This window comes from Sciurus carolinensis, chromosome 13 (genome assembly GCF_902686445.1).
Source record: "Sciurus carolinensis chromosome 13, mSciCar1.2, whole genome shotgun sequence".
Taxonomy (NCBI): Eukaryota; Metazoa; Chordata; class Mammalia; order Rodentia; family Sciuridae; genus Sciurus; species Sciurus carolinensis.
The window spans coordinates 64,027,923-64,100,011 of record NC_062225.1 but is presented as its reverse complement, the minus strand read 5'-3'; the positions used below and the strand labels follow the sequence as shown (position 1 = coordinate 64,100,011).

The following is a 72,089-nucleotide window of genomic DNA, read 5'->3' as shown; positions in this document are numbered from 1 at the left end:
GAAGTTAAAGCCAATCAAAGGAGAAACCAAGTCAAGTTAAAAACCAAAAAGAAGCCAAAATGACCAGAAATACAAATCATATCTCAATAATAACCCTGAATGTTAATGGCCTGAACTCATCAATCAAAAGACATAGACTGGCAGATTGAATTAAAAAGAAAGATCCAACAATATGCTGCCCTCAAGAGACTCATCTCATAGAAAAAGACATCCACAGACTAAAGGTGAAAGGATGGGGGAAACATACCATGCACACGGACCCAGTAAAAAAGCAGGGGTTTTCATACTCATATCAGATAAAGTGGACTTCAAACCTAAGTTAGTCAGACCCTAACTAACATTTCATACTGCCTAAGGGAACCATAAATCAGGAAGACATAACGATTGTAAATATTTATGCCCCAAACAATGGTGCATCTATGTATGTCAAACAAATCCTTCTCAATTCCAAGAACCAGATAAATCACAAAACAATAATTCTGGGTGGCTTTCACATACCATTGTCACCACTGGATAGATCTTCCAAATAAGAACTGAACAAAGAAACCATAGAACTCAATAACACAATCAATAACTTAGACTTAACAGACATATATAGAATATTCCATCCGTCAATGAACAAATACACTTTCTTCTCAGCAGCACATGGATCCTTCTCTAAAATAGACCATATGTTATGCCACAAAACAGCCCTTAGTAAATGCAAAAAAATAGAGATACTATCTTGTATTCTATCAGATCATAATGGAATGAAATTAGAAATCAATGATGAAATAAAAAACTACTCCAACACCTGGAGACTAAATAATATGCTATTGAATGAAGCATGGATAACAGAAGACATCAGGGAGGAGATAAAAAAAAATTCTTAGAGGTAAATGAGAACAATGATATCAAAATCCCTGGGACACTGTGAAAGCAGTACTAAGAGGAAAATTCATTCCATGGAGCACATTAAAGAAAAGAAGAAAAAGTCAACAACTAAATTACCTAACATTATATCTCAAAACCTAAAAAAAAGAAGAACAGGACAACACCAAAAGTAGTAGAAGACAGGAAGTAATTAAAATCAGAACTGAAATCAATGAAATTGAAACAAAAGAAGGAATTCAAAAAATTGACAAAACAAAAAGTTGGTTCTTTGGAAAAGTAAACAAAATAGATAAACCCTTAGCCACACTAATGAAGAGAAGGAGAGGGAAAATTCAAATTACTAAAATTCATGAAAACAAAGGAGATATCACGAGACACCATTGAAATACATGACATAATTAGAAGCTACTTTGAAAATCTATACTCCAACAAAATAGAAAATCTCGAAGATAATATGTCTAGAGACAGTCTAGAAGACAATATGTCTTCTAGATAATTTGTCTAGATAATTTGTCTAGATAATATGTCTAGATAATATGTCTAGAGACATATTATCCACCCAAACTGAATCAGGAGGACATACACAATTTAAACACTTCAATTTTAAAGCAATGAAATAGAAGAAGCCATCAAAAGCCTATCAACCAAGAAAAGTCTGGATCAGACAGATTCTCAGCTGAGTTCTACAACACCTTCAAAGAAGAACTTATACCAATACTTTTCAAAATATTCCATGAAATAGAAAAAGATGGAACCCTTCCAAACTCTTTTTATGAAGCTAGTATCACCCTGATACCAAAATTGGACAGAGACACATCAAAGAAAGAAAACTTTAGACCAATATCTCTGATGAATATAGAAGCAAAACTCCTTAACAAAATTCTGGCAAATCACAAACAAAAACATATTAAAAGGAATGCATCATGATCAAGTGGGGTTTATCCCAAGGATGCATGGTTGGTTCAATATCTGGAAATCAATAAATGTAATTCATCATATCAATAGACTTAAGGTTAAGAATCACGTGATTATTTCAATAGATGCAGAGAAAGTGTTTGACAAAATACAACACCCCTTCATGCTCGAAACACTAGAAAAAATAGGGATAGTAGAAATACACCTCAACATTGTAAAGGCTATTTATGCTAAGCCCATGACCGATATCATTCTTAATGAAGAAAAACTGAAAGCATTCCCTTTAAAAACTGGAACAAGACAGGGATGCCCTCTTTCACCACTTCTATTCAACATCGTGCTTGAAATAATAGCCAGAGCAATTAGACAGACCAAAGAAATTAAAGGGATATGAATAGGAAAAGAAGTACTCAAGCAATCACTATTTGCTGACAACATGATTCCATACTTAGCAGATCCAAAAAACTCCACCAGAAAACTAGAACTCATAAATGAATTCAGCAAAGTAGCAGCATATAAAATCAACACTCATAAATCTAATGCATTTCTATTCATAAGTGACATTCCTTATAGAAATAGAGAAAGCAATCATGAAACTTATCTGGAAGAGTAAAAGACCCAGAATAGTCAAAGCAGTCCTGGACAGGAAGAGTGATGCAGGAATTATCACAACACCAGAACTTAAACTCTACTATAGAGCAATAGTAACAAAAACGGCTTGGAATTGGCACCAAAATAGACAGGTAGACCAATGATACAGAATAGAAGACACAGAGATAAGCCCACATAAGTACAGTTATCTCATACTAGACAAAGGTGCCAAAAACATAAAATGGAGAAAAGATAGCCTCTTCCAACAAATGGTGCTGGCAAAACTGGAAATCCATATGCAGTAAAATGAAAGTAAACCCTCTATCTCTCACCCTCAAAAAACTCAACTCAAAATGCATCAACGATCTAGGAATTAAACCTGAGACCCTTCACCAAATAGAAGAAAAAGTAGGCCTGAATCTCCATCACGTTGGCTTAGAACCAGATTTCCTTAACAAGACCCCTGTAGCACAAGAAATAAAAGCAAGAATCAATAAATGGGATATATTCAAACTAAAAAGTTTTTTTCTCAGCACAGGAAACAATCAGTAATATGAAGAGAGCCTACAGAGTGGGAGAAAATCTTTTCCACACACACTTCAGACAGAGCACTAATCTCCAAAATTTATAAAGAACTTAAAAAACTTTACACCAAAATATAAAGAACTCAACCAATAAATGGGCTAAGGAACTGGGCAGACACTTCACAGAAGATATACAGGTGATCAACAAATACATGTGTGTTTATTATCTTTAGTAATTAGAGAAATGCAAATTAAAACCACCCTAAGATTTCATCTAACTCCAACTAGAATGGCTATTAGCAAGAACACAAGCAATAACATGTGTTGGTGTGCATGTGGGAGAAAAGGCACACTCGTACATTGCTGGTGGAGTTGCAAATTGGTGCAGCCACTCTGGAAAGCAGTATGGAGATTCCTCAGAAAACTTGGAATGGACCCACTATTTAAACCAGCTATACCACTCCTCGGTTTATACCCAAAGAACTTAAAATTAGCATACTACAGTAACACAGCCACATCAATGTTTATAGCAGCTCAATTCACAATAACTAGATTGTGGAACCAACCTAGATGCCCTTCAACAGATGAATGGATAAAGAAACTGTGGTATATATACACAGTAGAATACTACTTAGCCATAAAGAAGAATAAAATTATGATAAATGGATAGAGTTGCAGAATATCATGCTAAGTGAAATAAACCAAACTCAAAAACCAAAAGCCGGATGTTTTCTCTGATAAGTGGATGATGATACATAATGGGGTGGGTTGCCAGTGGGGGGATAAGAGAAGAATGGAGGAACTTTGGATTTTGTAGAGCGAAATAGGGCAGGAGAGGGTGGGGGAAGGAAAGACAGTGGACTGAGACAGACATCATTACTATTTGTACATGTACCATTACACAAATGGTGTGAATCCACATTGTGTACAACCATAGAAATGAAAAGTTGTACCCCATTTGTATACAATGAATCAAAATGCAGTCTGTAAAAATAAATTTCTAAAAAATTTTAAGAAGAAGGATCACGTTTTATATATTTATTGCTTATTGCTTCCTTCATGGTTCTTTTTTTTTTAAGCATTCTTTTCATTTTTTTTAACCTGTGTTTATTTATATGTGGTGCTGAAAATCAAACCCAGTGCCTCACACATGCTAGGCAAGCGCTCCACCACTGAGCCACATCCCCAGTCCCACTTTCATGGTTCTTAATATGTAGTTCTCAATAATTGGATGTTTTTTCTGATGTTTCTCTTTTTATCTTGGCTTCCTGGAAGCTCTGTCTTAAACATAAGACTTAAATTACAGTAGGAATTTCATTGCTGATTCAATTAATTCTTTATATGTTTTATGTGGTTTCAGTTGTCTTTATTTTCTTTAGCTTTTACAAGAATGTAGGATATCACTTTATTAAAGATATATTTTTATTTCAGTTAAGATCCTTATTTTGTACCAAATTGTATTTAAAGTCCTGCATATTTCTAAAATTCTATATGATTTAAAGAAGTTCTTATTCTGGGATATATGTGTGTGTGTTTATATACATATATGTGTGTGTGTGTGTGTGTGTACATATATGTAAACACACTTCAAGGGAGTCTTTATACTATAGGTAGTATACTATCTAACAGTGTGTATATAATGTATATACATAATATTATATGCTCATATAATACTTTATATATAATATATAAATAATATATATGCTTTATACATAAAATACTGTATATACATATGTACATATACACAACATATATTTATACATTGTATATGCATGTGCACAAGTTTTTAGAGGGTGCCTGTAGCTTTCATTGGTTTATCTAAAAAACTTATGACTCTCTTCTTGCCTTCCCATGCAACCAAAAGTTAAAAATCACTGAGTGAAAAGGACCAATACTCTGAATCCACACAACTCTGTCCTCAATTCTCCCTCCCAGTCAGTCAAAATCATCATTCATTTTTTGCCTTTGCTGGGAATTGTTCTTCTGACCAAGTAAGCAGATGAATGGCTGTTAATGGAGCCAGTTCAAAGCAGGACACAGCTGGCTGACTTTGGATGCCAAAGGACACCCTTAATTAGACTTTGGCTAGGGTGAGGTCGTAGCTCAGTGGGTGACCCCTACCTCTGAAGAGGCAGGAGGGAGCAGACCCCAGGGAGGGCTGGTGACAGGCAGGGTACAGGCCCCAGGCACAGAGATGGCTGCTGGTTGTGCTGTGCTAAGCTGTGCACAGAGCCAGAGCAGCAATGGCACCCATAAAACTGATAGAGTTGGGTGTCAAACCACAGAAATGAAATCTACCAAAGTGTTGATGAGTCACAGCAGCAGCACGTTTCGAGTCCACCCAAGGAGTTCTTCCCTGGAGACCCAAGACAGTATTTTCCAGAGATGTTTGGTTTGGGTCTCCTGAGCTGGCTCAGGATTCAGTGATGCTGAGGGGCGTGGAGTGCATGAATCCTCTCTTCCTGATCCTCTTCAGCCAGAGAAGTGTGGCCCTGTGCTGTTTAAGAGCAACCACTCTGGAAAGCAGTATGGAGATTCCTCAGAAATCTTGGAATGGAACCACCATTTGGCCCAGCTATCCCACTCCTTGGTTTATACCCAAAGGACTTAAAATCAGCATACTACAGAGATGCAGCCACATCAATGTTCACAGCAGCTCAATTCACAAAGCTAAACTATGAAACCAACCTAGGTGCCCTTCCACAGATGATGGATAATGTGGTACATATACACAATGGAATATTACTCAAATTTAAAGAAGAATGAAATGATGGCATTTGCAGGTAAATGGATGGAACTGGAGAATATCATGGTACACAAAATAAGCCAAACCCAAAAAATGAAAAGGCCAAATGTTTTCTCTGATAAGCAGAGGCTGAACTATAATGTGGTGGCGGCGGCGGAGGGTGGGTGGGTAGAGAAGCATGGAGAAACTTTGGATTGTGCAGAGGGGAGTGAGCGGAGGGGGGCGTGGAGGTGGGATGAGACCGACATCATTACCCTATATACACACATGATTGCACAACTGGTGTGACTCAGCACCATGTACAGCCAGAGGAATGAGAGGTTGTGCTCCATTTGTGTACAATGTGTCAAAATGCATTCATGTATAACCAATTAGAACAAATTTTTTAAAATAATAATAAAAAAACTAAGTAAAACAAAGAGAAAGACCATGTGGCAGCAAACAAGTGCACACCAGTCACTCCTTTTGTTCCCTGTAGGAGGAGCTGGGTGGTTTTAGGGCTTCTGCCTCCTCATTCTCTCCTTGCTCTATCTGATGAGGGATCTTGGGGGAGTGCCTGAGAATGACAGGCTCGGTTCCACCTCTCCCCTCTGGCTCAGGGTCAGCCTGCCTCACAGGGCACGTGTTCCCTTGTGCTTTTACCGGGACAGACACCTTCGTGGCAGACTTGGGGGTTGTCCAGCACTGCCGTGGATGCACTTCTTGGGGTGTGATGCTGGCTTACTCGTTTGATCATCACATCTAAGGCACAGTCTCCAGGGGCTTTATCTATAATAAGAGTCATATTTTGATCTGTCTGCCTGATACCCACGTTTATTTCTTTCTCTTGGTTCTGAATATGAACTGATAGCCAGGGATGCTTTATATTGGTTCTTTAAATTCTTCTAGTTGGAAAAGTGTGAAACCTTCTGATCTCAGGCTCTCTGGGTGGTTTGCAATGCAGGGGTCCACTGGACTGGCCACAGTCAGTAGGCAGGAGATCTTGGAGAAATGGAGGGTAGGGAGGGGAAGCAGGCAAATCAGGGGTCACCCCTCCCTAGCAATTACAGAAGTCTCCGGACTTCACAAGCTGATCTGGCTTGAACGGACTTCCCATTCCACTCTCCTCTGATCTGATTCTGAGTGATGCTAACCAGAGCTTGTTTGGACCAGGGAATGCCTAACCAGCATATTGAACAAGTGCAATTTGATCTGGTATGATCATGAAGTCATATTATTTTCATGACTTATCTGGCGAAGCCTAACTTGGCTTCTGTCTCCTGACCACCTTTGAATGAAACTTCATATAGGAATCATCCTCTTTTTGGTATTATTATATAATAATGAAAAAGTCCTCTGGTTACATTTAGCCAATATATACCTCTTATTTATAATAACAGTCCCAGCTAGAGCAAAGTTCCTGCTATCTGCCCAGGCTGTCTGAAACTCATATGAAGGGGGAGGCATGCCCATCACCTTCTGGGTTTCTTATAGAGCATTTTGACTCTTATAGAGCATTTGCCTTTGGCTCACTGGGCTGCCTTGGGTGACCCAGGGTTGGGGCAGAGTGAGAAGAATAGGAAGGACCAGTTAAGTTCTTGCTTGGTGGTCCCCAAGTAGTATGGCACTGGTGTCCTCTGGCCTTGTTTCTTCAAGAGACAGTTTGACTGGGTACCTCTGTCTACCCGTCTGTCCTTTTCTGGTGTGTCTTCTTACCCTTTCCAGAGAGCTTTCCTGGATGTTGTCACTTTTTAAAGGACCCAAGTTGACATTCCTACTATGAGTTCCACAGCTGGGAGTCATATACTGATGGCTGGTATTTAAATGGCAGGGGGAAATTAGAATGGCGATTATCAAGAATACAAGCAACAACAGGTGTTGGCGAGGATGTGGGGAGAAAGGTACACTCATACATTGCTGGTGGGACTGCAAACTAGTGCAGCCACTCTGGAAAGCAGTGTGGAGACTCCCTAGAAAACTTGGAATGGAACCACCATTTGGCCCAGCTATACCACCCAAAGGACTTAAAATCAGCATATTACAGAGATACAGCCACATCAATGTTCATAGCTGCTCAATTCACAATAGCCAGATTGTGGAACCAACCTAGATGTCCTTCAATTGATGAATGGATAAAGAAACCGTGGTATATATATACAATGGAATATTACTCAGCCATAAAGAATGATAAAATTATGGCATTTGCAGGCAAATGAATGAAACTGGAGAATATCATGCTAAGTGAGATAAGCCAATCTCAAAAAACCAAAGGACGAATGATATCGCTAATAAGTGGATGATGACACATAATGGGGGGTGGGAGGGGTTAGTGTTGGGGTTAGAGTTAGGGTTAGGGAGGGGGGCAAGAATGGAAGAAGGAAGGACTGTATAGAGGGAAAAGAGGGGTGGGAGGGGTGGGGGGGAAGGGAAAAAATAACAGAATGAATCAAACAACATTACCCTATGTAAATTTATGATTACACAAATGGTATGCCTTTACGCCATGTACAAACAGAGAAACAACATGTATCCCATTTGTTTACAATAAAAATAAATAAATAAATAAATAAATGGCAGGGGGACACCAGATAATGCCCTCTGATGAGTAGCAGAGTGTTGTTGGTCACCCTACGAATGCCAGGGGGTGGAACCAGCAGACACTTCAACGGGTGAGATGCTGCCAGGGGCTTGGGAAAGGAGCTGAGCAGAAAAGTGGGCCTCTCTCTCTCTCCTGCTCCTGTCCCTTGCCCCTTGCCATTGGCTGACCACTCTCTTGCCTTGCTTCTCTTTGGCCTTTGCTCTCTTCTTCATAAGGTGACATCATCTTTTTGGTAGGGTCTCAGCTTCTTGGTGGCACCAGCCTTTCTGTCACTTTGTCCTGACCCAGCCCCATCTCCCCCTTTGGCTTGCTAGATTGTTTGGGAAACTTCATGAATAAAGCAGAGTTGCACTTGGCAATCTAGGCATTGGAGGAAATTGGGTTGTCAGGAAGTTCACACGAGCTGGCAGGTAGACATCAGAAGGGGTCTGTGGGAAGCAGGAGTGAGGGCAGGGCAGCAGCCATGGGGGAAGGGGGTGGGAGTGGAGGACGGCGGGGCTGTCTGCAGGAGCACAGGCCAGCAAACTGCCCAATTGTAAGATGAGAGAACTACACAGAGGGAGGAACTGGCCACTTTCAGGTTTCAAGACACAGAGGATTCTAAGAAATACAAGAGGGCTGTGGATGTCAACTCAATAGTCCTCCCAGTCCTAGGTCTCTGGGAAAACCAGTTGACCACCCCCTACAGAAAGTTTTCGATTACCCAGTAAATTGTGTATTTGTCTGAAGGACATTTAGTCCTTCCTTAGTAATATTATGCTTTCCTCAAAAATTGTGCAGGATTCGGGGCCATGGAGCAATGCTTGAGAAATCAGATTGCTCAAGCCTGGCTTCTTTTTAAATAATACCTTCAAGGCACCTTCTAGTATGACCAATTGCATTTGCTAGATCTCTTTCTTGACATAGGTAGACCCTGGTCTCCCTTTTGTGTGGGTTAGGTGGTTGTAGGGATACCTGGGTTAAGGCTGAAACAGGGCTGACCTGGTGTGTTAGATTTCCCTTTGTCTGATGTCTGTTTGCTCTGACCCATTTGTCTCGTTACTGATGGATGCATGTTCCTTCTCTCCTGGGTCAGGCTCCCGGCGGTAAATCGGGTTCACTGGGGTTAGCATTACTTCTTATTCCCCATGCAAAAGAAAAACAAGGACAGGTGGTTGCATAAAGACCCCAGTGAGTAAATCTAAAGCACCTGTGAAAACTCAAAGTCAATATTTTCTTTAAAGGAAAAGTGAGCATACACATGGTGGCATTTAACTTAGCTGCCATGCCACACATGACCTGGGTATCAATGACTAGCTTCTTTTGTAGCTCCACAAGTCCTGAGGGTCACAGATTTGGGCAGTGTCCTCTTCCAACTTGTTATTACAAGATATCCCACTGTTCTGAACAACATCACCTTGCTTCTGCTCCCACCTCAATGAAAACAATCCCAACACCACTTACACTGTTAAAAGGCTAGCCATGCGCCAGGCACTGAACTAAAACTAAATGTTTCATGTGGATTGTCCAGTTTAATCCTCACAATAACCCTATGAAGTAACTTCCTTTATTTTCATGCACAGATATAAAACTGAGGCTTAGAGAGAATTAATTTGCCCATAGTAAGATCATTTGTATTTGATTCAACCTGCACATATTCTAACTCCAATGTTCATTCAATTATTATTGCCCATTTGTTTACATAAACTCTAAACTTGTGAGGTTTTTCCTTCCCAGTGTCTCAGTTGTCTATCAGTTGGGACATCTCAGTTCTCCCTGAAGATGGCCTCTCTCTGCATGTGGTATCTCACCCCACAAGGCATCTCCACACAGCCTGTCTCCAGCAAAGTGACCTGGACTTCCTCACAACACAGCAGCTGGGATCCAAGATGGAACTTTCCAAGACTACAAGCCTCATTTTTCAAATGCTTTTCAAGCCTCTGTTTGTATCACACTTGCTAAGGTTTCATTGGCTGAATCAAGTCACATGATTAAGCTCAACTTCAAGGTAAGAGGGGAGTTTCCCAGCAGGGAAATACTGGAGGTGGTGTTTGTTGGGGACCCCACAGCATAATAGTCTATGGCACCAGTAATAATATTAATAGTAGTGCTAACTTTTATTTATTGGAACTTACATGACATTTCTCTTTAATCATCATAGCAACTCAACCTGTCAGCTTGGCATCATTATCCCCCTGTGATAAGAGATGAAACTAAGGCTCAGACTCACCTGATAAAATGACAAGAGTGAAGTCAAACACTGATCACTTTGTTTTACAGGTCCTATCAGAAGTGATAGATGTGTGGTATATAGAAAATGAAAAAAACAAGGTGTGGGTTGGGGGAGAATGTATTTTTAACGTAATGACAATCCTTGGCATTTGGAAAGGAAAGGAACAAGTCAGTGGCTTTGGTGCTTGATGCTATAGTGTTTGGGGCCTTCCTGCCTCCAGAGTGACTCTCTTACATTTGCAGCTATTCCGGCCTTTTGAATGGAGAACATGGTAAACAAAATTGCGCATAATTAGGTTCACCAAAATATGAAAGAATACAATGTGACTTTTATTTTAATCAGCCTCTTGTTTTAATCCTTAACTGTGTTTTTAAGAAATTCTCCCCTGAAACCATTTGGGAAGCAGAGAGCTGAAGAAAGAATGGAGCGAAGGAGCTATACCCTATAATAATGCAGGTTTCAAAACATAGCTTAGATTTTTGGAAAATCCCTTCATGAGCATGAAAAGCACAGTGACCATGTTCGGATGCGTTTGCCAGCTAAAAACCACCATGACACTTGAGCTCAGTTGCAAATGTTCTTCCTTCCCCACCATCACCCGGGGCTGTAGTCCAGACAGTGAACACAGCGTTTGGCCTGTCCCTGGGGCTGAGGGTGTATGAAGCGTGGGCATTGTTGGGTGAGCCTGGCTGGAAGGGTAGTGCTTAAAAGCAAGGGAATCATGTGGAAAGATTCATGGAAACTTATATTAAAATATGATACCTCCAAAAATAATTTCTTGCAAGCAGCAAGAATTAATGCATTGTGAAACAAACAGAGCTTTCACTATTAACCTCAGGGAAGAAAAAAAGAGGGGGGTGGCTGGCTCAGTGGAAAATATTGGCTGTAAGAGCTGGATTTTTTTTTTTTTTTTTTTTTTTTTTGGCCTTTTCCATGCTAGATGGCACTAATTGATTGAAGAGCTTAGTTGTTTGAGAAGGGAATTGCAGGGGTGTATAAAAATTAGACCTCGTGATTTTTGGTGCATTGTGGGGGTCCCTATTGTATTTTCATTGCTGTGTCTATCTTATTCACCATTGTTTTGGTCTTTGAGGTAATTTTAAATTTTTAGTCTAGTGCTTAGTCTCTCTCAATGCAGGCGCTTGGAAGGGAAACTGACTAATGAGCCTGCAAAAGCCCTGGGGTGGGGTGGGGTGGGGTGGGGGGTGTTGACAGATCTGACTGACATTTGCATGGCATTTCCCTGTGTCCTCTTTCCCCACCCAAGTGGCAGCATTTTAATGACACAAAGATCCTGGAAAATAGTGTCTCTTAACCAATTTCTTTCAAAGTGAAGCCCATGGAGAAAGGAGCCATTTTATCTGAACAAATAACAAATTCTTACGGAAGCTTGTAATCCCTGTCAATTCTCCCTCTCTATCCCCCCGAAAATAGACCTTGTGGTGTGAAATGAGGACAGCAAGTGATTCATATGTAAGTGAGTTTGTAATTCATTTTAGAAATAAAGCTGAGTACGTAAAGTCCAGTCCAGGAAAAATAAGAAAAAATGAATAGCTTTAAGGGCACATCAGACTGCTTGGGCCAAATAAAAATATTTGGTATAACTTAAAATATGTCTATATTTATTTTTTGAAAGGTTGTGTGCAATTAAAGCTTCCTTTGTCTGTTGAAAAGTCATTTAAAAATAGTTTATAATATTTATTTTGTGACTTACAATTTATGGTGGGATTGCACGCTTTAATCTCGTCGACGGCTCTTTGAAGGAGGCTCATCATGTACTGTTGACAGTAATGGACAAAACAGGTTCTGAAATTTTGTCACTTTCCTAAGGTCACATGTATTGTTAAGTGACTTGAATTTGCCTATTATGGTTCTAAAGCTCGTTCTCTTTCCATTTTAAGATGCACCATGTCTACCAACTTTTTTAGCTATGGTAGTATGGGTCTGCTCAGTCATGATTTGGGTGATGGAAAGAGTTTTGGATTTAGAATTAGAAAAGTTAATTGTATTAAGAGTTGCACCAGAAATTACTTAACTGGGTGACTTAAAGCACATCACTAAGATTCTCCATGTTTTAATCTTATTATCTGTTAATTGGGATGAGATATCATTTATCGATAGAGTCATAGATCACGAATGTAAAAGTTCTTTGAAGATGGTAAGGTTCCCTACCAAGGAACATTTTTATTATTTATTAAGCACAGATTACAAATCCATCAGTAGGCTTGGGACGCTGAGAAATCCAGAAGGTTTTTTTATAGCCTGCCTGACAACCCCTTTACTTCTTTCTCTTCATTCGAAAAGTGTCATGTCCTAATCACACTGAGCTTTTAGCTCGCCTTTTTCAGCTCCATGCCTGGGCATATTTTAGTCTCCTTGTGGGGAATGCTTTTCCCCTGTGTCCTCTTTTGCCTCCTTCCTTTTCCTCTTTTGGACTCCCATGTACTTTATTCACATCTCTACTATAGCCCTTTCCACAGTGTGTTATAATTTTTCTGTTCATTTATCTGCTGCTGTTACTTGCTAAGTGATGAGCAAATCAAGGTCAGAGGTCGCCATCTTTATTAAGGGTGCCTGGCTGTTTGCTGAATGAATGATCAGAGGTATAAGAATTACTCCTGACTCCCAAATTCATCACAACCAAGTTGAGAGTCAAGATAAACTGATGTGAAACACTAGCAAATTACACAGGATTATATGATGTGGTTCAGGTCCTTAGCAATGCATAAATTCAGACGAGCAGATTAATGGAAGTTCAAGTAACCAGGGAAAGTTTTAATGGTACCTAATGGATGAAGAACATATTTAAACTACCAGAATTCCTTTAGGGAGGGGATCTTATTAGTTTGGAATCCATCATGTAATAGATGTTAAATACTCATGGCATCTTCCTTGGGGGAAAAGTATTCTGTAAGAGGAAAAGGATTTACCTGTTGTGCTAGGGGAGAAGGTTGAGGAAAGAGATGGAGGTAGATTGAAGAAAATGGCTGGAGATCGCATACCCACCCAACAAACATCAATGAGGTTGACTAAATCCTGAAGAGCTTGAACTGAATAGATTTGTGTTGGCTTATTTTGTTAAAAAAACAATGGATGAATTTAAACCTGAGCTACATAAAGAAAGAACCAAAGTGTAAGTAGTCAGAACCCATGAGATGGAACTATGAGGGTCCAAAGACATAGGTTAGGAGTTTGGGCCAGGTGTAATCAATCTCTCAGGAATGGAACTGGGGAACAGAGTGAGGGGAAGCCAATATGTGGAATGACAACATTCAAATCAACTGTTCTTCCAAAGCAAAATTTGGCCATGGTATTAAGTACTCACCTAGGTTAAAACAAGATAATATTGCAGTTCACTTGGTAGACATTCCTGTAGCCACAGACTCCTGGATCCATAAGCCATATGTCAGTCTGCTGTCCACACTGACAGAGGAAAAGTTTTCACCCGTCTTCGGTGAAGTGAGGAAAAACTGACAATGTGAATTGTTCATAATATCAGATTCACTTGAAGAATTCTCTTTATTTTGAAATCATGTTCTTGTGCTTTTTGCTCATAAATGTCCCTTTCTAATAAATTCATGGTTATGTCCTTACAGAACACAGTAGAAATGTGTCAATTGCATGTTCGTCCTCTAAGTTTCTTGTAATTTTTACTAATCTATAAAGTCCAAAAGTCTAGGAACCACTTCTCTTAATATTATCCACAATTTCAATTAGTTATTTTGTCCTGAATTAAATGAAAGCTAGGAGATTGACTAGTCGTGGTTGGTGTTAAGGCAATGCCTTTTTGAGTCATATGATATACATCCTCTTTGAATTAAAATTTGTGGGCAAATGCCTTGCCTCTGAAGACTTATTATCTGCATATGAACAGGGTTTGGTTTTGTAATCCATATGCTATTCAACAAAGTGAGCACTACAGCTGGTAAAAACAATACCTTGCTTTGTATTACAAAGCAGTGCTGTGTAATGATTACATATTTTCACTTAATAAATATGAAATATGCAATTGTTATTGCGCTGCATGGTAATTGGCCACAATCAGCATACATTTCATGTAAATGGTTGTAACTACTGTGGCTTCTCATATCAGGGCCAGCTTCAGGGCATGTGAACTGCGTAGTCCCTCAGGGAGGGCCCAATGCTGCTTTTACCTCACTGTCTTGAATGATTGATAGTTTCTGAACTAGAGGCCCCACCCCATGTTTTACCTGTACACTGATTCCTACAAATTTTACGGCCAGTTCTTTCTCGTATCCAATTGCACTTGTGAGGATTTAGGCAGTGCAAAAAAATCAGGACAGTTTGCAGAAAGATTAAGGCCCCAAATGTCTCCCTATGACCTCAAAGTCCATCTGACAGAGGCCATTTAAGTAAACGCAGAACAATCATCCTGAAAGGTTAGGAATGGGATAGAGATCACCCCTCAGTCCCTTCTCAGGCATGACCCCTGTGCTGGGGTGCCTGCAGCAGGAAGGAGGCTGGTCTCTGCTGGGCTGAGGGGTAGAGAGTATACTTTGCAGTGGTCACATGGCCAAAGGAGTGCTCAGTGGGGTAAAATGTTGCTCTGCCATGTGCACTGACTCGCCTGGCTTTCCTCAGCTTTTCTGGGACATCGTCAGTAAAGGTGGCACTGCTCCTCATGGTTTTAAGTTAGTGGATTTCTCTGTGGAGCTCAAAAGTATGTCAAATCCTGAACCCAGGTTTTTTCAACATGAAAAACCTCCTGAGCCAGAAGACAGGAGAAGGGAGGACAGGGAGTGGAGTAGGGTCTGGGCTGCCTCTGGGTGGTGATGTCAGAGAGAATTCCAGTTCTGCCATGGTCTCCTCTGTGAGGTCCTGAGCTGGTGTGTACAAGACTGTCATGCGACCCCAACTGTGGTGGGGGTGGTGAGTGTTCCCTGTATTTGAGCAGAAAGGAGCCTGTGTAAGCTGTGAAATGGTCAGCCTTGTGGATTAGTCATCCTTACCTGGGCTCTTTATGAAATGGGTGCCCTTGTTAGGTTGCTGTTTCCTTTAACTCATATAATAGACATCAGACACCAATGCAAATAGGACTTTTGCTGATAACTATGTTGCCTTTTTTACTTTTTCAAGTTTCCTATTCTCTTCATCTCTCTATTTCTCTCTCTCTCTCTCTCTCTCTCTCTCTCTCTCTCTCTCTCTCTCTCTCTGTTCTCTCTCTCTGCCTTATCACATAAATATACTTAAATCTCCGCTGTGAGGTTAACTTCAGGCAGAGGGTCTATTACCAGCCACAGGCCAGAACTCTGGGCAGGCATGTGGGAAAGAAATATTTTGGCAGCAATATAACTTAGGAAGCCAATACCTTTTGCCATAAGTTACAGTAAATATTTACAGATTCAGTGGGTGTTCAGATTTTGAGTGAAAAGCAATCTCAGGCACCGATATTTACTTTGAACATGTTCTCCTTTTTTCAGTAACCATGACTAATTCTCCTTTTCAAAGAAGTACAGAGCAAGTTGGCTTTCAGTCTAGAAAAACAAAACAAAACAAAAACAAAAACAAAAAACCAAAACATTTCATATACACATTCTGGTAGTAAGATATAGTTAGAATACAGGGATAAGAAAACCTATTCAACTCCTGAAATCACAGTACCAATTAATAAATCAATCCAGCATCATTGTTGAAGGGGCCTAGTCATAGGTCTTCTGATTCTTATTCTGGCTTTTGCTAGGAAGGAAAAGAATCTGTAAATTCTGGGTGTGATACAGCAAATGAACTAAATCAAAGGAAGGCATTTATGGAATATTGTTGATGCCATGAGATCTGAAGACAGACAAGGACTTACCTTCAAGGAACTTGTATTTGTAAAGAAAATACATCAACAATGCTAAGTAATCATAAAAATCTGAATGACACTTTAGGATAACAATAGAAGGAAGGCAGAGAAAGGAGCAATAATTTAATGGTTAATTTACAAATGGAATGTTTGGAGTTGTTTCAGAGATGAAAGAGATTATTTGGAGCCAGCAGGAAAAGAAAATCTCTCTGGAGGAGGTAGATTTGAGTATGGAAGGGGGGCATTCCAGGGAGGCAGAAAGCATGAGTGGAATTGGAGAGGTGGTGAAAGGTTCACGGTCAGGAGGGTGAGGCTAGCCAGCCAATCTGGCTGAAATGAAGTTTGGGGTTGTGAAGAATTGGAGGTAGGGCTGGAAATAGCTGAGGACCTTGACTGTTGGGGATAGGAGCTTCTCCAGCACCAGGAAAGACCTGCTCTGCCATGGAAGTCATCTCCAAATCCTCCATTCCCATGGCACCATCTTGGACTTGTTTCCTTGTCTGCTTTTTCCTTGAAGTCAGGAGTTCAGTCCCATTGTGTAGGCCCATCTTTCCTGGATCCATTGGGCCAAGTCCAACTTAAATATTAGGCATGACAGGTGAGTGTGTAAGGCCATTGTAGAGACTCCTCAAAGGGCATTTCGATTCCAACTTGATCAGGGTCAGTTTAGAAAATGGAATGGTCACATCCTTTTGCCTCAAAGTGTAAAAGCTCCTTCTTTTTGTCCACAGTGGAAACAGAGAGGGCTTCTCTTACCCTCCACCACCCCCAGAACCCACTCACCTGGCCCTGACCCTAAGAAGTAGGTATAAAACTGGGACCTTGTTCAAAGAACCATTCATTTTAACCCCTGAGCAAGCATTATGAACGCAGACCAGATAATGTGCTATTATAAGCAAATGAAAAGCTCGGTGGAGTCTGTGGTGGTGCCTTCAGCGCTAAGTCATTCTGTAGAGTAATTATGAAGCAGGAGAATGATTATACAAACTGCAGACTAAACATTTAGGTCCTGTGTGTGAGGCCAGCTGACAAAGCAGAAGTAATTAATAGGTAGTTACAACATGGAAGATTCTGGATAATACAGTTTTGTTGTATCAAATGCACAGTCTCTGATGGAAGAATATTAGTAAGATAGATGCAGTTGGACGGAGTAATCTTGAGAGGAAGGGCATGCTCAAGTCACTTCTGAAAAGAATCTCTGATGGTGTTTGGTTCCCTCTGCCCCTTTGTGAAACAGTTCCCTGGAGTGTCAGGCTTGGCAAGTGCATGCACAGAGATGTCGCACGCACCCGCTACAGCTGTACAAGCAAGCTGCTGTGAGGATTAGACACTTGTTAGTTTTTATGAATTTGGGTGTCTGGTCTGTTTCTTTGCTTTCCAAAGGCACTTTCTGGTGGAGAGATTGAATAGCACCTCTCAGAAAACCCCCGTTGGCAGCATCTGCTCTAAGACTTGTAGACCACAGCTGGCCTTGAGTGTGGCCTGCTAATTTTCTGGGTCTGGTGTGGCTGTGGTGTGATGGACCTCAGTCAGATAGGACCCTCTAATCTCTGCTCACCTCCTGCCAAACATGTGCTGATTGTTAGAAGTTATGATAGAGTTTCTTGCCTTCCTTTAGTCTTAAGGGAAAAGAAGGGACCACAGTGGGCTTTGTGGAGGGTCAGGTATCACATCCTCAGAAGTGATTCTTAGAAAACCATGAAACTGTTCTTTGATGACCTCCAACTTCTTTTTCTCCTGTTTTCCTTTTGGACTCTTTCCCTCATATTCCCCTCATCCTTCCTGCAGACAGATATCTTTCTCCTACTCTCTAAGTGTCCAATTTTATCTTCCTTTTAAAGGACATCAAAATATTCCTTCCTTTTTTCTAATCCCTACTCCTACTCCTTCAGAATTTCTATTTTCTCAGGGCTAATCCCAGGAGAAGCAGAGATCCACTAACTCACACCAATTGGTAAATGATTTGTACCCTTAGGGTTAGACAATTAGTCATTCACTATAGAAGAATATCTTATATCTTTCCTTTTGCAGATATTATCCTGTTCATCCCTGTGAAGCAGATAATCTCACTACCTCAATTTACTGGAAAGGAAACTGAGGCTTAGAGACTTTAGTACCCTACTTAACTAAAACACAAAGGCAGGACTTGAACCCAGATCTCTGGTTCCAAGAGGCATTGCTCATTTTCTTGTACCTGCTGCCTGAATAGCAAATGGAAATATATTTGGAGAGTTGATTCATCTCACCTTCTTTTTTTTTTAATTTATTTTTATTGTTTTTTATTTTTACAGATGGGATTTTGATTCATTGTACACAAATGGGGTACAACTTTTTGTTTCTATGGTTGTACACAATGTAGATTCACACCATTAGTGTAATCATACATGTACATAGGGTAATGATGTCTGTCTCAGTCCACCATCTTTCATACCCCCGCCTTCTCCTCCCTCTCATTTCCCTCTATGTACATTAATCTCTAAAAGTCAGTAGTCTGCTTGGATATATGGGGATAACTGGTACCATTGTTCCAAATGTGTAACCATATCTGCTGTCTACTTACCAAACAACTAAGTGATGAGTTCCTAGAGTCCAAGAAAGAACTAAAAAAAAAAAAAAAAAAAACAACATTATTTTCAAACAAAGGAGTTCTGCTACATTTTTCTTTTTAAACTGGGTTTTCCTAAAACTGTTTTATTGCCATATCCTGTGTACAGGCCACTGCAACAAGATGATCCATAATATCTCTTATCCCATTGATGTCAGCTTGGAGTTTTCCTTTTTTTTCCTAATTGGGTACAATGTTTCCAATTGTATTAGTTATAAAAGATAAATGCAAAAACCTTGCCTGATCATTTGAAGTCATTCTCTTCTTGACGCAGTTATCCATCTGGTCTTTTGGATGAAAGAAGTATAGTACATTGAACTGAGTTCCACCCTTGAATGAGTTTTCTCCTCTACTTTCTATACCAAAACCACACAACAGGTGAGTGGCAGACAAGGAAGTTTCCCTTGGGATAAATCAGTAGGGGTGATTCACATCATTCAAGGGTGATGTCATAGTCCAAGCTTAACTGAAACTCAGTTGGGCAAAAGGGGAATTCCTTGTTTCTCATAAGCAAAGCATGGGAGGATGGGGATATGGCTGAACCTTAGGAATGACTGGGTTGGGGACTGGATCCACATAAGCCTTTATCCCTCCATCCACGGCCTCTTCTCTTTTGTACTTATCGATTTCATTCTGTTGGGCAAATATCCTCTTGACAGCTGGATGTGAGACCAGCAGAAGCAACTCACTTCTCACAGCTCATAACTCACAGGCTCACCTCAAGACCAGCTGACCCTGATGGTAGCTGTTTACAACCACAGGAATAGATGGAGGAAGGGATCACCTCCCAAAGCCAAGAAATACTGCTCACAAAAGAAAGGTGCTGTGCAGATTCCACGTAGATAACACTAAACATGGTTATGGAAATCACAGATAAAATGATGATAAACTGATTATACATTACAAAAATGTAATGTAGCTTTTAAAAAATTGATTTGTAGCCTTTAACATTCTTACTATTTTAAATTCCTGAAATAGAAATATGAAGGAATGGAAAACATTGTATTTCAAATGCATAATAAAAATACACAAAGAGATATCAGCTCTCCCCCTTTTTTTTCTACATATATTTGGGGCCCATGATTACAATTTTTATTTTATTATCATTAGCTCCTTTAGACACTCATTTAAAAGATAACGACAGTTTTCATTGAAACATAACTCTAAAAAGAAGTTTTAGAAAATAAGAGTAAAAGGGAATAACTTAAGCAATGAAACATTTATTCATCCATTATTTTCCCTCCAGTATGTACAATGTAGCTGTAAAACAATAAGGCTTTTAAAAATGGTGGGTAAGTAGGACCTTAAATCAACACGTTTTAACTGTAGTCATTTTATTCATATAAAAATAATAGCTAATATTTATTGAATGTTTGCCAAGTGCAGGTAACTATTATAAAAACTTTATTATTGTTATTAAGTTTCAAAACAAGTAGTTGGCAATCTAAGGCCTCTGGGTCAAACTCAGCCCACCATCAGTTTTATTCAGAGTTTTATTGGAACACACTAACACTCATTTATTTATTTATGCAATGTCTACTCTACTCTCATGCTACAGAATTGTGTGGTTGTGTAAGACACCATATGGATTGCAAAGCATAAAAAATTTTTCATTGGCTGGTCACTGCAAAACAATCAGATGAAGAGGGTATTTTTTATTATTTATTTGTTCTTTCTAGATATACATGATAATAGATTATCTTTTGACATATTATACATACATAGAATAGGTATAACTTGTTCCATTTAGGATCCCATTATTGTGGTTGTATATAATGTGGAGTTACATCGGTCATGTATTCATATATAAGGATAGGAAAGATATGTCCAATTCATCCCATCCTCTTTCCCTTCCCTTCATTCCCCTTTGTCTAATCCAATGAACTTCTAATCTTCCCCTCCCTTGTTGTGGGTTAGCATTCACATATCAGAGAGAACATTCTGACTTTGGTTTCTTGGGACTCGCTTATTTCACTAAGCATGATATTCTCTAGTCCCAGTCATTTACTGGTAAATGACATAATTTCATTCTTTTTCTTTATGGTTAATATTCCATTGTGTATATATACCACATTTTCTTTATCTGTTCATCTGTTGTAGGGCACCTAGTTTGCTTCCATAGCTTGTCTATTGTGATCTGTGCTGCTGTGTAAACATTGAAGTGGCTGTGTCACTATAGTATGCTGATTTTAAGTCCTTTGGTTATAAACTGAGGAGAGGGATAGCTGGATCAAATGGTGGTTCCATCCCAGGTTTTTGAAGGAATTAAAGTGGTATTATTATCACTGCTGTACCTCAAGATCATAGACTGGTAGTCATCAGGATAGTGTTTTAAACCCAGGTCGGTATGAATATGAAGTCTATAATCTTTTTTAGATGATTTCACAGCAGAGAACTCAGGTCTTAGAGTCAGACCATTTGGGTTCAAATAAGACTCTGTTACTTGGTAGTGGTGAATTAGACATTTTGCTTAACTGCCCAGTGTCTTTGATTCCTCTTAGTAACTCTCGTGGTTGGTAATAGAGGTGGCAGGCCAACCTTGATGTCAGTACAGGATGTCTGTCTCAGACCATCTGAGATTGTTGGTTTCAGTCCCTGCAACTCACTTCAGGGACCCCTATATTTTGGACTATTTTCCTCAACATTTTCTAAGTTTCCCTGGGAACAGTGGGGCCCTAGTGCCATCTGATGGGGTGCTCCAAGCTGGGACCCTGGTCCCTGTTTCTCCTCCTTGGGGTGCTTTTGGATCCCCCATTGTTCATGTGAGGTTGACCATGAACTCATGTGCCCAAAGGAACTCATATCTATGGGATCACTCTGGGGCCCCTGACCTGGCTGTGATTCCAGGAAAGTGACCTGACAAGGGATTGTTCCTCAGGATAATCCGGTCTGTCTTTGTTGAGATTGTGTAAGTGCAGATGTGATGATTTTCATGCCTCTCTCTCACATAGGAATTGTGAACTGTGCTGCTACAAACACTGAAGTGGCTGTGCAGGTACCTGGGGTGCCCATGGTTTACTACCAACCCCTGGGCTTGATTCACATGTGGGGGCCCATGCATTGACTGTCATCCTTCCATGTCCTGATATCTAGCAGCTTCTAGTCTCCAGCACTCTAGGGCAGTGAAGGTGGCACAACACATCTTTTCCCATCTTTTCTTATCACTACACCAGGATGGCCAGACCCCCTCCCTGGCAGACCTCTGGAGGTCCCCATGTTGTTGCTCTCAGAGAGTTTTTGAGATTGCTGTTCTGCAATGCCAGCAGACTCTGACTGATGCTGTCTCTTGCCTCTAGAAATGTGTTGACATTGAAGTCTCCATGCCTAAGCTGTCTGCTGAGAGATGGATGTTCCTTGTACAAAAGGACCCACTTTTCTTTTTCTATTTATGATCTCCCCCCACCACTCCCCTCTGGAGTTGGTGTGCGGAAATCAGGGGTTACTGTCAATGTGCAAAGAAAATGCATTCTAGGAATGCAGTGATTACCCTGAGGATTTTAAGAGAAGATACGGTCAGAAAATGTGCTCAGTGGTCAGAAAATTCCAAACACTGAATTTAACATGATCAGAAAATAAATAACGTTCACATTTTCCTGCATATTCTGGGCGAGACTTGCCTTTGTGTCATCATCTACAAAGCCTAGTAACAAACCTTGAGAGAGTCGTGAGAAGCTAGTATCCAGGGGTGGCAGATAGATGGGGAAGAATCATGAGTGACGACATAACCAGCATTAAATACAAGGTGTTAGGGAAATGCAGAGGCAAGGAAATACACGTGTCTCAATAGGAACGCATTCTGAAGAGCCACAGGATTGGGAGCATTAACTGTCTTGCTGTCCTTTTCTCCTAGCAAGAAAGCTGGAATCAGCACATCTAGCAATGAAGAATCTAAAGAGCTAGTTCTGGTACCTGCACAGGAAGCGAGGGAGCCTAGACGCTGGGAATAATCATCACTTACACCAACTGGAAAATAAACAAATATTAAAATACCTCTTCTTCACACATTATTCTAAAACCTCTTTGAAAAATCACTGTGCCTCACGTAGACCCATGGGGTTTGTAACATTGAAAAATCAAATTGCTTATATAGAAAGGGACCCTGCAAAAAAATATTTACCAGGGACACACGCACACTAGGGATGGCCTTGCTTGGTGTCACCTTTTTCCTTTTCTACAATCACTCTTGCTTTCAATGGAAGTTTCTCCTATGTCTTCAGATATGTGCAGTCTTGTATGTTTTCTTCTCTCTTAGATCTCTCTTTGTGGTCTCATTTTCAGCAATCAGCTTATGCTTGATCATATTGTGTACTGCTCTGCTTCTTTTCAAGAAGGCAATTTTGCTACCCTTTGTCTCTGTCTCTTTGGCCATCTGCCTGTCTGAGCTCATCAGTACCCTGTTCCCTGCCCACACACTCTCACATACACACAAACCCACATTACACACACACCCACATTCTACACCTACACACTATAACATGCACATATACAAACTGGTGAACATTCTGTTTTAATATACAGGCAGCATGCTTACATAGAATTTATTCCTCCATTTAAGAACTATGAAACTCATGGAATAGAGGGCCACATATCCCATATAAGAAAGGGAAGCCAGGATTACTCACCCTCATTCTCAGTTCTCACGTCCAGGCACTCAGTTTGAATGCTAAGAATGCCAAGATGCCAAGGGTAATGCAAGGGGAAGTTCTTCTAGATGCCCTGTGTGTGCCCTGGAGTGTGGTTAGAATGTGGCTCTTTACGTCTTTACTTGCCTGTGGATCAAGTGTCCTGTGGCTGGTGACAGCTGCAGTGTGGAATGAGAAGGTTTGAATGCTATGTGTATGCACTTCATGGCTATGTGTCAACATTGTGACTACTAGCTATTGCACTGGAATCACATTTTATATCATTTAAAATATTTATATGGCCAAATCCAATTTTAGCTTCACACCAGGAGGCACTACAGTCAATTTTTATATGTAGTTCCTCTTTGTTGTAGCAGGTAATTTATATTTCTTTATTCCCTGACACCCTCTGGCTGTCCTAGAAGTAGCCAATAACACCATTAGGATATAAAATCAGTTGCTGCTGGTTTCCTATCCTATTATGTGTTCATGCGCAGCAGGGCAAGGAATCTGAAACACATTTGCTTTAGCCCATTTAGATAATGTATGGTAAAAGTGACAGGTTTTTGTTTTCCTATTTGCCAACTTGTACATTAGTGTCTCTTAAGTGGCAGATTAAAATTTTCTTAAAGCACTAACACTGATTAAAAATATTTGTTTAGACTTGTTCAAAACTCATGAGTGCTTACAGGATCCAAATCACATTCTTGTCCTTTAAGCCAACAACATAGTAAAGGCCTGCCGTAATGGCTCTTTCTTATTGGAGCAAATGATAAGTGTTTTCTACAGGACCATTTTCTTATGCAAGGTAAATAGCTAAGACTGTAAATATGGAAAGGCAATCCAGATCCATGGAAATATCTGTAAGTATGAGGATGTATGTGTAGATATAAATATATGTGTATTTTAAAAGGTTTTAATCCTATTAGTCTCTTTAACATATTGGAGAAATGCATACTACTTTGCTCTTACTTTGCTCTCTTTCCTCAACATTTCTTTTTTCAGAATTTACAGGATTTCTTGGATTCAGTTAAGACTCTTAAGAAGCCATTTCTTGTGGAGTAATAAAAACTTTCTTTTGTGAGAGTTGATTTTAGTCTGCAGTTTTTATTCATTTATTTATTCTTTCATCCTTTCCTCATTGAACCACAGCTCTTGGGCCCAGCTGGGAGTCCGCTGGAGGATGTCCCGGCTGGATGGGGGATGGACTTCCTCAGAATATTGTGGGAGACCCACTGAAGGGAGCTGTGCAAAGATCGATGGGGTCAAAAAGGAGAGACCATCTGGATCTCTGGGGACTTGAACACAGGCTTCGCCGAGGCAGTGACATTTCTGACAGAGGTGAATGAGGCTGAGGCTAGAAGGGCCCCGAGCGCCATTTTCGAGAGTTTAGACTTTGCCTCCTGGTTGTGGGGACCTGGTGAGGATTATAGCTGGGGCCGTGGCTTAAAGTGGGCAGTAATGGAATCAGAGCCTCTTAACAAAGAGTAAGAATGAGGACTTGAAGCCCAGACCTTCTACGAGATTATGGACAAACCAACTATGTCATAAAACAGGTAAAAATGATGAATATATAAGCAGTTTTAGTTCTTCCTCCTCTTTCCTCCACACTCTTCAGGAAAATTCTGGCAGAGAAATAGGTTATGAATTGGATTTCCTTTAGAGTTCTTCAACTGAGGCTGTGAATATTAAAAAGTCTTTAATTACTGTTCATTGCTGTACTACGTTGATTGGCTGGTCTTCTGACTGTGAGCTCAGCCCATGTAGAACTCTGGGTTATTAGAGTTGTGTGACTTTTTTTTTTTTTGAGAGTTAGTTTAATGTTGGGTGGTCCAAAGGTTAATGCCTATTTGGTGGCAGTTTGAGGACCTATTGAATAATTATTTCTACAAAGAGAAGATAAGCAAGTTCCTAAAGTTCCAAATCTTATTCCTGCTACTACAATGAGTTTTTGAGGACTGTATAAGACAGGGACATACTTTCACCAACTAGGGCCTTATCCCTAGTACCTTACATATATGCCTGTTCTGGGCCATGCTTTTAGAATGAAGAGGACCCTGGCGGGTGCACAATAGTGATGAGGGAGGTAGAGGAACAGAACCTGGAAGGATTCAGTGAGTATGGTGAGAAAATGAGACATCAGAGCGAAAGATCCTCTGGAGGTTGTGGAAGTGGCTCATGGGGTTGAGGCAGGGCTGTGCTTGGTTTTGGGAGGGAGAGAATTGAGCATGCTTTCCAAAGACACCCCTGGTCATTGAGACTGATAGACCATGTCAGTCATGGTGGTCAGAGGTCAAGTCTCAGATCTGCTTCCCCTGTCAAACTGAATCCTGCTGCTTTTTTAGATCCTTCTCAATTCAATAGCTGGCTTCCTGGACTTCCAGAGTCCTCTGGGGTTGCTCCTTGCCTTCTGTTACAGGTGATAAAGATTTGATGTGTCCTTGGTGCTGACACTCCTACTGTTCCAGCACAGTCATGCTGTACCTGTGACATTTGGCAACCCCCTTTAGGGCTGTACCTTCTCCTTCTGCTAGTACCACACACAGGTCCCAGGACTCAGTCCTCCAAAGAGCTACGGGCTGGCTCCATAAATTGCTAAGGGGCCATGAGATGAGGCACACCAGGGCAGAGCACATGTTGGGTGTCAAATGTGGCACTAAGGCACACAGCCCTCACTCAGACCTGTAGCAGGCAGGTGGGGCCTGGGTCAGCCATGACAATCCTTTCATTTCCCTATGGCGATGTTCCAATGTCCTCACTTTCTTTGTGTGCCTGATGTGGGAATCACTGCCCCTGGGACCTCAAGTGCCGCACACGGGCTATGTCTTTGCGAGTTGCCTTCTTGAATGGTATTTAAATGTCCCTCGCATCCCTCTTCAGTCTCACCGAACCCTCTGATTCAGCCTCATTCTGGGAAGGACTGCTTAGCTTTGTCTGGCATCATGTGGGAAGGAACCCTTCTTAGGCAAAAAGTTACTAGAAGACTCTCCCTAGCAATAACCAAGCACTCTGCATGCTTTCCACTTCTCTTTTGTTGTTATCTGGATGACAAGACTTGAATTCGGTCTTTGCAATATCAAATGCTGTCTGAAACTGCAAATAAGCCTCAAAATGTGTTTTAAATCTTATTTCCCTCCATCTCCCCTAAGTCTGCCCATGATGCATACAGTTACAACAACAGCATCAATTGTGTGTGACAGCAACATCCTGAAGGTGTCTGACTTGGCCTGTGGCTCAAGCATCACACCTGTGTATGACCAGACACTGTGTTACCCAGTCTGAACATGTGACACATGAGCACAGCTTTCTCTTGTGCACTCACAGCAGGAGATGCATTCTGGACATCTTACTGCCAGGCTAGACTTTGTTCCTGCCAATCTTCTGTCTGGAAAGTTCTCCCCTTCCTCACCACCATCCAGAACACACTAGTCAATGTAAACTTCTCTTCTTAGAGTGAAGACTGCGGTTCAGAGTCATCCTGGCTTGATTGAGCTTCCTAACAAACCTAATCCTCTGAGGGGCATTTTCTTTGGTAACTCTCCATAGTAATCAACTAGGACTACCACAACCAAAATACAAGGGACTGGATGGGTTAAACAACAGAAATTTGTTTTCTTACAGTTCTGGAGGATGGACATCCAGGATCAAGGTGCCAGTAGGGTTGGTTCCTCCTAAGGCCTCTCTCCCTGGCTTGCAGATGATCACCTTCTTGCCGGGTATTTCTATGACTTTTCCTCTGTATGCAGGCATCCTGGGTGTCTCTTCCTTTCCCTGTATGGACATGACTCCTACCCAGTTAGGTTCCCACCCTGATGAGCTCATTCAGCCTTGCCTTTTTCAAGACCCCAGCTCCAAATACAGTCACCTTTGGACTGAGGTCTTCAATATACGAACATAATTCAGTCCGTAACATTCTGTATCCTTGACATTCTCCACTTTTCTGGACTCTTTCCAGTCCTTGGGTATTGCTTGGTTTCCTCTGACTGCTTCAAGAAATTACTACAAACTTGGTGGCTGAAAACAACAGAAATTTATTCTTAGTCCAAGAGGCAGAGAGTCAGAAATCAGTGTCACTGGACTGAAATCAAGCTGCCAGCAGGGCAGTACTCCCTCTAGGGTGAAACCTGTTCCCAGACTCTTCCATTTGTGGTGGCCTTTGGTATTCCTTGATTCCGGAATGCATTGCTCCAATCCCTGCCTCTATGTGTGGTCACATGGTGTCCTCTTCTGTGGGTCAAATTCCCCTTTCTCTCTCTTCTACAGACTGTTGTGATCGCATTTAGGGTCTACTGGATAGACTAGGATAACACCCCATCTCAGATTCCTTACCTTAATCACATCTATAAAGTCCCTTTTTCCAAATAAAATAACATTCATAGGTTATAGGGATGAGGACCTTATATCTTTGGGATCCATTATTCAGCCTACCACAGGAACATCATTTATATATCATTTGGCATATTAATAGTGAAGTCAACCTCCAAGGAGAGCCCTTGTTTGGAGAGCTAGAGACTCAAAAACTCTATTTCCTGGGTGTGTGCACCCTTTAACCCAGACACCTGGTTCTGTCATCATCTGGGGTAGAGGAGAGGCATGGGGACTGGGAGGTGAAGCTGCTGGCATTCAGCAGTAGGAAGAAGGGAGATTTCCTCATGTGCACACTACTTCTTGGCTGGTTAGAGAGGTAGGCACCCTCTTGGAAGTCACTTTGCTTTCCATACTCTGTTCACCTCTTGCTTAGAGCAATCCCCAGGAGTATGGGCTCTAATGGAAAGACCCTGCTTCCCTTGTTTTTTCACTCCCAGATTTGCCTCGTCTGTGTTCTGCTGTTACATTTAATTTTTCCTCTCAATTACCTAAGGTAGCTGATGAATAGTTATTGTCTTTATGAAATCTAGAGGGCCAGCTGCATTGAAAATACATGATTTTAATCAACAGTAAACCCGGCACTCTGTTTTTAAAAAACAGACGGGGTTTACTGCAGAGTGAAGCACAAACAGTGCTTTATTTGGTCACAGGAGCCATGGTCTGATACTGTAATGGGAGAACTTTATTGGATGCTAATCTAATATCTAAGATTGGGTTCATGTGCTCTTCTTTCTTGCCATTTATGGTGAAAATTGTGCTGCCAGAGCATCATAAATGTTTTTCTTCTTGTTTCCAGTCCCATCCCAATTTCATTTTTATGAAACAGGAGTAGAGGTTACAAGATAATTATCGATTTCCTTCTCCACTTTTAGCGACACCCCTGATTTCTTTACAAAGGTATGTCTGAACATTGCTGCTATGAAAAATTCAATATGTGATTTATAATGCCACTTTAGGTTTTTCCAAGTTTCATGTGTTTCTGAGGCATTGCTAATGAATGGGTTGCCTTAGAATACAGAATTCCAGCATAAAATCAAAATCTCAAAGAAATTATCACAAAAATGCTGCTATTAAGAGGAGAGAAAGCTGGAAGAAATACCAGACAGTGATAGAGAAACATCAAAATTTGATGTCAAAGTCGTAATGCCTTGAAGGCTTCTGGCCTGTAGGATGAGTGGAAACTTGTCCATCATTGAGAGCATTATCTTTATCTTCTGTGTTAATTTGGTTGGTTCAAAATTAGATTTAATTGCCATGGTTGCATGTGCTCCTCCAACACCAGGGCCATCAGCCAACGATATTCTTTATGGTCTCCTCTGGTGAGGGCCACACTCAGTGACAAGCAAATCTAGAAATCCAATTTCTTTTCATTGTTGGTGGTTTTCAGATGCTTAGTCCTGCGATTATTCTAAGGGGACTCCATGCCAAACGTAATGCCTCATCCAAAGGAACTGATCTTCAATGGTGGGTTTTGAGTAGGATTGTCTTTTCAGTTTCACTCAGGGTTTGCCTATTTCTTATAAACAAGGTCAACCAAAGTATGAAGAGATCATCCTTTTGGGGGTTTGCAAGTACATTAAAGAAGGAACTTTCCACAGAAGGAGTACCTCAAATGGTTTCTTTGTTGGAATTTCCAAGACCCAAATGTAATCTGTCCAGTATTTTATGAGGGTATTTGTTGTATAAATGCTGGAAACCTTTTGCCATGCTGAGATGAGCATTTTCCTGATATGCCCTGAGGGTAAGGGCTCACCTTGGAAGTGAATGTGGACTTCCTTATGGGGTGGACAATCCAGAAATCACAGGACCACATAAATCCAGGACTTCTGCCTTTCTGTGGGCCTTGAGTCTGGACTTAAGGCGTTTAGGAGAACTTCAGGGGACATTTGATTCTGCTCTGTTGGGTTGGTTTTCTTATTCAAAAAGCTAGAACCCCTGACTCTCTCAGGTTCTGGGGACCCAATTTAGAAAAATAATTCTCAGCTGAGACTCTTCACTGACATTTTGACCCTCCTTATTGTTTCCTAAGGTGCTTTCTCTCTTGGTCCTCGGGCTATTGGGTCAGAGGTGATAAGCTAGCTGTGGAAAAACGGGTTGAGAGGAGTGTGGGGCAGTTCTGGAGGAAGAGCTATCTGTGTATTCGAGTCCAGGGACAGAAGTAAGAACTTCTTTCATCTGGTGGAGTGCCTCTCACTTCATCATCATGAATGACTTCCTGGTCTCTCATGTCAGCCTCACTAGTGAAGTGTCCCTACCTTGGCCTTCAGTTCACAGGTACACACTATAGACTAGGCATGAACTTTCCCAGGATAGTAGATAATTTTATATAAACATTTAACCCTGGGAATCACTTATCTAATTCCAGAGTCTTTTCTTCTTCTACTAAAGGGTCTTCTCAGGAGTGGGAACAATATTTCAGGCCCAAATATGAGCATTTTTTAAATACCAATCCTGGGTTGAGTAGAGACCCTATTAGGATGGGAGTGTATCTTTTTGTTTACTCATGATCTTCTTTCACCTAAGAATGTCCCCCTCTAACATTGTAAAGGCCATCTACGCTAAGCCCATGGCTAATATCATTCTAAATGGTGAAAAACTGAAAGCATTCCCTCTAAAAACTGGAACAAGGCAGGGATGCCCTCTTTCACCACTTCTATTCAATATCGTCCTTGAAACTCTAGCCAGAGCAATTAGACAGACCAAAGAAATTAAAGGGATACGAATAGGAAAAGAATAACTCAAACTATCCCTATTTGCTGATGATATGATTGTATACTTAGAGGAACCAGGAAATTCCACCAGAAAACTTTTAGATCTCATAAGTGAATTCAGTAAAGTAGTGGGGTATAAGATCAATGCACATAAATCTAAGGCATTTTTATACATAAGCGATGAATCTTCAGAAAGAGAAATCAGGAAAACTACCCCATTCACAATAGCTTCGAAAAAAATAAAATACTTGGGAATCAATCTCACAAAAGAGGTGAAAGACCTCTACAATGAGAACTACAGAACACTAAAGAAAGAAATTAAAGAAAACCTTAGAAGATGGAAAGATCTCCCATGTTCTTGGATAGGAAGAATTAATATTGTCAAAATGGCCATACTACCAAAAGTGCTATACAGATTCAATGCAATTCCAATTAAAATCCCAATGATGTACCTTACAGAAATAGAGCAAGCAATTATGAAATTCATCTGGAAGAATAAAAAACCCAGAATAGCTAAAGCAATCCTTGGCAGAAAGAGTGAAGCAGTGGGTATCGCAATACCAGATCTTCAACTCTACTACAAAGCAATAGTAACAAAAACGTCATGGTATTGGTACCAAAATAGAAAGGTGGATCAATGGTACAGAATAGAGGACACGGACACAAACCCAAATAAATACAATTTTCTCATACTAGACAAAGGGGCCAAAAATATGCAATGGAGAAAAGATAGCCTCTTCAACAAATGGTGCTGGGAGAATTGGAAATCCATATGCAACAGAATGAAACTAAACCCATATCTCTCACCATGCACGAAACTAAACTCAAAATGGATTAAGGATCTCGGAATCAGACCAGAGACCTTGCATCTTATAGAAGAAAAAGTAGGTCCAGAGCTTCAACATGTCGGCTTAGGACCAGACTTCCTCAACAGGACTCCCATAGTACAAGAAATAAAAGCAAGAATTAATAACTGGGATAGATTCAAACTAAAAAGCTTTCTCTCAGCAAAGGAAACTATCAGCAATGCGAAGAAAGAGCCTACAGAGTGGGAGAAAATCTTTGCCAATCATACTTCAGATAGAGCGCTAATCTCCAGAATCTATAAAGAACTCAAAAAACTACACCAAGAATGCAAATAATCCAATTGACAAATGGGCTAAGGAAATGAATAGACACTTCACAGAAGAAGATCTACAAGCAATCAACAAACATATGGAAAAATGTTCAACATCTCTAGTAATAAGAGAAATGCAAATCAAAACCACCCTAAGATTCCATCTCACCCCAATTAGAATGGTGATTATCAAGAATACAAGCAACAACAGGTGTTGGTGAGGATGTGGGGAGAAAGGTACACTCTTACATTGCTGGTGGGGCTGCAAATTAGTGCAGCCACTCTGGAAAGCAGTGTGGAGACTCCTTAGAAAACTTGGAATGGAACCACCATTTGACCCAGCTATCCCACTCCTTATTACAGAGATACAGCCACATCAACGTTCATAGCTGCTCAGTTCACAATAGCCAGATTGTGGAACCAACCTACATGTCCTTCAATTGATGAATGGATAAAGAAAATGTAGTATATATATACAATGGAATATTACTCAGCCATAAAGAATGATAAAATTATGGCATTTGCAGGCAAATGAATGAAACTGGAGAACATCATGCTAAGTGAGATAAGCCAATCTCAAAAAACCAATGGACGAATGATATCACTAATAAGTGGATGATGACACATAATGGGGGGTGGGAGGGGTTAGTGTTAGGGTTAGAGTTAGGGTTAGGGAGGGGGGCAAGAATGGAGGAAGGAAGGACTGTATAGAGGGAAAAGAGGGATGGGGGGGGAAGGGGAAAAAAATAACAGAATGAATCAAACAACATTACCCTATGTAAATTTATGATTACACAAATGGTATACCTTTACGCCATGTACAAACAGAAAAACAACATGTATCCCATTTGTTTACAAAAAAAAAAAAAAAAAAAAAAAAAAAAAAGAATGTCCCCCTCACTAAAAAATTTCACTGGTCTCCCAAGGTCCTCTTCTGGTCCTTCTTTTCCATAAAGTTGACCCTGGTATCTCCCTCCCCAGAATGCAAAGCTTTTTCTCCAATGATCCTTTTGGCAATGAATCACGCACATGTTTTGTGACATATTCCAGTAATGATTTTATGGAGAGCATAATACACAATTCACTTATTCAGCGTTGCTAATTTTGATGTATGGCAGACATCTCTGCATGATGAATCTCTGGAATATTAACTCTATTCTGCACGATGGCTTTGATTTGGGCAGATGTTTTTATCTTTCACCCGTGTCAATCTGCTTTCCATGAAGGGAATTTGGCTGACCTTCAAAGGATGATTATTGACTTCCATTGGAAGCCAATGGAAGTGACATCACTATCGAATTTTTTAAAGTAAAAATGGAAGATAATTAAATGCAGCACAGTAGTTGTAAAACAGATTTCGTTGTCATCTATCACTTCATAAAGCAAGCATAGTTCCCGTTCCTCCACATGACATTCTTTGGAGCATTTTACCACAGAGTCATGACTCCATGACAGCTCAAGCAGGAAATATTTAGACCTACTTGTGCTAAGAATAAGGTGAAAATTAAACATTCTCAGATAGAAAGCTTGCTGGATGAAATAGTGTATCATCAGAATAAACCATATGATGCTCTAGATAGTCAGATGAAACCAATGTGTTAAATCTACCAGAGGAACTTTTCTTCTTAAGAAAATAAATGCATTGCCCAGACAGTACCAATACATTAATGCGTGTGAACAGTTCTGTTATTATGGCTTTCCTGAATCTCAAATAGCCAAATAGCCTGAAGGTTACTTATCTAGCCCAATGGTGGCTTATCATCTGACATTTATAAACTTCTCTTATTTTGCTGGCTCTGGCCCAAAAGTGTGGGTGGGAACACAGAGCAACACCCTATTTAAATGGCTTACTCACCTAAGTGGAAAAAAAGTCATCTACTCACAATCTGGGGGAATAATTCTAAAATCTGAGAATTTTATCTGAGACCAAGTTGCTAACTTAATTTCCAAAGGAGAAACTCTTACTGAAGAAAGATCATAAGATAGCCATGTTCTATTGTTTATATATATTTTATGTTTATATATTTCACAGTGAAATGATCCAATCTCGCCCAGCTGTACAGTAGGAGGGTTAGAACCATCACCTAATGTATACTTTAATGTATACTATTCTAAAATATTTACCAACTTAATTCAGGGACTCCTAGAAGGGTCCCTATCTGTGTGAATGGCATGACTTCTTTTCTGGTTGTTGGGTCATAGGAAGATGGTCATTCTCTTTTAGTTTGCAAATAAAGTGCATCTTAGGTTTCCTAAACTTTAAACAAGTGAAGATAAATTAGGTTATAAGTGGGGGAATGTTCAGGGGTTGAGAAGAACATCAATTCAGCTCTCAGCAGGTGTGAGTCTAAAGTGCCTCTTTGTAGAACAGAAAGTCACCACCAGTAATGCACCCGCTCCCTGGAAAAGGGACCAGGGATCAAAGCTGCCTTAGGAGAACTGACTCAATACATGCTGGATGTGGCTTTGTTTCTGCTTCCTAATAGTGGCATGTTTGTTGCTGTCTAAATGACACCTAACAGGAGAGAATGTGTGTGTATGGGCTTGGAGAAAGTAAAATGGTTAAAGACATGCATGATACAGGATCATTTAGAGAGTAGCAAACAAACTTGGTACCCGCAGAGATGTTTCTGCATAGTTGCCAGAGAGGTAGCAGAGAAAATGCAGGAACCTCATTCTCCTCTCACCTAATAGTTGATCTTTTCCTGCAACAGATGAAGAATATAATGAGAATCTGAATATAATCAATAATAATTAAGATAGGGAAGGGATGGAAAGAGCCCTGTTAACACTGGCTACAAATTATGAGCTCATCAGACTTAGCCTCATTGACAAAATTCAGAAGAGGTTGGGAAATCTGTTGGGAACTGGAAACTGGCAGTAGTAAGGTGTGGTCCAATAGAAAAGGAAAACTGGGAAGTTGTGGGGTCAAGACATACAATCAGAAAGCACTTAGTGCTCTGGGGAATGTTTTCTCCTCTCCCCGGTTAGTAGTCCTAAATGCATCTCACCCCAAGTTCAAAAATTGTTTCAGGTGATAAAAGTTCAAGAACTCCAAGCCTGGGGAAAGAATCACTGAGATGTTTGGTAGGGAAAGTCCTTCCAGGGATACAGCTCAAGGAGAAATGAGAAGTTTGCGAGAGACAGCTGGCAATTATTGTGTGCAAGTGTTTTCTTTGGTGGGGAAGTAGTTGACAAAAGACAAGGATCTGTGTTTCCAGTTCTTATTTCCTCAACCAATACTCTCAGGGTATCTCAGAGGCTTGGTTGGGTACAGAGAATTCTCTCTACTTCCCTCCTGGCCACCTCCTTAATCTTGTCTACATGGCACTTGCTGCATGAACAAATCTTTATTCTACGTGACAAAATGGGTTCGTAAAATCTGCTGTGGAGGGTGTTCAAGGGAGGAGACATACAGAAATAAGCACTGAGAAGTTGATAATTTAAAAAAAATTCTGATCTTGCATGTTCCTTTCTCCTAAAATTGAGGGCTTCTAGAATCTCAAGCCAAGGAAGTAATCAAAATTACAGAATGGATGGAGATAATTTCTTACCTTATTTTAAAGGCTCAGGAACCTTTTAGAGAAGCATTTTTCCTAGCTGGACTTAAAGAAAATATTCCCTTATATTCTTGTTTATTATAAGCAAGCAAGTTCATTTTAACATTTACTCTTTATTGTGTTGTATGAAGTACCTAAGTAATGCAAGTATGTACTGTACTAAAATACTCATATTTCCAAATAGCATTACGTGGTGTAGACCACAGTCTCTGCAGAAGCATCATGAGTAACCTGTGCCTTTACACTTTACAATCCGTTGTTGGCTGTTGTTAGAAGTATGATAATAGATGAAGAAAAAAAAAATAAAGCCACGTATGAATATGCTTATCTAAACTCACACATACACAGCTTACAATGGAACCCTAATGGAAACAAGTCAAATGACATTTGATGTATTATCTATAAAATGTAGACTCTGCAATAAAAAGCCAAAGGCACATAAAAATATATTTTAACTTTAAAAATAACTTAGTTACAGTAATACCTTGCTCGTGTCTTACCAACATGTAGCTGACAGTCAAAATTTTGCAATATAGATATAATATATAAGGAATATATATAAGAACTACAAGAAAATCCCCAAAACCCATAAAGTTGCTCAAATGTGAAAACAGAGAAAAGTCTTAACACTGGAGAATTTGCTATCACGAGCCCAAACAATATCATATACAAAAGAGTCTAGAAAAAAAGGCTTAGGTGTTAAATAAATTTTGACTTCCTCTAAACTCATAAAATGTCAGAGTCCTGTGAAGTTTCTTAGTGTGACTTGCTCAGCTCTCCGTAGCTAGTGCCAATCCTGCAAGCCAGATTTCTTACACGTCTGCAAACCAAAAAATGTCAGCTGAACATCAGCAGTGCCCGCCAGAAATGGGTTCTGACTCACTTCCTCTTTTTGCCAGGACAGGTTTTTTGTTGTTGCTTTTTCTAAACTGTTTTTGCAAACAGGGCATAACAGGTAAAAAAATATTTTGTAGGAACAATTAGTTTAGAAAACACATCACATAACTGCAAAAAAACAGCCAGGGAAGCTCTTCTCTTCAACTGTCGTTAGCTGAGTTTCTGTTTTTTTGTTTATTTTGGTACCTTTTACCCCAAAGGAAAAGAGCTAGCATCCTGTTACTTATTTTTATCCATGACATTCAGCACCTCATCCAAAAGCGAGGGCCCAAGATCCAGCTGCAGGGAGAGAAGGGAACCTGTGAGGTCAGAGAGGGACTCCTGGGATTTGGTCTTTCCCTTCATGTGCTCGCACGGGCCAGGATGGTCAAACATGTCCTCGGCCGGCCAGTCGCTGTACTGTTCGGACAGGCTGGAGGAGTGGCTGTCCCTGCCCTGGCTGGACTGCGATGCTGAACCACTGGAGCCCCAGGATGCGTCTCCCTGGTGGATGGTCCCATTCTCCAGCACACGGCTTTTCTCCTGAGCTTTTTCCTCCATGACGGGCTCACAGCTGAGCCTGGGCAGCTTTGGTGGCCCAAAGGACTCCTGTTTGGAATTAAATGTCACTGGTGACAGGAGGGGCAACATGAGCGCCTGGGACCCTCCGATGGTGGGGAGGGAGATGGCGTTTTTGAGCACCGGGGAGGGCGTTTCTGTGAACACGGAGTCTGAGGTGCTGTTGGCCCTGAAGAACTCGTAGTGCGCGGGGAGCTGGCCGGAGCGTGCCTTCTCCTGGTTCCCAGGCAGAAGCTCGTAGTTCCCCTGGAGGAAGGAAATGTCCCCGAAGACGTCGTGCTGGCCCTCTTTGCCAATGTGAATGGTGTGGCGAAAGTCTCCGAGGGGGGGACTGATCATATCAGGAGACAAGATGTCCCTCAGCTTGAATTTCTTCCCTTTCTTGTTGTTGGCAGCTTTCAGGTAAATCGGGGTCTTGGCTGGCATTTTGGAATTTGAGAGTGTCTATTTCACAAAAGAGGAAAGGGGCCACTTTCTGCACCGATGTTATATGTTCCCCCAAGGTTCTTCTTGTTAGGAACTGTCACATCATTTTCCTCCCAGTGGCTCAGAGGTGGCTCTGAAGTGAGATGGGGTCTGAGAGACCTGGTTGCACTCAAGGCCACGTGGGGCTTCCTGGATAGTGGGTTACATCATCCGATCCCTTCCAGAGTGAGGAGAGACCTGGAGAAGAAACCAAAGTGGTTTTAATCTTCTGCTCTTCAGGGTTCACTGGCCTGCCTTTTCACCAAAGCCTGTGCACCATGGTAGGGCCACTTTCCACCCAAGCCCAGCTTCGTCTGGTTTCCTTCCACGATGCAGGGTAACGACTTTTAATCTTAATAAGGGTCTACTAGTCTCAGTGTTAGTTCAGGGAAAGACAGGAAAAAGAGAGGGGCAGAAAGAGGGACTTAAAAACTGTAAAACTATGACAGTAGTACCTTTGTAAATTAGTTTTTTACTTATACATAAAATTAGGGTTCATTCTGACACAATTATAAAAGCAAGAACTATAATTTGGTCCAATTCAGTCCCCAGTGCTTCCCCTTTCCCTCTCTTCCTCTTCCCCCTGTTCCCTTCCCTTTACCCTACTGATCTTTCTATTTACTTATAGTTTGTTTATTAGTGTCTGACAGATATACATAAAGGTGAGATGCACTGTGGTATATTCACACATGCGCATAGGAAAGTTCGGTCAGATTCATTCCACTGTTCTTCCCTTTTCCCATCCCGCCTCCCTCCCCCTCAATCCCCTTCCCCTATTCCACTGATCTCTTTTCTATTTTGGACATATTTAAACATGGTTATGGACACAATTTTCTGAACATGTCTAAGATTTTATTCCTCTCCTTCTAGTCTAAGAAGAAAGTATATGACCAAGTGGACTTGATTTTAAGTTTATTTATTTTTTGCTTTGATATGCACACTAGCAAGCCTGACCATACTCCGTGTTGAGTTCTGTATATAAATAAAATTACTGTAATCAAATGAATAGTCTAAAAGGAAAGAGGCCGTATTATGGTTCAGATATAAGGTATTCCCCTCGCCACAACCACCAATAAAGCTCCTGTTAGGTAATAGAGCAATGTTCAGAGACGAAATGATCAGATAATAAGAGCTGGAACCTAATCGGTAGAGTAATTTACTTGCTGGATTAATAATCTGAAACATTTACTGCGTGGCAAGTGGGGCCTGGCTGGAGTAAGAAGGTTACCAGGGGCATGACTTTGGGGTTTATATTTTGTCCCTGGCACCTCTATTTCTCTTTGTTTCCCAGCTGCCATGAGCTGGGTAATGTTCCTCGGCCATGCCCTTCTGCTATAGTGTTCTGCCGCACCTCAGGCCCAGAGCAATACGGCCAACCAACCATGGACTGAACCTTTGAAACTGCAAGCCCAAATAAACTTTTCCTCCTCTACGCTATTCCTGTCAGGTATTTTGGTCACATTGACAAAAAGCTGACTAACACAGGTTGAAAAATCATTTACTGAGTGACAGTGACTATGATATGTGTCCAACAAATTCTTTATAGGATGCATTCCTACAGATGAGAAAACTGAAATTAGGAGAAGAAAAATAAGAAGAAAAATAACCCCTTTTCAATAATAACCAGAAGACGAAAGAGCTAGAGAGTTGGAATTAAGTTGTGGCAGAGTCCTGGGCTGACAAGGATTTGAGGATCTGAAGGTATTCTGAGATGAAAGAACAAAGGTACTTCATTTCAAAGAAAAAAGAAAACCATTATGATCATATGTAACAGCCTGGGCCTTCACTTGGGAATATTCTGAAACTTTACTGGCAAGGCTTGGCCCTCTTTCTGAGGAAGGAAGGATTCTAAGCAAATCCTGTGATCTGCTTAATGCCTCTGTGGGTAAAACCTGTGACTTCTTTCTGTACAAAATAGTGTGGTAAAGGTGACATGCCACTCCCCAGTTAGGTTACACTATAGAGGAACTCATCTGAGCTGACGGGAGAAAGACCTCCATTGCTGATTTTGGAGAAGTAAACTGTCATGTTGAATTCTGACAATGGTATTAGGGAGCATGTCATTCCCAAGTTGAGCCTAGGATGGGACAAAGCCCTGGCCCACAGAAACTGTGAGATACCATGAGCTAGCAAATGGGGGCTGTTGTAAGCCACTAAGTCCCCAGTAATTTGTCACCAGCCTAGAAAACACACTCTCCCTGGACGTACAACATGATAAGATTGGAAAAGCAACAAGAAGGCTTCAGGGATGTCAGGCCTTCCTTTACTGATGAGAAATTCTTATCTCTTGAAAATAATCTTCTGACTCTTCAGCTGCACCAGTTGACGTGGAGAGGCTAAACTCTTCCCCATCTTTGTTGCAACTTCTCCCATGTGGCTCTCCGGGCCTGGCGGCAGAGCCTGCCAATAAATACTGCAAATGTTGGTTAGATGGTGGCTTGAAGAGAGCCACATTTGTTTTGTAGCAGCTGGAGGCTGTCTGCATCTGCTCCATATTTCTTCCCTTTCAGCAAGGGTTTTAAATTGACTTGCCAGTGGCAGGTGACAAGAACAGCACTCTACCACCCACCAGCAAAGGTAACAACTAGCTCTGCTGGGAACCTGGTTTGCCCAGCGTGCGACAGGCTGTCCCACAATGAGGTCTGAGGAGGCCAAGAGTGATGAGCTAGACACCCAGTCCCAGTCTGGCTCTGGGTGTGAGAGGCCCGGCAGCGGCAGGAGGGAGGTATGCTCCCACTCAGAATGGGCCGACCTCAGAGCTGCCAAACAGGACGGGATCATGGTGCTGGTGCTAGTTTTAGCTCTGATTTGGGTCTTGTCCCAGTAACAAAAGTTGAGACCTTGGGTCTTCCTGCTAAAACATCAGAACTAACTTCCTGCTTAAATGATCAACACAGGGTCCCAGCCTAGGGCTCCTGGTGCCACTGTCCTGCTCTCTAGGCACAGGAAGGATGACTGCCTACAGGAGCTGAGACCGCAGGAGGTGGTGGGCAGCCCTGAGGACAAGCTGTGCACTGGAGCAGGGTCCTCAGCACATAAGGAAGGCCTGCAGCTGCCATGGAGACACTTAACTCAGGGCCATGTAAAGGCTGCCTGTGGCCAGCTGGTAAAGCCAGGTGACTCAAGGTTGGGGCCTGGGGGAGGGGCTTCCAAATAAGTTTTTTTTTTTTTTTTTTTAAATCCCACGAATATGTAGCCAGAGAGCCGTTCTTTGCCTCTCTGCCTGGGTCGCTCACACCAGCCCTTTACTTAAGCAAGGAGCTGGATGGTGAGGAGGAGGAAGAACGGGTGCTGCTCTCTGAGGCACAGGGGATGAGCTCTGCAGCCCTCCAGCCAGAGGACTGGGGGCTTACGGGGCGTTGCTTTTTATGTTAGTGGCAGAAACACAAAGGTTGGAGGGAAGTGGCTGAAAGCAAAAAACAAAGTAAGAAGGCTGACTAGGAGTTTAGATATGCTGTAAACAGTGATTCTGCAGAGTTTTTTTCCCTTCCTTTGACTAGTTTCCATAGTATTTACTGCCTAACTGGGATATGGGTTTCTAGGACTTTAAAAATAATAACGTGTATTTAATTTCTATTCTGTGCCAGTCCTAAGAGCTCCCAAATACATCTGAAGTTAAAAAAAAAAAAAAAAAAGGAATTTTGGGCAAATATGTCAGACTTGCAACTTTAGATGAGTCGATGTCTGAGATGCTGTGGGAGCATCGGGGCACTCTGACCCAGTCCCTCTATCTTATCTGCTATCTGTCCTCCTCTCAGCTGGAGGCACCCAGGCTTCACCTCAGGAGAGGCAATCCAGTGCTGATGTTTTTCACTGACCACTTCCTCCTTTCCTTCCTGAATACTCTGGGCTCCTAGCTCACCAGCCAGTAGACATCTACAAAGCTTGATCAGTTCTCCTTTCCAAGATGACTGCTCTTTTAACACCATCTCTGCCGTGGCTTATGTGGAAACCTCATGAGGTGGTTGGTCCACTAGTACAAGTGACTGATCCTGGAGAGGGCATGTCGGTCTCGTGTGAGCCAGCAGCACCTTCATATGACAGAGCAGCCTGAGCAGACTGGAAGGCAGGCACTGTTCCAGCCTTTGATGTGGAACCCATGAGGATGCTGTTGCTAGGATATTAACATCCTGATTTTACAAAGGAGACACTACTGAGGCACAGAAGTTGAGTCATCTTCTCAAAGTCACATGCTATCAAGCACTAAGCCAGGAGGCTGGGCTCTGGAGTCTAAGGTCTTGGCCTGTCATTGAATGAGCACACTCCCTGGGAATTCAATCAGCTCCCAAATCATGAAGGAGTCACATTTCAAAGCCTGTTTAAGACACAACTGTGTAGCAATCCCCTGGGCTGATGAGGACGGGCAACTGGCCCTGTGTACATGAACAGAAGAGGCATAAACAGGTCCAACCTCAATGGAAGGCAGTTTGGCAATAGCTATTGAAACTGCAAATCATGTGCTCTTTGACCCCAGATTCCACTAATAGGGCCTTATTCCACTTACATGTATGGGAAATAATGCACAGCAGGTTGAAACTAGCACAGTTTATAACAGCCAAGAGTTGGAAACAACCTAACTGTCCACCTTCAGAGGACTGGTTAAATAAATTAAGGTATATCTATGCAAATGAATAATAATCACATCTCAAAAAAGGATGAAGTTTTTAACATGAACCAATGAAAAGAACCCAAAGATGCACACCTTCAAAGGAAAAAACGGTGCAAAACCATGTAAATATATTTGCTCATAACTGGTATGTTTATACAATATTTCTGGACGCATACACAAGAAGTTAATAATGGTGACTGTTCTCAGGGGAAGTGGATAGAAAGGAACAAGGGTGAAAAAGAAATTTTTCAGGATATATCTTTTTATGATTTTTGGATTTTCGAATCATTTGAATGAATTGGCTACTTAAAAAATAAGGATAAAAAGTGCATGCGCCTCAGATTATACTGTTTTGGAAAGCCTGTTTTACACGAGGTACTGAGGTCCTGCAGAGGCTGTGGAAACTTGGTTTATGGATCAGAATACCAACATTTCTACCAGAAAATGTGTTCAAAGGCAAAGTAGGCATGGCAAAGAGTCAGGCCATCAGGCCACCTCTTCCCACTGTGATCAGGTATTTGCTGAAGAGTGGCATTGAATTACACGGTGTGGAGTGGAAAAGATGGCAGAAGTGTTTTCAGCCAGAAGGAAAATGAGAAAAGCCACGAGGCAGGAGAGCACAGGATGCGGGAGGAATGGCAGGCGTCCTCACTGAGGGAGGACGGGCGGGTGGAGCTGCTCAGGCCTGGGGCACTGGTCTCAGCTTGGGAGGTGGCCGGTGACACAGATGGCCGCTCACACTCGGGCCTTCCCCTTCCCAACTCCGTGCTTTCCTGCTGTGGGGGCGCCCTTTCTTGCTCTGCATTTCACTCTGTGCGTCTCCAGCTTTTTCAGTCATTATTCTTCCACTCCGGTTATCTTCCCTGAGTCTTAAAAGTCGGACAGGCAGAAAGAAAGATTCCTATGCACAGCCCTTTCTCAAAAGCCCTGCCCTTGTCCCTGAAATCTGAACTCTCCATGATTGCTAATCCCTTTCTCCTAGTTCTGAGATCATGGTTTGCTTCTCCTTCCCCACTTAGATGGACACTTGAGATAATACTCTTTGGAAAGTCAGATTCCTTTGAAAACAAACACTCCAGTTTCTGGGCACTGGAGAGGAAAGCCTGGCCAGGAAGAAGGCCCAGCTCCCCAGCAATCTCTTGGCATCCTCTCTCAAGGTGAGAATGCCCAGCAGATAAATGAGGGATGCAGAATCCAGGTGGGAATGGACATGCTCCCGCTTACAGGTATCTGTGAGAAATCCAAGGTGTCAAGACACAAAGAACCTCAGGAAGATAGAGCAAATCTCTCTCTCTTTTTTCTTTCTGGTGCCAGGGATCAAACCCAGGGCCTCATGCCTGCTCAGCAAGTGCTTTTCCATTAAACTACACTGCCAGCCTACAGTCACAATTTTGATAAAGAAGGCAGAGAGCTGAGTTGTCACTACCATCAGGCTAGACAATTTTAGTTACTTGTGATTGCCTTTAGCATAAATGGCAACAATAGTAGAAATAATCACAGCAAGGAAAAAAAAAAAAAAACCCAAAGCAGTCCTTTACTTCATTTCTATCATCCTTTTGGCAAACAAAATATGCTGAAGATACCAAAACACAGCAAGAGCTAAGAAGGGGAGAGCAAGGGAAGAGTTATGAAAAAAAAAAAATACAGACTGAAAAATCAGTTCCTGAATTACTCAGAGTTGACTGTATTGGCAACTCATAGAGCTCTGAAAAGAACAAAGAGGCTGGGATAAAAAAAATCCCATTTATTTTAAGAAAAGAATGTTTGATTTTTATACTAATTGTTTTAAGATTAATTCTTAGTGGAGAGAAAGGGTACCAAAAATTTCATGCATCCTGCAAAACAGGTTGCACTGTTAATTTAAAACACATGTGCGTGAAAACAGGGGCAGGTGGGGTGAGCAGGGTGCCACTGCCCCAAGGGACCCGAGGCCCTTTTCCTTTCTGCTTCTTACAGGAAGTGAGACGCATTCCACACCCCTGCCGCTTGGCTGTCACATCCTTCAAGGTCACCCCAACTTCTGATCATGTTTCCCTTTGCCTCAGCACTGGGTCTGTGTACTTCTCCTTCCCAGCACCTGGCCGCCGTCACCAGCATTCCAAGCAAAAATGTGAAAGTTATTCCTCTTTCCTGTCTGAACCAAGGGTCTCAGGGAGGGACTATGACTCAGGTGAGCACCCTCCATCGCCTCCCCATCCCCATCTTTGGGGTATTTCTCTGCTGCCAACCAGGAAAAAAGATAATTATCCCACTGCACTCAGCCACCAGACAACTGAACTGGGCCCTGAGCTTCACACTTTAGAAGGGACAAAGGCCACCTGGAACATGTTCCTACATGTTCTGAGGAGGGCAGCTGGGAACACATGAGAAGAAGTGGAAAGAATACTATAACAGCTTAATGAAAACTAATAGAGAGGGAAAATTAATCCTTAGGGATCTGAAGGATTCATTTAATCGTAATGGAAAAGGGATTAACTTGTTCTGGGAGGCCCTAGGGTTACTAAGCAGAAACTGCAAGAAAACCAACTGTTTCTTGAAAGATGGAGTGGGCTGCTGGGACATGGGCTGAGGATCTGCAGGGGAGCAGCAGTGCCCTGGGACCCCCCAATGCCGCAGGAAGGATGGTATTCACCCTCTCCACAGAGGCACGATCACAGCTAATCTCCATATGGTCCCGTGTCACATTCCCATATGAACACTCACAGGCTCCCTGGAAGAGGCTTTGTGTTTGAACACGGCTACTTTTACTAGTTCGGAGATGACTGGCCAGCTTTTGGTATCAGAAACACGAAAGTATTGCCACAATGTGGGCGCTCATGCCAAGCCTTCTGCAAACCTCTGTACGAGGGCTCCTCTAAATCAAAGAATTCCAAAACTCCAGGGGGAAAAAAATCAGTGTCAGAAATTCGACATTGAACTGAACTGAAAATCCAAGACAGAAATCAATGTAACCAGAGAACACCCAGTCGACAGCATCACGCACGACATGCTTTTCATACTTCTGGTCTGTTCCGCTCTGCCCATTTGAAAAGATAAGATGGCTTCTCTATTTTTAGATTCTTATCCTCTCCCCCAAAGCATCTAAACTGGGGATAGACCTATGTGTTCAAGACCGGGAAGCTCCATTAACTGACTTCCCAGCTGCTGAGCTCCGCCATGCAAACCTCAGAGTGAGCAGGATGTATTTTACAGACACACTCAGAAAGTCTGATACATCTCACCTTCCACTATTTATAAATGGACATCGTGTTGATGATTCAGCTATCGCTAGTATTTACTTTCCTTTTACAACCTTGATTGTATAGAGACCCACAAATACCATATGGGAGACTCACTGCTAATGAGTATACTCCTCACATTTATAGGATCTACTTGTCCTATTTGAAAGATCATGTCGAAGCAAAACTGGATGACAGAATGTCCACCTCCCAAAGTATCAACACTTCTGAAGAGGAGCCATTAGAGCCCTTTTCCCTATAAAAAATGAGTTACTGGTGAGGACTCAATATGGACATTGATCCCTGACAGTTATAATGAGGCAGGCGGAGGACAGGTTCTTTCATGCCTGGTTCATTGAGCATGACTGGTTTTACATAGGACTCAGCCTCAGGGTTGATCAGGAGGGCCCAGCCGGGCACTCTAGTTTGGTGGGTTAGGAATCTAGAAGTGCTACTGTACTTCCCCAGCTGATGAATCCTACTTGGTCCTGCAACACTACAAAGACAATATCAATATAGGAACAACCTTATTCATTCTAAACTGCTCAAAAGCAAGAAACTTTTGAAGTTGCTTAGTTGCTCATATAAAAACTGACATTTACGCCAGCAGTCATTCCATGCAAAACTCCACTTCTAATAATAATACCATCAAATAACCCCAAATGACAAGTTGATAGAAATTGAGTATGGTCTCTTGGCCCATGCCACCTTAAGAGAGCCAAGTTCCTGGCCTTTCGCCTTTCTGACATGTTCTTAGATTTTGGCCCTCTGAACAGGCTTATTTCCCTGCTGGGATAAGGGGCAGATATGGGATTTCCATGTTCTTCCCCCATCCTGCTAGGGCCCTCTATGATCATCTCTTATTCTTGGATGGGCTGAAACATGGCTTCTCTGCATTACACCAACACCAGGTGTCTTTGTTACCTGGTGGTGGTCACTGTATTCTAAACCACTTCCATGGCAGACTCCCCTGCGTTAGTCATATACATGTCCATACACATATATTTCCAGCTAGGCTGAAAGCTCTTCTGTAAGCAAGGACTGAATCTTACTCCTCCTTTTGCCTCCGACAACACGTGGCATGCAGTGAAGTTCAAATTTGGAACTGTTAAACCCTCAACCCCCGTTAGCTCTTCTATCACAAAAGGCAGGTTGATTTGCTCCCAGTTCAGATCTACAGAGGCTCCCTAGAAAGCAGCAAATTTGAAATGAATTTCTTTAATGAATTTACTCATGTGAAGAATAACGGCTAAAGCTTGAGTGCTTGCTCAAGGTCAGGCAGGTCTTATCTCTTATTATACGCAAAACAAACCTCTTAGGAAATAGTTTCAGATTAAGCCCACATCTCAGGTTCATCAGACAAAATGCGGGGGAGCTAGAATTTCAGCCACAGCTGCACTCTTAACCACTGCGGATTTGATAACCTGAAAACTGCCAATGAAGAAAACCTGTCCTGAAATCTGGCGGTATAGAGAGGAACCATGGAGTCCTATCTCAACATCAAGGAGAGACAGAGATGCTAACCTGACCTTCTAAAGAAGCCAAAAGCAAGTATAAAAAGGTCCCAGACACTCGTCCCTCCAGCCCCAGCTCACTAGGACTTCTCAGTATTTTTGCTGTTGTCAAAAACAATCTCAGAAGGAATTTGACTTTGTGGTAAAGGTCAAAAGATTAAAATTTTAAACCAATAAAAAGTGCTCTGAGCCTCAAGGAAAAAAACAAACATCCTGTTCTTAGAAAATATTGTGAAGTGCTATTAATTTTTTTCCCCCAGAGGAAGCACATGCATGTGACAGAGTGCAATCACATGGCTTGACCAGGGACAATAACTCCCTTCCCTCACTTTTGACACTTCCCTCCTAACTTTCTGAAACTGAGAACCCTGCGTTCCTTGCATGGAATGTCCTCCTGCCTTCTTACCACCAGCTACCACGCAGGACATCCTCTAGGACCTGCTTCGCTCACTTCCTTCCTGGAGGAAGTCGCTAATGCCCCTAGGGACACCGGGCCTTGCTGCTGCCTTGCTGGGAGGTTTTCTTAGGCTGTGTAACACTTACGTGATTTGTTATTTTCCTGTTTTGTGATTTTATGTCTAGTATGTCTAGGTAGGTGGGAAGGTCCAAAGGTCTGAAAGAATAAGGTAAGCCACGGTGCTACATATCAGAGCTTCTGTGGATACCAGTTTTCCCTAGTCTCCTCTTGGGCTAGGAACACAGAAGACCCTCAAATTTAACTGAATTAATCCTTTTAGGTTTCCTTCTGCCCCCTCTTAAGTCAAGGGTCCATAAGCAACAGCGGGTAAGTCAAATCTGGCGCCTTGCCTGCTTTTGTAAGTCGCTTCATTGGAACACATTCATGGTCATTCATTTATGTATTGTCTATTGCCTGGTGGTTCTCAACTGAGTGTGATTCCCACGCTCCTTCCCCTGTGACACTGGCAATGGCTGGGGACATTTTTGATTCCATGATTTGAGGTGCTTTTGGCATCTTGTGGGTAAAGGCCAAGAATGCTGCTAAACATCCTACAGCACACAGAACAGTCCCCAGAACAGTTATCTGGGGTCAAATCTCAGTGGTGCCGAGGTTGAGAAGTCCCAGCAGACTTTTGCCCTTCAAGGTCAGATTTGAGTAGCTGGGATAGGGACTGCATGTGGCCCTCCAAACCTAAAATATTAACTGATTCCTTACCATAAACAAGAAGTTTGAGCCCTGCTTTAGATGTTGGCATTTTTATGGGTTGGAGGGCTGGCTGTCTAATCCCCTCCAATCATAGCCTGGCATGTGAATTCAACTACCACTTCTAATAGTGACTTCCAAATTAGAACTTTAGCCCACACATACTCTGCTAGACCAGTGCTACTCAAAGTGGGTCCATGGACTAGGGTCATCCCATGACAACAGAAGTAAAAATAGCTATATAAACTTTTGACATTGCCTAACAATCAGACGTGATCAGTGGAACTCCCCCTCTACCTGGCAAATCTGGGAGCTAGGTGTTGGGAGCTAAGGTGTGCGAGGAACATGTGGCCCACGCTATATACTCTCTGTGCACAGTATCATCACATGGTGGGTTGGAAATGGAAGCAAATAACAAAACAAAAACTAGTGGCCTTTCCTGGATAGTTTGAGAAGCACTGGACTCTTCTCCGTCGGTATTTTAGACTTCTCTACTTTGCTTCTCTTGGACACTGTCTTTATTCCTCCCACCTGCCTCCTGTACTTTATGTCTCCTGCACTTTCTTCTCTTGACCAATGGCAGAAATCATCCAGCTGCAAAACCCCAACTCCTTCCCTGCCTCTTTCTCAAGTCCTGTCATCTGTCACCTCAGTTTGGCTGGACTCTCGTCTCCCCTTGTCCAGTCTCCCTGCTTCCACCTTCCTTCTGGTCCTCAACATGTGCTGCACAAGGACATTTACCTCCCCACCTGCCTCCCTGTACCCAGCCCCACACTTTATCTTCCAAACCACACAAGAGTAGGCTATGTAGAATTCTCAGCTAAACTTGTCACTGTCTACTTACAGCCCTTCAGGGACAGGCCTGCTCTTAAAGCCTGGAGATAAGACCATGTGTGACCACATGGACAACCTGGGCCACTGTCCACCCTGCAGCTATACCTCCTGCCAGCTGCCAAGGCCTCCTGAGCACCCAGCACCATGTGCACACTTCACACCTACCAATTTCCACACCATTCTGACTGCTTACCTGACCATCTCCCCCACTCGGCCGTCATCTGGGAGAGAGAACTAGATCTTCATAGTAGGTGCTAAAGAAACGTTCGTGGAACAAATGAGCAAATAAGAAGTCATGAAATAGATGCTGTGATTTTATTCCTTATCAACCCTTCCTGACCTGCTGAAAACACAAGTTGGAGTTCTTCTATAACTCCTACAGGGGGGAAAAATAGGTCATTTAACAAGGCACTCTCACCTCTTTTGTTAAGGCAAAAGCTCTTGTTCATTTTTTCTATCTATAAGACATTTTGAGACTTCCCTTGTCATACAGGGTAATAATTTAACAGTGTATCAATATGAGCCAGATTCTACATGATGGTACAGATCTTTGGGATTAGGGCAAATATTTGTAGACATTATGTGTAAATCGGAAATGACTTCAACCCATGACTGCAATGTGCAAACAGTGTCTTAATCAAGACTCAAGGAAAATCTGACAACACAGTCCCCTGCATGATTCCGATCCCCTGGTGATATTCAAATCAATAAAGAATGAGGCCCCGAAGAACAATGAGCCTGCTCTCCTGACATTTCCTTTCAAAAGGAAATGGATTGGGGGGGACTTGGCTCATGTTACCTAAAATGTATTAGGAAATCTCAAGAAACTACAATGGACATTCTATAGAAAAGGGAAGCCCAAGGCAGAGCAATAATCACAGGAAAGGACTTCACACTGTGGGAGTCTAGATTTCCAGGGCCTGAGGAGTAACATCCTAAAGTGCTACAAATACTCACCTCCTGATAATAGAAACATATTCTTGAACCTTTGGGAAGCTATACTCATTTAAACAACACACACAGGCAAATGATTTGATCTCTAAAGAGACAATTACTAGGGATCACATCCATCTTCAGTGAACTTGTATGGTTCAAGCAGAGGAAATAAATGTTGAGTAGGCACTGATAAGAAGTTCACTCAGCACTGCAGAGAACTGCTAGAGGAGTAGATTACATATCAAATGCTGAGTTTAGCAAAGCATGAGAAGAATCTTATTGATAGGTCAACTGACTTGAAAGACACAGCAGATGCTCTTATCTGAGGATAAATGGGACCCCCAGGGAGCCTCCATGTGCTAGTGACAAAATGGGATCCAAAATTACCCTGATGGACTTGAGCAGGGGCAGAATGAAGTCCGCAGGAATAAACTGAACTAACAAGTCAGATATCCTACATTTGGGTTAAAGTTAATTATATAATCACCTAAGTGCAGAACGTGGCAGGATGTGGCTGGTAGTTCTCCTAAAAACCAACCTGGGCATTCAGTTCACCACAAGCTGTGAGCCCACAGTGTGAGGCAATGGCTGGAAGCTGCAGTCCTCTGAGCTTCCTGCACAGACCCCACAGCACGGGTCCTGTCCACACCCAGCTTGTCTGGAACTCATCTGGAATTCCCACCTTACGAGGAGCTCTGGAAGTCTGGAGGGCAGCTAGGTGGCAAAAGCAGAGTGACAGCAGATAGAACTGGTGATGGTGAGAGAAGAAAGAAAACCTGGTAATACCTGATAAGCTGTTAGGTGACAGTTGCATATAGAGTCCCAAGGAAGAAACTAGTCACACGATTATGATCGGGAAGCCAGGTAGGGCTTGGCAAGGAAGCAATCTAAAGTAGCATGAGTTAGCAGCTCAAAGAGAGCATACGGGGCCATGTCAGGAAGTCTGTGGCTGAGTCTGAGGTGGCAGTTGGGACCCCAAAGGTGAGGGGTGGAGGGAAGGAAGTGGGAGCTTGAGAGACCACTCCTGCACTGGGAGGGGAGCTGGTGGAGACATTCTGTGCCCCCAGGTCTTCATATAAAGGGGCAGCCCCTGGTCTGCACGTGCATATAGAGGATGATAATAACTGTATTCATTTGTGCTCAAGATTTATTTATATTCAATATCAGAGACAAAGTATTTTAGGATAGAGGTTATTCACACTGTATTCAGTGTCCCTGGGAGCCCTCAGGGCTCAAGGAAAGCACTTCTGGAATAGTGGTGAAGGGATGGAAGGCTGAGGAGAGTGGGGCTGACCTGTTGCCTTTAACCAAAGAAATGTCACTATCTGTGGGTACAGTAGACTGAAGATTTTCTTTTTCTTTTCCTTGCCTAAAAAGTATTGGAAAGAGAACCAGGTTAAGAAAAGAGTCATGCTTCATGTCACTGGAACTCTTAGGGCCTCAGCTTTTTCATGTCAAAATGTAAAAGTGGGGCTGAGATGAAGTCCCTTCCAGCTGTGAAATGTTAGGATTCTGTTATTCTAAATGTGCAGAAACATCTGGCTTCTAGAAAATTGAGAAAAAAATACTATTTAATGAAAGTAAGACTATCCTAGGTATCAAAATATTTTTTATCAGCTATAATTTTCATCATCCCTTCTCATGCTTCCTCTGGCAACCTCAGTCTCCTCATCTGTAAAGCAGAATGATTAATGGCAGACATCTTCTTAGGAACAAAAAATTAAGTACTTGGCAAAGGCCTGGTTGGCAAGGAACCCAAATCAATGGGGGTGGGGGGTAGTTATTATTAGTAATGACTACAAAAACAAAAAACAAAAAAACTAGAGCTGATGAAGGAATAAGAGGGGCTGGAAACTCACTGTAGAAGTTTCTTCCAACCTTCTTTCTTTTGGACCTTGGGTTCAGCTTGCCTACTGGACTATTTAAATATAATGTGAATAACTCCCAAATGTTCTGGTTCTAATTCTACATCTCAGGAAAAAAAAAAAAAAAAAAATGGATCTTGAAGTCCTTGCTTTATTCTACTCGCCGTGGCCCTGAGATCTGCCTGCAGTGCGCTCCACCTGGCTGGCAAGAGAAGCAGCACCTTCCCCCAGGTGAGCCCCTGGCTGAACCCTCTTTCACCAGGAATACAGAACAGAACCCACTGTCATGGATGCAAGCTAAACTTACAAGGAGGCCACATTCAGAGGTCATCTGAGAGCAAGAAAACCATTTCCAGGTGCTATGACATGTACACAGGGAGTCACGTGGTTCTAGCCGGTTCACCCAGTGAGATGTGGCTTCCATGTGTCTCCCCGTCCTCCCCCCCCGCAGGCTGGTCCCTCATGCATTCATCTGACAACAAACCCACTGAGGGCCTATGAAGTACCAGGTACTATTCTAGGATTGAGGCCACAGCAATGAGGCATTCAGTGTGGAGAGGTAAGATGATAAGCAAGCACACCCATATGTAAATCACAGTCATGGCTGGTGAGAGGTCTAGGCCAGCACTAGGAAATACAACCACATCACCCATGGGACACAGGAAGTCCTGACAGAGGTGGCAACTGCTCAGTTATAAAGATGAGAAGGAAACAATGTCCACAGTACCCTTGGATGTTACCAGAAGAACCAAATGAAGGGGGCTCCTGTTCCTGAATCTGAATGTTCTGTAGCCAAGGAAGAAATAATTTCACTATAGCAGGAGTTAAATAAGCCAGGTAAATCATAACAATTTCTGACTTAACTAAGAGAAGATGATGCCATAGGAAGGATCAGATAAATGGGTAGGACTAGACTGTCCACTTTTTCATTGGGTCCTTCTGTAAAACAGAAGAATACTAAGATAAAGTGGGTTCAGTCCCTGTTGCCCAGTTACTCCGATTCGGCAGCCACTTGAGTCAGCAAGGGACCACTGTAAACAAAATTAAGTGTCACAATAGAAGGCATAAGATTCTATAGCAATGCCACAGATAAAGAGAAAGAGAATTAGAAATACAGAAATTGAGAGCCCAGGGCAGAGAGAATCCTGAAACACTCCCATCTCCTCTCACCCATTTCACAGATGAGAAGATAGGGCTGACTCAGACAAGGAGAGGGATTTGCCTATGTCCAGCTGGTCACGCAAAAGCATGGAGCCTCATCTCCTGCTGGGGTAAAATCATTGTTTTAAATCTGAACTGACCCTAGGCAAAGAGAAATTAAAAAAAAATAAATAAATAAAAAGGGTAAGAAATCAAACACATTCCAAAATGGCAAAACCACGTTTTACGAAATGTGCCTTTGCTTATTTTAAAAATGTGTATGGCCTAAATGATGATGATGTATTTGAACAGGTCTTTTTCAACTAAATGCATGACAGTGATCTATCATTGGCATGATGTGTCTACAAGTCTGATCTTCAAGTTGTCACAAGAACATGACTGATTCCCAAAAGTATAAGCTGTCTAAATAGAGGTCTGCCTTTGAAGTTCCCTGCCTTCCAGTCTGCTCAGGCTGCTCTGCAGAGACCTATACTGGTCTGTTTTCCAAGCTGGGGTTTCACATTATTAGTAGTATGATAATGCTGGTAAGAGGTGCTACACACAGATCCTGGCTGATTGGATTGTAGAGCACCAAATGCCTCATGTTAGAGGTGAAGAAACGACACCATTTGGGTCAAACTAAGACTTCTATCAGAATACTATGTTTTCTGATCTCCAGTCCTTCCTGTCTTTTGATTGTCCTCAATTAATTCTAGTTAGTTTTACCAAATAGCAAAACAAAGGTGTATTTTCTGGCATCTTTGAGTGCATTCTTCCACTCTATTTCTAAACAGCCTATGGTTCTCTAAGACGTCCTTGGGTTCCTGCAGCAATGCAGGACACATGGTAGCAACTATGTGGCTTCTGTCCATGGCTCAGCATTTCTCAGAGTGTGTTTTCTGCCAGACCAGCCTTACAGCTGCACTGGGGGCAAAACAACCTGAGAAACTCCATGTTGAGATTCACAGTGCACACTGGCATAATAAATGCTTTGAACACTCCTGCAGAAAGGGGACTTCGTCAAACTGGTTTCCTACAGAACCTATTTGTGATGTCATTTGAGTCTCAGTGGACTCTAGCAGTGGTGTCCCATTTTCTAAGTGCCCACTGCAACACTTTAACAAAGAGCAAAAGGCTAGAAGGCAAATTCTATCTTTCTCAAAAAAGCAAATCATTTCCAAATCACTGAAAATGCTTTATTTTTAAAATTTTAAATTTGGGATTCTAGAGTTCTACTATTAATTCATGACTTAGGCAAGCAGTTAGAACCAAGAAAACACTAGTCTGGAACTCACTGACTTGACTACTTAGTAATTTTTAAAATGTGTCATGCTTCATAGTATAAAACTGTACAGTCAAATTTTTTAAACTGCCTCTCCACCAGAAGTACTGTCAGACTCAGGTCATTTTCATGCAACTCTGGTGAAACTTGGCACTGAAGTGTATCAAGGCCGAAGGAGGTATTTTCTTAAGGAAAGACATCTACCTGATTATTGCTATACAATATACATTTGGTTACTTATTCATTAGAGTTTTGGGGGTGTTATTTTGTTTTGTAGGCTCTAAAGGAAGGGGGAAGGAAAAGAGAAGGTTCTAAAAGGAGGTGGACAGCTCCAGGCCTATTGCTTTTGGTTTGGAGGCAACCTGAGTTATTTTGAGCCGTCCCTTCTGGAACTCTACAGCAGTCTCCACAGCTCTGAGGGCAGGTTTGCAGTTCATTGCACACCCAGAGCATCAAGGTGGTGGAAGCCAGGAGCTCTCCTCCTAAGGCCTCCTTGCCCTATCTTCCACACCAGAAGCTTATCGAGCAGCACGCAGGGCGTGTGCACTGCCACCAGTGCCCCTTCCTGCCCAGCCTACTTGTGGTTCCTGCCTTTCCCTCAGCTCCCAGGGCAATATCACCAAACATGGGCTCAGCATCCCCTGAGTGCTGGGGACTGCAGGGTCAGGCCTTGTGGCTATGGTGGCTGACCAGACACGGCCACTGGACCCTACGACCCTCAACTCGAAACCAAAGACAGAGTCCACACAGGAGGCCCACTTCTTTCCTGGCTGCTGGAATTCCCTGTCCCCGGCTGTGGCGTGGCTTGCTTTCTCAAGCCACATTTTCACCTAGTAAATCTCTTGTTCGTGGTATAATTTAAACTGCTTATGTCGACTTTAGCAGTTCTGTGCTGGATCTCGTAGCCCACTGTGGCCTTATACACGGGACTGAACCATCTCTGATAAAATAATTCACACTGTATTCCCTAAGGCTGGCAATTACTGTCATCTTTCTTTGGGTGGTGACACTGTGAGATGCAGAGTAATGCAAAATGAGTTCCTTGCTGGAGGCCAAAAACCACAGCCATAATCAGATTTAGTAGCTTCCCTGTTCCTCCTCCTCCCTGGTGCTAAGGATGTGGTATTCAGTACAAGGTCAAACCCACATGAGTTCAAACTTGACTTTGCTACTTACTTAGCTGGGTGACCTTGGCTAAGTTACTAAACTGTCCTGAGCCTGTAGTCTCATCTGGAAAAGAAGCACAATACCATCTATTTTGAAAAATGTTAAATGAGAGAAACAGTGTTAAGGATTTAGTAAAACAATAGAAACAACAATGAAACATCATCATGGTGCCTTATTCTAGGTCCTGCACTGTTCTGAGTATATTACATTGTTCAACTCCTTTAATCCTCGGGGTGATATTATCATAATTTTTTTTAAAGGTTCTACAATATTTTATTGAAGCAAACTAGACTTTTGACATCAAACATAGCATGAGATCCATTTAACAGCTCTTAAAGATATCTTAAGAAGTCAGTGTTACCATTGATAAACTGAGATTCACACGTTAAGTAACTTGCCCAAAGACATGTTAAGTATTAAGTATCAGAACTAGGCCCTGTACCTAGGTGGTCTGACCCACAGGCTTAATAACCTCAGGGTTCTTTCCCAACCCTTCAACTCAAAGAGTTGCTGACTTTCATGCAGAGTTACCCACTCATGCAAGCATATAAAATGTTGTTAAATTGCATATACATGTGTAGGTATGTTCCTCACTGTATAACTTTGGGCAAGTTACATACCCAATCTGCCCCCAGTCTCTACAACTGTAAAATGGGGCTATTAACGGTTCCTCTTTCACAGAATGATTGTTGGCAATAAATGAGTTAGTCAAGATAAAGGGCTGAGAAGACCTCTTGGCACTTAGGACAGGCCTCAAGGAGAGAGTACTTTTACCATTCAAACAATGAACAGAGTGGTGTATTAGGAGAATTCTCTGGTTTCCAAGCTGCGTAGAGATTTTGTGGCTGGCTGAATCTACTAGTTTCAGATGGCTATACTTGTTCTCTGATAAACATACTGCACTTAAAGTAGATTTTAAGTTCTTATTCAATCAATGAAAAGAAAAACAGATTCATAGGATTCTGGTCAAAAAAAAAATTAGACTGGGCCTATATGAAATCAACTGAAAGAACAAACCTGTATAACTTAAAAAAAAAAAAAAAAATCAGAGCAGTCTTCCCAGAGGCTTTTTAGGTTGTGAACTGGGTTCCACCCACAGGATAAATGCAATGGCTAATGGGCAAAGAGCTTGTGAAAATTTTATGGCTTGCTAAAAATCTTTGGGTGATATAGGTTCAAGTGTCTTTATCCCCAACACTGTTGAATACCAGGAATTTTATAAGTGAAAAAGGGCAGCTTTTGTGAACATGTTGGACATAAAACAAAACACCACATTAAAGGAAAAGCTGGAGAGCAGACAGGGCAAGCTAGCTCAGGGGAGCCTTCTGCATTTGTTGTATGGCTTTGTATTTATGCATCTTGCACCACATTTAAATTTGCAATAAAAAGCAAAAAAGAAAAACAGTGCAACACTTATTACACTAGCGGCCTTTACATGTCCTATTGAGATAGAAAACAGAATTTCAGTGCTCAGAATGAGCCAGGGGGGAGTTCATCTTATTTCATGTCTGTAGAGGCTGCCACAGCCTCCGCACCATGTTTCAATCATGGAACTCATAATGTAAATCTCTAGCAGATGACACCACTGGAGAACAGAAACTGCCATGGACCCAGAAATGCATCCAAATTTTTCCTCTAAAGTTCTTACCTGTGAGTCAGGGGACAGGGGGCAGTGGTGGTCCTGTTTTATGTGATGGAGAGATAAAGCCTACCTTGGAAGATTTGATGAAGGACTTTTAACTATTCTTTAAATACAGAAAATGATCTTTATGAGGCCAGGGTGTAGATAAGTGGGGGAGTGTTTGCCTGGCATGTGCCAGGCCCTGGGTTCCACCCCTCACGCTACAAAAAGAAATGATCTTTATCATTTATTTCACATGTGACAGCACTAAACATTTCACAGCTGCCCCACCTTATTTCTGAGTGCTTTATTTGGGAAGGGGTTTGGGTCACATGCATACCTACATAACTTAGCTGCCAGTAAGAACCCATACAAATTGCAGGTGGTCTCAAAGGGATTTCTGGAACTGTCCAGAAAAGAAGTTGCATTTCCTGGTTGTTGGGGTCAAAGATCTTTTATAAGTTAGTATATTTCGTGGTTCTTTTAAATCAATTTAGGAATACCTCTGATGCATCCTGGAGGCTTTCTGGTGAGGCTTTTCTTCCTTATGATGTTTACGTGGAGTCTCAAAGGCTGTCTTTGCTATTAAAGCAGGGACATCTGCTGGACTCCCCACTTCCCCCCTCCCCAAAGGCAGCACCTCCAAGAAACTCTGGGATATTGTGAGAGTTAAGAGATGGGGGTGGGGAAGGAATCTGTCTCCCTAACACATTCATTAGTTCCCTCCCCAGAGCCCCCTACACACTCAGCACACAGCAGCCCACTCCCCCAAATACATAGGGCTGGAAAGATTCATGTTGCAATACCCTCCTGACATTCCTCTTCCCGCCTTCATTTTAATTCACTCGCTTAAAAAAAAAAAAAAAAAGGAAAATGTAATTACTTGACTGTCAGCCTGGGCTGCACTCTGGGGCTTTTACTCCTTTCAACACAGCTGTGCTCCCGGCTTTGATGCTGCTGTCCACGAGCTTGTCCCAGCCACAGCCCAGCTCTCGGTAACGTAACATTCAAGTGCATATTTATTTTTAAACTGACCTCTCCTAGACTGTACAGTATAAAGGAGGTCCTGCCAAAAAAATATGCTACTTTCTATTTATAAGATGAAACACATGCCTCCCAAAGGCGAGAGGGGGATGGAGTATAATAATTCATAACGAAAAACTGACTGGCCAGATCCATTCGTCCTCACATGTCTGATACTTGTCTGTGTCAAGACAGTTTCAAGGAGAAAGAAAAAAAAAATCTTGTAAATGCTTCAGCTGTTCAGAAACCACAGTCAGGAGGGTAAAAAAAAATCAACTGCCAGATCGGCAGGTTGGGGCCCCAGCAACAATGCCCTCTGTAAAGAGTGGGGAAGGCAACCGGGAGGCGGTTGTCACTGCCACAGAAGATCCGCACAGTGCACCCATGTGGGGCCCTGATGCAAATCCACCACGCGAGGGGCGCGGTAGCCAAGTGTGGTTTATTCTCAGATGGAAAAATGCAATGCACGCCCAGAATGGTTCTGTCAATAGCTCAGAGGGTGCAGTAAAGCCGCACAGCCCCACCCTGAAAAGTGATAGGCATAAATGGTGAAGCTGTACGTCCTGATCGCTCTGCCCGACCCCCTCCCGGTTTGCCTTCTGTCCCCTTTGATCCTTCGGACACCAGGTTAGGAGGCGAAGCCCTTGATATTCCCGCTCCCTGCAGGTTTCCAAGTCCAACACCAGCGCGTGCCGGAAGCGACCACAGTCACGTCTCGGAAAGACTCAGGTAGAGAAGAGGGAGCCCTGGGCTGGCACCGACTCACCAGCAGCCGCCAAGGATCCAGCCGCTGCCACCGGGTCGGACGCCGGGCACCGAAGCTCGCTGCGGCACACGCAGTGCCTGCCGGTGCGCGCAGATCCAGTGGGTCGGCCGGCGCGGCGCCGGCTCACAGCATTATCCGCTCGGGGACGGTGTGAACACTTCCAGGTTGGCGTCCGGGCTGCCCCTTCCCGGCCCCGCCGCTCGTCTGCGTTGCGCTTCGCTGCCGGGCCGCGGTCGAAGAAGGTGCGAACGAGACTGAGCACTGGGCGGCCAGCCGCGAGCCCCGAACCTGCAGAGGGCGGGGCGGCGCGGGGCGGGGCCGGAGGCGGGGGCGGGCCGGCCGGGGCGGGGCGGAGGGCGCGGGGCCCGCTGGCCCTCCCGCCGCGGTACCTGTGCCCTGGCCCGCGAGGCCTGGCGCACGCGCGGGGGTCAGTGGCGGCGGCGGGGCCGGCGGGCCCTCGGAGGACAATGGAAGCCCATTGTTCCCTTCCCTGCGCCACCCCCCGGGATGTGGCTTTCTTGGAGGAGAAGTCTTTTTCTGCTCCCCGGGCACAAAGAAAGATCGCGGGACGCTCTGTTCAAAGAGGGTCCCGAGGTGATGCGGTTCGTATTGTGCCCGAGGACAAAAGAACTCCGCCCGCCTGCGGGACACTCGCGCTAACCCTGGTGTTCCCACCTCTCCCGGTTCCACCAAGCCAACCTAGCCGTGCCAGGCTCGGGCGCGCCGGGCGGGCTGCCGAGGTTGGGGGAAGGGGAGCGGTGCCACCTGACTGCGCCGCTCCAGCTCGGCCACAGTTCCCCGGGCCATTCGCAGCCCGGCCTCGTGGGAGAAGGGGAGGGTCGCGTTCTGTCAATTTCCACCTCGCTCCCCTCGCAGCTGCCGCTAAAACCCGGAGAGCGGATCTGGCTCCCTAGAGACGCGGAGACTCGGGGCTGAATAGTGGGCACGCGAAGAAACGCAGACGTTGCAGGTTTTTCCTGCCCAGAAGGAGGCGTTTCCTCTTTCCCTGGGGGTCTTTCAAAGAGATTTACCTACAGCTGGGGAGGCGGGTGGCGGCGGCCCCAGACGCATCGTGGGGCGCAAGTGGCGCAGCTGCCGGGCCGGGAGCGAAAATTCCGCCTGTAGAGACACCTGCTCCCGTCGGTCATTCAGGCCGCCGGCTCTGCACGTCCCGCCCCTTCGCCCTGGGGCGGGAGGGTGAACCCGGTGAATTAATGTTAATTTTCTTAATCGGTCTCGGTCTTTTCCTCTTCGTTTCGTCCGCCCAGGGAAGGACTCGGAGACAGGAAAGGGAGGCGTTTCCGGTAGTGAAGTCGCAGCCCTCAGGGTTGGCTTGGGGAGGTGGCTGGGACTCCCGGGAGACCGACGCGTCGGGCCGGGTCTTAGCCCTGGGACTCTCAGGTTGCATGGAAATCCTGGCACAAAGCTGAGACCCTCTGGGAGACCTTGGCTTTCCCGAGCAGTATCAACTTCAGGTCATCACCGCGATGCCCCGGGCCTGTCTGAAATCTTAGAGGTGCACGTTAAGCCAACGTTGTAAACCATGGCCGACGTTAAGATGAAGTTGAAAAGGAAGCGGACACAACTGCTGGAAAGCAAAATACTTGGGTGGAGTGTTAAAAGCCTCAAAGAAAATAATAGTTGGCGGGTCAAATGGCCATGAGGTCTGAAGTCAAACACAAAACTCTGTTGAAGTGATGTTAGAAATTTGACAAGCAAAACAGTCGGTGTAGATAAGAGACCCGGCATTGTTTCCTTTCTTCAAATGACAAGGGCTCTGAAGTTTCCTTTGGCAGTTACCTGTGTTCCACTCCAGATTCCTGAGAGTTTTACAGAGGGACCATATTTCAAAATACATGTTCCAGTAGGCATTCCTGTATATATTTTACATATGAATTTATTGAAAAATATTAAATGTTACTTGCCTACTTAGATAAAGGTATTTTTGTAAATATTTATGCATAGCTTTCATTACATATGGTATTTTTAAAAATACAAATGTATGTATGTATATATATATTTATATATAATTCTACTTGAAAATTTTCTTTCACACATAAAGATATTCATTACACATATGCCTTGTATGTGAATTTTTCCCATTTGCTCTGTTAGTTGCTGATAAAAGCGCTGTATTTCCACATGACTAGATAACTAACATTACAGTTTGTGCAAACATAGAGTGCAGGTTGCATTGTTTTCTGAAACCCTATTTTCACTATTTCACACCATTCTAGAGGGCTTATCTTCCTGTTTTGTTTTGTTTTTAATGAGACTTCACCTCTAGACTCTAAATAATTTATTCAGAACCTACCGCTACAAGGACCTTGTGGTATTGATGTGAATTATTCTGGCTTCTTTGGTGAATACCTAATTATTTATTTGTGCTGAACATCTTCAGTGAGGAAACATGCCCTCATATGGTGAATTTTCCTTCCAAATGAGTGCATTTCCTGTACAACTTAGAGGGCTTTTGGGTTTGATGGATTTAGATTTCAATGTTAGGGGGCTTTCCTACAGAAAGAGCAAAGTTTTGCTTTGTGGTTCCGAGATTCTGCTCTGAATTTTGGAAAGGGTTAGCCTTGAAAAATTGGTGGTAACCTACGAAGCCTAAATGAGACTAATTCTTGTAGAACCCCTGTCAAGCCCAATATTGGGCTCTTTTACTACTAGTCCAATTCAGGAGAAGAGCCAAGGAGTGTCGGCAGTGCTCTTAATGTCCAAAAAGCAGTCTATTGGGAGGGTGGAGAGCAACAAGCGTCTGTACAAAAGCAAGTCTGTACACTTGACTTCAGCCACTTGTTACCAAGTGTGGTGCAGGGACCAGTCGTACCAAGTCCACCCAAGACCTGCTCTATTGGAATCTTCGTTTTAATGAATTGTAGATGGTTTGCATACCATTTAATGTTTGAGAAGCACTGGCCATGAATAGTGGTTCTCCACCTCTTAACACACAAACTCATTTAAAAAGCTCACAGGATTCATGAATCCCCTTCTGGGAAAACAGACAATTACACATGAACTTTCTCGTACCATTTCAGCCTTGCCCTGAAGACCTATCTATTGAGGGCAAGGAAGTCCTAAGTTAGATAGATCTCCAGTAGCAAATCAAGGAAAGCCATTCAACTATAGTCGGTCAGAGGAGTCAGGGGAGGATTCTTAGAGGAAACGACTTTAAGTGAGCCTTGAAACATGGGAACAATTGGATAGGGAGAGGAGTAAATTTTAGACAGGTGGAATGCATAGGTGAAAGCCCGGTAGGGAAAACACCCAAGCATCCATTTTTGTGTGGGTTAATATGAAATTTAACAAGGAAATTGTAGTTTCATAGCAGACTCTTCTTGCAATTCATTATCATCTCTTGACCTCCAAAAAATGAAGCCAGACTGTACAGTAGTGCTCATTCTGCTGGGGAATGAGAACCCTGTGACACGGGGATTTGTGTTAGACCTCATTTCCCATTACTTTCTCTTTTCACTCACTCAGCCCTAGCCACACTGGCCTTCAGGCTGTTCCACACTCAGTCCATCTGTTGGAGGCACTTCCCCAAATCACTCAATGCTCCCTTCTTACTTCATTAAGTCTTTATGCAATGAGACTTCAAGGGAATGACTTTCCCTCCCCTACAGAAGCAGCCCTACCCACAACCCCTTTCACTGAATAAAGCAAGAACAATTTCTCCATGACCTGACATGGCATCATGTTTATTTATAGACTCAGTTATGTCCTATATTCTGTAATGTGTGAACTTCATGTGCCCTGTAGCTTCTGTACCTAAACAGGGCCTGGGCACATAGTAGGTACTCAAATAGTTATTAAATAAATAAACACTTAACTACAATAAGCAATGAGTTTAAAAGCCTTGTTTACAAACTCCATAGCTACAGAATAATATTATATTAAACATTCCAGGGATACACCGCATGTATGCTGAGACTGAAAATTCAATCACTTCTCTTTAATCTAACTGAGGAAGAAATATAAAACACATGGAACATTTTAAGTTCTAAAATTCAAACATTTTAAAGTAAGGCTTACAAAAAATGTCTTTATAGTCTATGTATAATGCATAACTATTTTTCTTTTGGCAAAGTTGAAACATACTCGTGTGTGCTCAGCTGGGGTTTTCCTCCAAAATGCCACATTCAGGCTGAACTTGCATGTGTATGTTCTCCATTATCCCCTGAGTTAGATTTAAGAAAAAATGTAAGAGAAGCTGGAAGATTATAACTTTTTTCCCCCAGTGTTGGGGATGGAACTTAGGGCCTTGCACATGCTAGGCACATGCTCTATCGCTGAACTACATCCCAGCCTCATTGAAACATTTAAGAGAGATTTAAGTGAGACTCTTCCCTCTTTGGAAATTAGAATTTCACCCATGCTGGAAATATGTTAACCTGTGCTCATGAATTTGGTTGACTGCTTGCCAAAGGATAAGGAATTTTCTAACCGGAGATTTCCTTATAAATAAAGAAGTTCAAGTCACATCCTCGTTAGGAGATTTCAGCTTCACCTAATCAAATGCAGCAGGAAATGGTGTACTATAAGACTATATTTGCATGCAGATTTAGCCTAGCATGTAGTTCTGAGCAGGTCAGAGTCACTCACCATAACCACCAAATCCTAGGGCACTTTTGGCATTTGTATTAGCTCTTGAACTCAGGCCAGCACCAATTTAAGGCCTTCAAATATCAATGCACATGTGATTTTATTGTTAATAGAGATTCAGTGACTAATAAATAGAATTACCTGAGATTTATGTAGCCTTTTAAAAATCCTTTTGCATTTGTCTCATTTCATTCTTGTATTAGGTTGTTTTGTTCATATCGAGTAAGTAAAGCTTTTATTGTTGATTTATGCTTTTCTTCTTTCCAGATGGGGTATGAGGCAACTTAGAAGACTTTTGGGTATAATGAGTCATTTCCCTGCCCGCAGCTTGCTGACGTGGAATTGATTCATTCTTATTATTTTCTTCGTGATGTGCTCTTTCTCCAGATACCTGTACATACATCTCTCCCTGAGTTTTCTTCAGGTTTCTACTCGAGTGTTGGCTCTCTGGAGGTCTAATAAGATGTCCCATGTAAGGCATCACCCATGACATTTCTTATCATTTGCCTTCTTTATTCTTCGCAGCACTTACTACCTGACATACTGATTGCATATTTGTTTATTTTTCCCCTTACCCCACATCACTGGAATGTAAGCTCCGATAGAAACCTTGCCTATTGTATTCACTGCTACATCCCAACCTCTTGATTTGTGCTTGGCTCATAACAGGGATTTAAATACTTATGGAATGAATGAATGAATCCCTAATGCTTAGTACAGGTACCTGGCACATGATAAGTATTCATGTCATAAAACAATGCTTGGATAAATGAACTAGAAAAAGGTCTGTGGATCATTCAAAAATCATATGGATAGTGATGGCTTGTTTTATTTAAATTTTAATCCCCACTAATTCTTTCTCTGAACCCTCTTCATTTGTATACCTGGTGGCATTGTCAGAATTCTTTGTTCACCCTACTTGGTATCTGCCAAAACAAACGTGACAGAGCTGTGATAGTATTATGAGGTGAGAAGGAAGATGTGATTATTTCAGTTAATGTTCTGGGTTAGTGAGAAACAAGTTGAAGAAGGGGTGGGGAGAAGCCTGCAATGATAGTCTTGCCCTCCCTACAGGCATTCATACCTATGCACAGATGGGCACAGACCCATCAGCCTTCCCCTGACAAACACACCAAACACACCCTTACACCCGAGTGTACACGATGCCCCACAGTCTCTCTGACACCTGAGTCGCCTTTCTTGATACCCAGTGTCAGAAGTCCCTGTGCACAAAGGACAACTCATCTTCTGAGGACTAATTATAAGTGACCTAATTTGGACTCCTATGAGGAGAACCAGGAAATGCACAGCAGAGGACACCCAGGACTGTCCTTGCATTTATCTCACACACAAACACACACACACACACACACACACACACACACACACTAACCAAAGATATGGGCCACGTTTGACAATGGCCTACATCTCCTTTTAGCCCCTGGTGGTTTTTGCTCAGGGCCAGGATCCTTTGCAGCAGCTCACCTTGCTGATGTGCTGGGACCTCAAGCATGGCTCTCTACCTAGTGGAGTGCCTTGCTTGAAGCGGGTGTGCTAGATTTTTGCCTGGTTATCAACTCTCTAGAAACAATAGTTGCACTGTTTTCCTCAAGAAGGATGACAACAGATAGAGTGAGTGGCCTTGACAATGCTTTGAGCTCTCCAGTCACTGACAGTACAGGTTGAAGCAGGAGAGGGACCCATGTCACATATTCAACATCCATTTATCCGGTGCCTACTTTGTGCCAAGGAATTGGGCTAAATTGCCAGCACTGTCCTTGGGCTGCCCTACATTTCTCTGATCTTTCCAAACCCGCTGGACTGAATGTGGAAGCTGTTCTCAAAAGCCTCCAGCAGAACCTTCCAGGGACATCTTGGTGCCCCTGACTAGTCTGAGTCAGGATGTGTTGTTTAAATTGGGCTCTATATATGAGAATCAGCATTCGGAAAGTCTGTGTTTTGCATCTTAGCCCAGAAATGCTGTGAGGCTTACACAAATGAATGCTGAGCTGCTTCGAAGGTAGTTGGTTTCTTCTGTGGCCCTATATTAACATCTTTGTTCCTAAGAGTGGCCTAGGACCTCCTGTCTTATGGCTTATAAAATCCATCTTTAAATTGTTTCTAATTGTATAGAAAGCAGAGATAAGAATCTTGCTTGTTTGCTCCATTATATTGTAACCATTGGGATTTACTGCCTAAATATGCTTGCTAGTGGCCATGACCAATATTCTTACTGTCATTCAACTTGTATTTACTGAACACCTTTGTATTCTAAAGGACACGAAGGTGAATACACTTTCTACACATATACAGTTTAAATAAACAAGCACTCAAACACCTTTAATGCAGGGCAGTATGTGATAAATGTCATCAACTCCATATGTTCCAAATGCCAACTGGGGATACATTCTGACATGTTATCTAACAATGGGACACTGTGTATTGAAATTGGAACCATATGGATCATCTGAGATAGATGGTTCACTAATACTGATATTTTCTTGTACATTAATGGTTTTGAAGAATTTTTCCCTTTAAAACTGAATTGCAAGTAGAACTCAGATATATATTATAAGCAAGAGTGCAGCTGTTCTGGCTGAGCTCTAGTGGGGAGCCCTTCCCTCTTAGCACCCCACTTTCTCACCAGAGGATTCTTGAAATTCCTTTCCGACTCTCTTGGGCTCTGTTATGAGCTGAATATTTGTGTCTTCCCCAAATTTGTATGTTGAAAAATATTAACCCACAAAGTATTAAGTGTATCAGAAAGTCAGACCTTTAGAGGTGATTAGGTCATGAAGGTGGAGCCCTTGTGATTAAAATTAGTGTCCTCAGCACAGGGTCATGAGAGAGTCACTCCTGCCCTGTAAGAACCCCTTTGAACCAGGGAGTGGGCCCTCACCAGACATTGCTATTGGCCTTAATACTGAACTTCTCAGCCAAGCTTCATCAGAATTTATTTCTCCAAATTCTTTAAAACTGTGAGAAATAAATGTTTGTTGATTAAGTCATCTAGTTTGTGATGTGGTGTTTTTGCTCTAGCAGACCAACACAGTTGAAACCATGTTGAGATGATCGACAAGTGGAGAATTTAATTTTAGATAGAGTGATCAGGATGACCTGATTAATATGGGATGATTATTAGACTTCATTGTATAGGACTGGGGCATGTGGTCTCAGGGCATCGATATATGGTATAGATCTTCACACTCAGGTAAATGGTCAACATGGAGTGTGTCTGCGAGGATTTAGGACTTGATTAGTGAGTTTCATGGCCTATGTGAGTTCCAGGTAAAGTGGTGATGGATTCGAGGTTCATCTATGGTCTTATCTTCCATGCTGTTTTTCCTCTTCTCTAACCCACTACAAGTGACTTCCTGCCTCCCCTTTCTCAGCTCACAGGGCTGGCTTTCTCAGATACGTTTCTTTTGTCAGCAGCAGCACTAGCATTGGTCCTAACATCTCTTTAGCAATGAAAAAGCACATGCTGCAGTCATTGCATGATGGTGCCATCCTCAAGGAACATTGTCTTTGTCTCCAAGAAAGTCAGATTTGGAAAGAGGAGAGGCTCCAGAGCCAAAGTACCAATGGACTGGAATCTTCTCCCTTTGTGTAGCTACTCTGCACAGCTCTTCTGACTACTCATGATGCTGCCTTTGAATATGGTTAATAGGCTTCATACATACTGGGGAGGCAGCTTCCTATTCTCAGGTTCATGCTGTCCTGAAATCCACAAATCTGCAAGTGTTATGATTATGATAGAGGAAGACTGTGTCTCAGACACCATTCTTGTCCTAATTGCTTTGTCATTCTTTGTCAGGCTAGTGACCTAGATAGCTATAAAGAAATTAGGGCTTATGGAAAACCCAAAGATGGAAGTCAGACCCCAAATTTTTAAAATGTGAGGATTGTGCAGAGAATCCAACTCAATTAAAAAGTATATTTGCTGATTTTTCCCTTTAAATTTTGGGGGGGTGTGATTTTAGGTTCACAGCAAAATAGAGCAGTAAAAATAGAATTTCCAAATACTTCCTGTTGCCACATATGTGCAACCTCCCACACTAAGGCACTAAGCTACATGCCATTTAGATATATAAAAGATATTGCTCATAAAACAAGACATTATTAGGAGACATTTTAGGAACTTACTCTCTCTTAGATCCTTAGTTAAGTGGTAGACTAGAGGAAAGGGATTATGAGGAAGGAGAGATTGCAACTAGTTAAACTTCAGAGTTCTAGAAGGGAACATGTATTTGAGGAGGACTTAGAAGTATGGATAAGATTCCAACATTATTGTGGCCTGAATTGTGCCTTCCATCTCTCAAATTCATATGTTGAAGTTCTAATCCCTAATACTTCATAGTGATTGCATTTGGAGACAGGGCCTTCAAAGAGGTCATTAACATTAAGTTAGATCATATAAATAAACTCTAATCCAATCTGTTGCCCTTATAAGAAGAGGAAATTTGGACACACAATGAGACACCAGAGTGCCTGTGCAGGACACTCTACATGAAAACCCAGTGAGGAGTTGGCCATTTACAAGGCAGGAAGAGAGGACTCAGGAGAAACCAGTCCTGCTGCCATCTTGGTGCTGGACTTCCAGGAAGTCCATGAAGGTGTCAGGATGGGTTGGGCCCCGAGGAATGCCCTCCTGAGTTCAGGCAGCTTTGGAGGAGGTGGACTGGCTATAGTAGGTGTTTGTATCCCACATGCTTTCTGGTTAATGAAAGTTGGTCTTCTTTGAAAGGTGTTAACTTTCTTCTGTTTCCCTGGTGCCATCACACAACGGTTTGGGTGCACTGAGTTTGCAATGCTGAAAGATCTATATTGACAAGGAAACACCAGCGAGGAAGATTTCTAGATGTTTCTCATACCAGGTGAGCACCTAGTTTTCTTTGACTTTCTGTCTGTATTTCTCAACTTCAAAGCGAAATGGGTCTCCAAAACAGAGGTGTAGATACATCGAATTATCATCATCAGAGCTTAATGATGTCTTAGAGGTCATCTAGTCCTGCCCTCTCACTTTACATCAGAGAAAACAAAAGCCTAAAGAAAGTTAGTGAGTTCGGTAGTTTGGTTGTTATATGTCCTCCCCAAGGACCATGTATTAAAAGTTGGACCCCCAGTGTGGTACTATTGGGAGTAACTGTGGACATTTAGGACATAGGGCTTTCAGGGAGGTCCTCAGGTCACTGGGGCTTGCCCTCCACAGGGATTATGGGACCCTGGTCCCTTCCTGTTTCTCTTTTCTTCCTGGCCATGAAGGGAGCAGTTTACTCTACCATGAACTCCTGCCATTATTGCTATCCAGCATTCCCACCAAAAGTTCAAAGCAATGGGTCCACCCTATCTTTTATTACCTCCAGAACAGTGAGATAATAAACACTTTTTCTATTAAGTTAATTATCTTGGGTATTTCATTTTAGTAATTGATAGCCAACACAGTAATTTTCTCAAGATCATCCAGTTGGTTCATAACAGGGACTCTTAGAGCAGAGCAAACATGTTGACTTTTGTTTTTCTTTCAAATAATGTTGTTCCTATTTGAAAAGAAACTTATCACCTCGAAGATTAGGAAGGGAAAGTGTTCTGACTTATGTCTATGGAAAGGCCATGGCACCCAGAAAAGTTCATACTTACTTATTCTGGAGCCGGTTATCTGAGTTCAGACCTCAGCTGTCCATTGACTGGCCATGCAACCTTGGTTCATGACTTAAACTCTCTAAACTTCACTTTTTGATAAGAATGGTGGTTATTATAGAACTCACTTCGAGAGTGATGTGAAGATTAAGAGGAACAATTCTTAGGTATATGACTGCCACATTATCAGAACTCAAAACATATGTTCATATCTATTTTTCCTATCACACAGAGATTGCCTTATTCATCTCTGTGTCCCTAAGACCTGGCACAGTTCCTATTACTGAGTCTGTGCAACAAATGTGTGTTGGTTGAATGAAGCATCAGGAACAGCCTAGAAGAAAGGACAGCACGGAAAGCTGAGAAAAGGAAGAAGGAAACAAAATAGAGAACACAGGGTGATCTATGGATGAAGGATCTGTAAATATTTAGATTCTTTAGCAAGCTGAAAGATTTGAGAAATGGCAAATGGCAGTAAAAGTACTGGACAAATCTTCCACCTCCGAGGGGTCATACTGAATCATACAACAGATGCATCGACATGCTTTGCAAAGCATGAAGCACGAAACAGGTGAACAGGCACTATTAATATTACAAACAACCACATCTTTCTAGAACTTGAAGGAGGAAATGTTGCCCGAAGTATCTAGGGAGGCTCCCACAGCTCAATCCTCAGGAACCAGGAAGGTCAAGCAGCCTCAGGCAGCTCCAGTGAAAACAGACCCAACAATAAAATCTAAGCAAGGAATATTTTAAGCATGTCTTTTATTCAAAGGCTCTAACATCATGGGCAAGCTCTCCCTAGGGTTAGCAAATTCCCAGAGATAGTGAACTTGTCTGGGAGCCTGCCTTTTTATACGTAAACCCACCAAGCCAAAGTTCACACCTCTACCACCACCTTTATCATACTCTCACTCACAGACCACTATCACCCCAGGTCAGGATCAGATACCAGGAGACTGCAGACAATCCTACCCCTGTGCCTGCTGAGTTTATTCAAAGTAGCCAATCCTAAACCTGCTTATCCTGTCTTGCCTTAATTTTCCTATGAAAACCACAATAAAGGCTCTTGACCACATTTCCCCTTACTCTTTCTGCTCCCTGACTTTGGTGTGTCTCCATGTGGCCCTGCGGGTGTACCCTGCCACCTGTTTTTAGGGATCTGTAAATATACAAGCTTCTTCCTTTGTCATCATCTTTTTTTTTTTGTCTGTGTGTCTCACCATACTGGATTTAAACAAATCCTTAGTACTCTTACAGAAAGGAGCCACCAGGGTTTTAAAGATTGTCCCATCTACCAAGGTGACAGGCTTCTCTTCCCTTATTGGGCATATTTTTTCATTTTGGAAATTATTTTCTCCTGTGTTTTGAGAAGTTACTTTCTATATTTCTGCCCCCAACATACACATTTCTTTCTTTTTTTTTTTTAAAAATTTTTTTGGTTGTCAATGGATCTTTCATTTTATTTATTTATTTATATGTGGTGCTGAGTATCGAACCCAGGGCCTCACACATACCAGGCAAGTGCTGTACCACTGAGTCACAACTCCAGCCCCGTACACGTTTCATTTAAATGAAATATTACATTAAACTGTAAGTATTAGCTCACACCTCTTTTGTGTTTTCTTATTTGAGAATGAAGAACATAGCTAAAGTCAAATGGAGAAAACAAATCAATGGTTTCTATATCCCATTTCTAATAGGACCCCAAAGAGAACCACCTCTTCTCCTGTAGTCTGAGCTACTTCAAATTGCCTCAGTGATTTAGGCCAGTGGCATAGATCTCTTGTTTAGTTCTTAGTTTTGCTGCCTACTCTTGACAGACTTTTATTGTTTTAAAAGAAGTCAAACAACAATGCAGACATTAGTACACACTGATTACAATGACAACAACAACAAAAACCCTAACAATACCATTTGCTGACAAGAATTGACAGAACTTTGTGGAACAAAAGAAACTCTCATTCATTGCTAGTGTGAATTCAAAATGTTAACAGCCACTTTGGAAAACAGATAGGCAGTTTCTTACAAAGTTAAACACAGTCTTACCATAGAACCCACCAATCATACTCCCAAGTATTTATCCAACTGAGTTAAGAATATATGCCTACGCAAAAACTGGCACCAGAATGTTTGTAATGGTTTTGTTCTTAATTACCAAAACCTAGAAGCAAATCAGTAGGTGAATTACTAAGTGGACTTTGGTACATCCATGCAATGGAGTTGATACCGCCGTTTACTGGTGACGAGTTCTGCTCCCTCTAATGTTGAAGTTTGAACACTAGAGAAGCACGCCAGGGCAAGCATGTTAAGCAGGTTTTATTTAAAGGTAATAATACAGACTTCTCCCAGGAGGGAGAAGGGAGCCATAGCTGATGTTCTAAAGTCCCAAGAAGTGAGCGTACCCTACATCTTTTATAGGTTAAGGTCTCTTTTGTTCTCCAGTTCTCTCCCCCCTTATCTCTCCTTCCTGCCTAGTTTTATGCAAACAGTTTTGCATAAAGTGAGAAGCAATGGGCAGGAGGAAGGCCAAGGTGATTCAGACAGGTAAGGGCCCAGGGGGCATTAATTAGCAGCTCCTTGCTTGCAGTCCTTGATAAAGGCAGGTAAATTTGGTAATCAATGAGCTCCAGAGATCCTTGACATTCCATTCTTCCAGGGGCTGTCTCCAACTTCCAGAGGCAGATGGCTTTCATGGCCTTCATTTCCTCGATTTGACTGGATCCCCTATTTCTACACTGTCCTTAATTCTGGCTTCAGAGTGAGCTATTGAATCACACTGACATGCACGAATCTTAAATGCATGCTGCTAAGTGAAAGAAGCCAATCTTAAAAGGCTTTGTGTATGTAACTCCACTTATATGACGTTCTAGAGAAGGTGAAATTCTATTTTATAGAGATGATAAATAGATCAGTGATTTCAAAGGGCTTGTAGGGAAAGGTAAGCCACTGGGGAATGTTTTTAGGGTGGCAAAACTCTTCTTTAAGCTATTGCAACAAGGTGAATGCATGACACTCTGCACTTGTCAAAGCCATAGAACATGAGAGAACAAGGAAAGAACCTTAGTTATGCAAAATTCTGAAACCATTTAGGAGGTTGGAGGACCCCAGGATGGAATGTAAAATATGACAAAAGAATCTAACTGTATTACAAACACATGAAACCACCTCACAAAAACAGGGATGGGAAAAAATGCTAGCCTAAGTAAATTCAGAAATGAATGGAGTGTGTAAGATTAAAGGCACTCCAGGTTATCAGGTTATTTTCTGTAACATTATGGGTTAAAATTCTGGAAGTACTACACAGTACGTTGGAATTGAATCATAAAGAAAATGGATAGCTGATGGTGAGATCCGGACTCATTGCAGGAGGAAGAGGATACAGATGAGCAAGGGGGCAGACTAGAATTATCTATGTGGAACTAGGTTGGAGCTGAAGATGCCAGTATCAACTCATAGTTAGCTTAATATAGGTACAGAGATACATATATATAAACATTTATAGATTTACATGTAGACACGATTATATATATATGTATATATGTATTCATAAAAT

At 42.3% G+C, this 72,089-nt stretch overlaps 1 protein-coding gene across 4 annotated transcripts; it reads right to left on the bottom strand.

The window, feature by feature from the left end:
- Positions 1-35,656: 35,656 nt before the first annotated feature.
- On the bottom strand, positions 35,657-59,567 carry Cdc42ep3 (CDC42 effector protein 3). 4 transcript variants are annotated; one of them, XM_047523059.1, is made up of 3 exons: positions 58,286-59,287; positions 48,679-48,739; positions 35,657-37,346 (listed from the first exon to the last, which is right to left on the bottom strand). In XM_047523059.1, exon 3 carries the CDS (start codon positions 37,107-37,109, stop codon positions 36,345-36,347), a length of 765 nt encoding a protein of 254 aa, XP_047379015.1. In that variant the 5' UTR covers positions 37,110-37,346; positions 48,679-48,739; positions 58,286-59,287; the 3' UTR covers positions 35,657-36,344. The 4 variants fall into 4 exon arrangements, with proteins under 4 accessions (XP_047379015.1, XP_047379016.1, XP_047379017.1 ...); XM_047523060.1 differs by lacking the exons at positions 48,679-48,739; positions 58,286-59,287 and adding an exon at positions 59,317-59,567; XM_047523061.1 differs by lacking the exons at positions 48,679-48,739; positions 58,286-59,287 and adding an exon at positions 59,321-59,567.
- Between the last annotated feature and the right edge of the window lie 12,522 nt (positions 59,568-72,089).

What these genes read in the sequence shown, in the direction of transcription:
- Cdc42ep3 (XM_047523060.1), bottom strand. Translation starts at nt 37,109, where the DNA reads ATGCCAGCCAAGACCCCGATTTACCTGAAAGCTGCCAACAACAAGAAA.